This window comes from Quercus lobata, chromosome 2, assembly GCF_001633185.2.
Source record: "Quercus lobata isolate SW786 chromosome 2, ValleyOak3.0 Primary Assembly, whole genome shotgun sequence".
Taxonomy (NCBI): Eukaryota; Viridiplantae; Streptophyta; class Magnoliopsida; order Fagales; family Fagaceae; genus Quercus; species Quercus lobata.
In genome coordinates this window covers 14,784,745-14,856,833 of record NC_044905.1, presented here as the reverse complement: position 1 = coordinate 14,856,833, position 72,089 = coordinate 14,784,745, and the positions used below count along the sequence as shown (strand labels likewise).

General features: G+C 35.8%; 2 protein-coding genes and 1 pseudogene across 12 annotated transcripts; 2 read left to right on the top strand and 1 right to left on the bottom strand.

Moving 5' to 3' along the window:
- Window positions 1-39,787: 39,787 nt before the first annotated feature.
- Window positions 39,788-54,893, top strand: LOC115974657 (disease resistance-like protein DSC1). Of its 11 annotated transcripts, XM_031095107.1 has the most exons (12): window positions 39,788-40,420; window positions 41,787-42,888; window positions 43,073-43,345; window positions 43,448-44,245; window positions 44,370-45,352; window positions 45,646-45,964; window positions 49,175-49,449; window positions 49,558-49,660; window positions 52,641-52,988; window positions 53,066-53,172; window positions 53,671-53,855; window positions 54,323-54,893. In XM_031095107.1, the coding sequence occupies exons 1-5, from the start codon at window positions 39,930-39,932 to the stop codon at window positions 45,156-45,158; spliced, it is 3,453 nt and encodes a 1,150-aa protein (XP_030950967.1). In that variant the 5' UTR covers window positions 39,788-39,929; the 3' UTR covers window positions 45,159-45,352; window positions 45,646-45,964; window positions 49,175-49,449; window positions 49,558-49,660; window positions 52,641-52,988; window positions 53,066-53,172; window positions 53,671-53,855; window positions 54,323-54,893. The 11 variants fall into 11 exon arrangements, with proteins under 11 accessions (XP_030950967.1, XP_030950971.1, XP_030950966.1 ...); XM_031095111.1 differs by lacking the exons at window positions 53,066-53,172; window positions 53,671-53,855 and having other exon boundaries at window positions 44,370-44,728; window positions 44,873-45,352; XM_031095106.1 differs by lacking the exon at window positions 53,066-53,172 and having other exon boundaries at window positions 53,671-53,893.
- Window positions 54,894-57,207: 2,314 nt separating this feature from the next.
- Window positions 57,208-62,690, top strand: LOC115978057 (annotated as a pseudogene).
- Window positions 62,691-69,123: 6,433 nt separating this feature from the next.
- LOC115974656 (HMG1/2-like protein) lies at window positions 69,124-71,018 on the bottom strand. Its single transcript, XM_031095100.1, has 8 exons — window positions 70,866-71,018; window positions 70,716-70,770; window positions 70,433-70,546; window positions 70,118-70,175; window positions 69,968-70,012; window positions 69,806-69,886; window positions 69,556-69,654; window positions 69,124-69,462 (listed from the first exon to the last, which is right to left on the bottom strand). Exons 2-8 carry the CDS (start codon window positions 70,760-70,762, stop codon window positions 69,445-69,447), a joined length of 462 nt encoding a protein of 153 aa, XP_030950960.1. The 5' UTR covers window positions 70,763-70,770; window positions 70,866-71,018; the 3' UTR covers window positions 69,124-69,444.
- Between the last annotated feature and the right edge of the window lie 1,071 nt (window positions 71,019-72,089).

Genomic DNA, 72,089 nt, shown 5'->3' with positions numbered 1-72,089 from the left:
CCCAATTTTAGATAACCGGATATGGGTAGAGTAAAGAGATGATCGTTGAGTCTCATCCCATGAGGTACTCTAGATTGAACCGAGTGAACCCTTTGTTATAGGAAGAGCTAGATGACTAATCGCCCTTCCCACAGACGGCGCCAAACTGATGATGCCAAAATCGTCAGTTTGGGTCACTCGCTCAATCCGAAGTATTAGACGATCTTGTAGGACCTACAAGATAAAGAAGAGATAGATCGAATAGACCACCGGGTTGTGTCTGGTAAGGGAGCCTCCGATGCTTAAGTTAGTATCAACCCATATTTTTCATATTTAGATAGTGTTTTATAGTAGCTTTTGACGTACCTTTGTTAGTGAGATAGATTGTCCATTTTATAGGTGACTTAGGTAGTTGTTGTACATAAATTAGGGTGATTATTATCTTGATTGTAACGTTCTTTGTCTTGATGAGAGTTTAAGACCTTTGATGGTCGTTATTGAATGTGTTGAGCGGTTATCTTTGATAGCCTACTAATGATGCAAGGTTGTCCATATTAATGGACGACCTAATGATTTTTCTGGACTCATCAGGTTGTTTACTTTGTCACCAAACCTATGTGTTCCTATTGTATATCGCTTTACTTTTCAGATTTGGCATGTACTATGGTGATTAAAGTATCGAAACTGTGATCACATAATTGGTTATAACCAAAACTTAATCATTAAACGTGCTATATAATTAACAAAGGGCGTCTAAATATGCAGGTTCATTGTTGAACTTGGTTTGCCAAATTCAGCACCATGGTCTCTCGTCTTGGTTACACTATCAACTCATATGACTCAGCCATGTTTCTCTCGTCTTGGCACCATCCTCCTGCATTTTGCACGTTGATAACGTGTTCATTCCCGAAGATGACCTTACTAGTATTTCTATACTAATTTGCTATCCCTATACTCTAGTATCATTGTATTATTGCACCATTAGTCCTAGGTTAATTGGTATATATATACATTCCTATAATTCTAGCGTGCAATTCAATAGTATATTGTTGGTTTTAGTATTGGGAGTATTTCATTTTTTTTTTTTTAGCTGCTCACTTTGCCTTCGTAGAAATACTTATGAGTAATGTTACAAATACAACAATTTTCACAATAGTTGAGTTGACAAGTTTTTGTTGATTCTTATTTAAGTCTACTGACATAATTTTTTTACCTACCAATTAAATTTTTTCAATTCGTAATTGTCAAAAAAATTGTGCCTCTCTAAACTTATTGTTATTTCATAGTTAAGTCACAATAATTTTAGTATCCAAAAAAAAATCACTCAATACACAGCCAACTTGGCTCTTGCATGGCCTCGGTTGATTTGAAATTGTTCTGTAATGCCAAGATGTGCCATAAGAAGCCATACATGAGTGAGGAGCTCCCCGCCTTCCTTGAGCTGTGGAGCATGATAATATCCCCTGCAGTGACTAGCAGCGTAACCTAGGATCTCAATCCACACGTCACAAACTCCCAAAAAAGCTCCCAATTTTTCTCTTCACCCATTTCCTGCAATTGTTTTGCAAGTTTATTTGCATTAAAGAGCACAGATTTGCTCCTGTCTCCTTTTACCCTAATCGGTTCAACGTCAGTATTCACTTTAAGCAAGATTTTGCAAAATTCCACTTTATTTTTTGATAGACCTTTTTCCTGGAAAAAATGCTTGGCCTCCTCACAAGTGTCTTGAAACCTGATCATCCCAATCCCAATTGGCGACAGGAAAGGGCACATGACTAATAGATACAACATGTAGTCTGATAGGTTCTTGCTCCCTTTACACCTTAAATTTTTGGCAGCCAATTTTTTACCACCATTTGAGTGACAGCAGAGATCTGTAGCAATGTGCCAGATAAGAATGCTATGGTCGAACTCTACCTCGGTGGTCCAATTGAATGAGGAAGAACGTTCATATTCTTCGAAAACAAGATTGCCTCTAGCACTACATAAAGATGAGGTGTTGTCCTTTGCTGTCTTTGCGCTTTTGGCGTCCCTTGACTTCTTCAGAAAATGCTGGAAGATAAAATCTTTCAATTCGGTAGAGATTTTGCTACGGGATTTATACCAGCTTTTCCCAAATGTTTTATAGAAAATAGGTGAATGTCTCACAATCTTTTGAAAAAGTTCAGGTTTATCATCCAAACAAGGCATGCGCTTATCTTTAAGGGAAAAGCTTAGCAAATTGTACTGAGGCATGGAATTTGACCACCTCTTCTTGTTAGAAGGTAGAAGAAAATACACTACTTCAGAAACAACGTATTGAACGCAAGAAATCAATTGAGAAACCTTAGATTGAAAACAAGTCATTAAAGGAGAAACCTTAGATTGATAACAAGAGAATAAAGGAGAAACAATAGGTTCAAAACAAGAGATTGATCGAGAAATAATTATTCGTTGAAAACAAGACATTAAAGGAGAAACCTTAGATTGAAACAAGACAATAAAGAAGAAACCTTTGGTTCAAAACAAGAGACTAAAGGAGAAACAATAAGTTCAAAACAAGAGATTGATTGAGAAGTAATTATATGTTGAAAAAAACTTTTTATTTGAGAAAACTGAGACCCATCCTCACTCAACCATAGCTGTGTCCAATCGGAGGAAAGTAGCAAAATGACAGCATAGAATTCTAGAATAATAGCTCCCACAAGTAATATGTAAGTAATGATGAGATCAACCCACGGGTGATTGTGCTTCTTAATAATTAGGAAGAGCACAAACACTATAATTAGGAAAATGCATCCCCAAATAGTGTACATTATAGGTGCCTTGGTATAAAAAACATCATATGCAAATCCAAGTTCGATTTCAACTACCTCAAAAGCAGTTTTCGAAATGAGATTCTGGTTCTGGAAGTAGTACCGGCTTTTATCTCGGTCATGGAAGCTAAGAATAAGATCTACAAAGAGCCGCTTAAAAGTGTTGAAGAAGCCGTACGCATCAGGCAATATCCGTTTACTAGTGTTCCCATTGTTATTGCCACTGCCAGCAGCATCGGGCTGGTCAGCAGCCTCAATCACTTCAATAGCCAACACACTAAATCCCTCGGCTTTTTTCAAACAGAATTCCTCCATGAATTTGGCATAATTGGGGCCAGGATCAGGAGGATTGAGCAATGAATCAAGAAACTGCTCACGATTTGCAGACCTCAGGGATAATGTCCTTTCGATGTACTTTATCTATGAAGCACGGGTGCGTTTCGGGACTCGGGTGCGGGTGCGGGACTCTGCAATTTTTGAAAAAGTAGGGTACAGGTGCGGCGGGAGTTGGCGATTAAAAAATTATTAAAAATATTTTTATTTATATTTTCTATATATTTTTACTATTAAAATATTCTTAAAAAACACATTAATATACTTGATTCACAAAACAAAGAAAGAATAAGGCAAGAAACGCATCTGAGGTCAGAATTTCGGCCTCTCCGGCGATTTTCAAGGCTGATTTCGGCATGTATCGGCCGATTCCGGCCTGTTTCGGCCGTATCGGTCGCTGGCCGATATTCACTGATATGGCCGATACGGCCCGATTCTGGCCGAATTAGCTCGGTTCGGCGTGAATCGAAGCCGATTCGGTGCGAATCGAGCCGCGTTGGCGCGAATCGAGCTGAGTCGGCACGAATCTGAGAAAAAAAAAAAAAAAACGCAGACGCGGCACCGACGCGCAGTCAACCGCGTCGGACGCCGCGTCCCGCGTCGCGCCGCGTCGAACTCGGGTGCGGCACCCTCCCAGCCGCGTCCGTGCATTCTAGCTGGGCAAAAAGCATGGGAATGGTCAGGAATGAGAGCCAAGTTCGACTCCAGGCCGTGACAGTGATATAAATTGCCACGATCATTTGGACAACAAGTCCAAGCAAATGCCTTATCCACAACTCATTGTCTGCTAAAGCATAAGTAGTAATTGTGTCTGGTCCGCCAAGGTGCAACAGCAGAAATGGTGCCCAAAATGCACTGAGCTCATCATTGATAGGATTAGTAGTATTGCTAATGCTATCAATATCACAAGTGCAGGAAGGTCTTTGGTTATTGGAGAGGACAACTAGTGCAATAGTCGCCACCCAGTCTGCAGTTAGATCAGGGGCGGCTTGATGCATTTGGGGGCCTAAGGCAAAAATTGATCATCTTAATTTAGATGCAAAATTACTACTAATTAACATGAATTATATAGAATTTTTTTTTTTTTTTGAATTTTTAAGACAAAAAAAAAAATTTGACAAAATTTTTCATACTTGTTGATGTGGTAGATTGATAGTGGTAAGTAAAACAGTGGTGTTAGTGGTAGATTTAGATGAAAACTAGTAAAAGTTTGCTAATTAAACTCTTATTATTATTCTTTTTTTTTTAGAAGTGCAACATTCACAATATTTTTTACAACAAATCCTAGATTTTAAACTGCTTTTTGTTTTTTATTTGAAAATATCACTATAATTATTTTTTTGCCATCAATAATAGGCTGTAACAACCTGCTACTTAGCATTACTTGTAAAAGTGTTATGAAAAATATTGTGGACGACGTTGCATTTTTCTCTATTTTTTTATTTGTTTTTCATCTAATAAAAAAAATTATTTTATTTATTGATTATAAATAATCCTATTGGTTAAAATTTGGGGGCCTTTTTTTTACTTGGGGCCTTAGGCAGTCGCATTTCTTGCTCCACCATAGAGCCGGCCCTGAGTTAGATATGCCGACCAGAGAGACAATCTGAGCAAAGTGCTTGGATTATACTTTCTGCGACTGCCTAGAACAGTCAGAGATATTTGCAAGGTGTGGCTGATCAGGACCAATATTCGAAGCTCCCAAAGGTCCCATAGTTCCCTTACCTGTTCTGGGAACACCTCGACGGGCCTCTTCTTCTCCACAAAAAGCCAAGCGCTTAATACTGAAAGCAAAAGAACAAACCTTTAACACTTAAATTAGACATAACTGCTACAATGTCAAGAAACAGAAGTTCCTTTATATTAACAGGAAGTTATGAATGAATTTTTGCGGTTTAAGGTTCTTTGTATTGTTGGTGACTTACTTGTAAGAAGCATTCTGAGTTCAGCTTCTGTGATCTCTGAACTACATTTCTTAGTGATAGAATGCTGGCGTGGAGTAAGAATTAGGCCCAATGGTGCTAACTTTGAAGTGTGAAACGTTTGAAATGCTGAGTGGCTGACGGCAAAGGGAAATAAAACAATGAAGAATTTAAGAAAAGAAAAAAAAGAAAAGTGTTAACAAATGTTTTAAGGGCAATAATTTAGGAACTATTTTCAAAAATATTTTATGATAAAATGATAAAACAATTTATTTTTGCTGTTACGAAAGTGATGTTAAAACTTTTTTAATATGGTTTATTAACAATTACCCTAAAGACACCCATTAACGTGACTCTAAAAACAAAAAGGAAAACCCCATAACAGTCCGTATATTAGCTCACAAAAAGGAAAACCCCATAACAGTCCGTATATTAGCTCTCTCAATAAAATTCAAACACCTAATCACATTAAATTTAATAAATTCAATATGAAAAACCTAATTTACTACACACCTAAGACATGGAACCTAAAAGAAAGACTTGCAGCCTGGTTGCTACCCGGGCTACCCACTACTGGCCAGAAATTTAATTTGGCCCAACCTCCTACCAATTTGATTTGTTCTCATTAACGTTCACGATGTCTCATATGGTACTAGTCACATTTTTAAGTTCTCAAAGTTTTCTTTGTTATATTCCATTTTTTTTTTTTCCAAAACACGTGAGGTTGTTTATATTTAAAAGTTGACTTATTTTTTAAGACAACTTATGTAAATAAAGACTCATTTGTTTGTTGGCGAAAACACCATTTTGGTCCCTACATTTTGGGGTCACAATCAATTTGGTCCCTACATCTATATCTATATATTACTAAAAACTGAAACGTAGCGTTTAATGCTGCTGCTCTCACGTTGCGCCACATCAACTGCCACGTTATTCTTTTTTTTTTCTTCTCTTTTTAAAATATAATTTGTCCTACAATTTTAAAATGGTTTTTACAATTTTCAGCACTATAAATGCAGCCAACTACTTATTAATTTACTTCCACTATCATCCTATAATAAATCCAGCTTACTACTTATTTATTTACTTCCATTATCACCCTATAATAAATCTGTATAATTAATTCAGCCCACCTCTTATTTATTTAATTCCACTATCAAGTCCAACCCAAAACCTTTTCAGTTCAGCTTTAAGGTTTTGTGTAAGTCTTTTCAGCTTAAAAAAAAAAAAAAAAAAAAAAAATCCAACAACAACAACAACAACGTTGTAGCCTTTCAAGTTTTAGGGTTTTTTTTTTTTTTTTTTTCAATTTTCTTATAATTGTTTTTAACATTTATTTTTTTAATATTTACACTTCTCCAACCTTTCTATCTCCCTTACCATTTCATCTCCTCACTACTTCTTCAATCTTTCTCATTTCCTTACCTTTTCATCTCCCTACTATCCTCTACATTAATATCATTCCTCTTCTTTCCCTTCATCTTCCTTTATTTTTGTCTTTTCTTATTCACACCCTCTTACTATAAATTTGTTACTATCTCTTCTATTCTATGCATAGTTTTCCCTTACAAAAAAAAAGGTTCCCTCTCTCTCTAAATTTTTTGGTGGATTTTTTTTTTTTTAAATTTTCTTGCATCTCTACTTTAGGTTGATAATTTTTTATATTCTTTAAAACTCTATTTTGGGTTAATGCAATTAGTTTTGTTTTTTAAATTGTGATTTAGTTTAGTTTTTTAAATTGTTGTTATTATTTTTTATTATCTTTGATGGTTAAAATATAATATTATTCTATTACATAGCATGATTTGGATAATTTGGTATTTATTCTGTTACATGGCATGATTTTTTATAGTGCTCAATTTAGATGTTAAACTATGAGACTTTACTAATTTTTGTTTATTTTCTAATCCTTTGTGGTGGACAAAGTACTCTTAATAGTAGTATTTGAAGTGCTCTATAATGCCATTTATTTAAAGAAAAGCAAAGGTTAGCCAAACAAAGATAATCAGATATAATTGATAATATGTATAGAAATTTAATTTTTAGATTTTGCTAGTAATTGTTTATTTGATAATATATTTTGGGCGGCCGAAATTATAATTTCTACAAAGAAAATAACCTTAATAGATTATCAAAAACAAAATTTTATCCTAATATTGGTTCAATTAATCATTAAGTTTTATTAATTTTTTTTAGTTTACGTTTTTTTTGGTGTTTTGGATTGTTCCTATATTACATTTGTGGGGCATAAATGATTTATGGGTCAGGCCCATCTACCCAGGGAGAATCCAAAGGCCCAAGCCGAGGAGGACTAAGGCCCAAGCTCGACAAGATAGCCTTTGGGTACCGCCGAGGGTAGTTCAGTCCTCGGTAGACCCAAAGTACCCCCATAAGGAAGGGTAAAAACGGTATAGGACTGGAACTTGGAAGAAAGATCTAAAATATCCGGGGAAAGCTGCTGTTACTGCCATTTAATGCTCTGCACTTGACAGAGCCACACTCTCCAGCTTTTACAACCACCCCCAACGACTTTAGGTATGGACTGATGGGACAAGTATCAGCCTTGGAAAGATTGACCCTATACGTGGATGAAGGACAGTGGGCACAGATGAAGATAAAAGGAAAAATCAGTAACCTAAAGAGGGGCTGGGAAAAATGGCTAAAACGGAGAGCCTCCCAGCCCACCTCCAGGAGAAAGGCTCTAGGGGTGACGATCATTTAAACTTGTATGAACGCCATGAAAAACCCACCACCTGTCGATCAAGGCCTAGCCTTTCAAACCCACGCTCTACAAATGATATTGTTAGGGCCTTTTCACGTGCGAATCCGACACTGTTACGGTCCGCCACGAATCGTGTCCCTACAATTGGCGCCGTCTGTGGGAAGGCTTGTGTGTTGGCATAGGTGGTAGGTCAAAACAGTTCCTTTGTTATTTCTAACCGTTGGTTATAGAGTTCTAGTATAAAGTTTTACTAGGGGCTACGTTTCTTGACTAGGGGCTTGGCTAAGGAGCTAACTCCCCTAGAGCCAAGGGCAAGCCAAGGCCCCATGCAAAGAGAAAACTAGGTTTTTGACAGAACCAAGGCATCGCACGGTCCACGGACCCAAGCCTATGGGAAAACCAACTACCTGGATGTGGAAAACTAGGTTTTGGACAGAACCAAGGCATTGCATGGTCCACGGACCCAAGCCTATGGGAAAACCAACTACCTGGATGTGGAAAACTAGGTTTTGGACAGAACCAAGGCATTGCATGGTCCACGGACCCAAGCCTATGGGAAAACCAACTACCTGGATGTGGAAAACTAGGTTTTGGACAGAACCAAGGCATTGCATGGTCCACGGACCCAAGCCTATGGGAAAACCAACTACCTGGATGTGGAAAACTAGGTTTTGGACAGAACCAAGGCATTGCATAGTCCACGGACTCAAGCCTATGGGAAAACCAACTACCTGGATGTGGAAAACTAGGTTTTGGACAGAACCAAGGCATTGCATAGTCCACGGACTCAAGCCTATGGGAAAACCAACTACCTGGATGTGGAAAACTAGGTTTTGGACAGAACCAAGGCATTGCATGGTCCTCGGACTCAAGCCTATGGGAAAACCAACTACCTGGATGAGGAAAACTAGGTTTTGGACAGAACCAAGGCATTGCATAGTCCTCGACTCAAGCCTATGGAAACCAACTACCTGGATGAGGAAAACTAGGTTTTGGACAGAACCAAGCATTGCATAGTCCTCGACTCAAGCCTATGGGAAACCAACTACCTGAGGAAAACTAGGTTTTGGACAGAACCAAGCATTGCATAGTCCTCGGACTCAAGCCTATGGGGATGAGAAAACTAGGTTTGACAGAACAAGGCATTGCATAGTCCTCGACTCAAGCCTATGGAAAACAACTACCTGGATGAAGAAAACTAGGTTTTGGACAGAACCAAGGCATTGCATAGTCCTCGGACTCAAGCCTATGGGAAAACCAACTACCTGGATGTGGAAAAACTAGGTTTTGGACAGAACCAAGGCATTGCATAGTCCTCGGACTCAAGCCTATGGGAAAACCAACTACCTGGATGAGGAAAACTAGGTTTTGGACAGAACCAAGACATTGCATAGTCCTCGGACTCAAGCCTATGGGAAAACCAACTACTTGGATGAGGAACCAACTATTTAAAAAAAACTATGGCACGTAAACCTCAAAATCCATCCGAGGAGGACTCCTAGTTCACAAATGGGTTAATACCTCGAATGCACGGATTCCTCGGTCTACCCTCGGGTCCCTAGTGTCAAAGGGGTTGATCCGATACGACGCAATTCATTACCCAAAAACACAATCAAAGTCCCTCGCTACTTAGCTACCCTCTCAAACGAATTATTTAGAATTTGTCGTTCTCGGACACTGCTCTAGCACGCATCGCGCAGCACTTGGCGATTATCCCGGTTAGTTCCAAGAGTTTAATTTATTGAGGATTAACCTTGTTATGCTTGATAATATTTGTGAGTTTAAATTAGTAGGGACCTGTGTTAAAGCATTTTTCTGCCTGGAATATCGTTAAGGGCAAGCTTGCATTTAATATTCATGCATAAAGTAGCTGTTACGGAGAAGAAAGATATGTATAGAGAAATAGACACATATTTTATTAAGACAAAGGAACGGTACAGGGTACAATGAAAAGCTGAAACAAGCCTACACTAAGGCTAACTACGTAAGTTAAGGAAAATACAAGAGAGTGGAGATAAAGCCGAGGAGATAGCTCAGAGGAGAGATTGGCTACTGTTCCAAGTTGTTGTCTAAGGAAACTATTCCTCGACGCTTCTACATGCCCATAACTCAGGCAGCCAAAGAACCTGACCTCGAGCTAACACCATCTACAGAAAAGGTGCAAGGAGCCCGAGGTTGGGAAGCCCCCACAAAAGTTTGCCTGCTACAGGGCAGACGGCGCTGATGGCGGAAATTTCTTCTTCGGACATACCAAAAACCTAGCATGACCAGAACCTGCTTCGGATTTTGACTAAAAGAGGGAAAAAGACCCTCTCCCCTATGACGAAATGGAATGCTCCCTTGAATTTACGCCTCCTAGGCCCGTACCTCACTACTCTGAGTCTCAGGAGGACATGGCGCCTCTGTGGCGGAGAGAGTTCCTTTTTCCCAAACCCCGCCTCAAACATGATGTACTAAGGGAGGAAACTGAAGGATTTGTGCGTGGATAGAGCAACTTTATCTCCTATTTATGTTAAAAGATAAGGTGGTGGCATTTAATTCACGCAGTGTCCCAAGGAACGCTACAGACAAAATGTCTCTGGCTCGATTTCCAACGTCGTCTGCCACCCTGAGGTTAGAGGAGTCTCGAGAAGGCGCACCTCGAATACTGGGACGCCCAAAAAGTATCGCGTGACCTAAGACTACGGAAATACCCCCTAATTTTGGGCCCAGTCAACTCGCGGCCCAGGCCCGATTCAGCACAGGGGCCCAGGGACAGAACCTAGGCCTTGCATGGTCCTCGGACTCAAGCCTATGGGGAAACCAAGTACAAAAGATAAAAATTGCAAGTGTTGGACAGAACCTAGGCCTTGCATGGTCCTCGGACTCAAGCCTATGGGGAAACCAAGTACAAAAGATAAAAATTACAAGTGTTGGACAGAACCTAGGCCTTGCATGGTCCTCGGACTCAAGCCTATGGGGAAACCAAGTACAAAAGATAAAAATTGCAGGTGTTGGACAGAACCTAGGCCTTGCATGGTCCTCGGACTCAAGCCTATGTGGAAACCAACTGCTCGGATAGGGAAAGTCCTCGGCTTAAATACTGTAAAGTGTTAAGGCCAGTAAAAGTGTTAGGATATTGGAGGAGCACTCCACTGTTCGGTAGCCTAAGGGGGCCGTTCATTTTTGCGAGCGATATTTCCTCAGGCGATTACTTCCTACACCGCGCCGAGCAACTAATTAGCATCTCGGCTAGTTTTGGGGTTAGTATCCTTTTTCTCAGGTCGGCGTTGGTGTGTCAAACAAATCCTATTAAAGTCGTGGGGATATCTTTTTCTTAGCAAAGTATTTTTTGGCGCTATGTGTCATTGATCTGAATGCTATATGTTTATGCCAACCAGCACTTGCAAATTCGTAACAACGCCCTTTCTCTTTGATGAAAGATTAGGGCTCCAAGTAGTGCATTCTAAGGTCGGCGGTATTGAGCCGGGCCGACTTGGTAAACTTATTATAATGTTTCTTTCCTTTCCTGCCTAAGGGGAGTTTCAGCCCTAAGTATTGTTCGTTTGGTTCAGTATTATTAAACCGGATTGTTTTTATAAACGCCGAGCAAGATCTTTTTTATGTAACTGGGACTTTGGTCATAAACGTCAGTCACGGTTTAAAAATAAAAAGGATTCGCACGGCTATATATCATTGCATTGCGTTGTTATTTCAAGAATATAAAGATAGAACATGAAAGATAAAATGATAACAACCTTTATTAATATAAAAAAAAAAAAAAATATTATTATCACAACGTACAAAGATGGGCTCAAATAGGCCTATACAAAATATGAATTGTCTAAACACCAATAACATACGTAGTACAGATAAGTAAACTGTTAGGCGTCTTTTAAACTCGTCTTCAAAGTCTCTCCAATCTCTGCCTCAGTACGGCTCATATTATGATAAGAACCTTCTTTGGAAAAAAATAACGGGGAAGGAAATAGTAAGGAACAAATCAATGAAGAAGATGGAGGAGATGAATGAAGAAGATGGAGGACATGAGTAAAGAAGGAGGAGAAGAAGAGAGAAGAGATGGAAAGAAAGAAAAGGAGCAAAAGAGGGAGAAAAGAAAGCACCAGAATGAATCTGGTGCTGGGAAGACTAGGGAAGGGAGGCGGAGAGGGCCACCAGTGAGCGGAGAGAGGAAGAAGCAGAGACACTTAGTCTCTGCCTCGGTCCTAACTCCTAACACGCTGGGGCCATACTATGTATGCTCATAAGAGAGCGATTGGTGCTGATGATGGGTGTTCTCGACTCAGTCACGCCGAAAGTTTGACGTGACGAGTCTCTGCTTCGGATTTTGACTGAAAGAAGGGTGAGGTTGATTTTGAGTCTTCGCCATCCTTGTCCCGATCGAGCCGTAATGAGCTTTATCGGAACGTGGCGTTTATGGGAGGGGTTTGGCTCTTGCATCCCTTGTTGTTATGGTAAAGTGTTTCACGATTTAGTGTATAAGCCAGTGGGTAAAACGAATCCTAAGGGAGGCTAAGTATTTCAAAATCTCAGGAGGATGAAAAGGGATTCTTGGTAAAAACAATAACCTCCTCTCTTCCTTCTTATACAGAGGGTGGAGCGGGAGGCATTTAATAGGTTCAGATCTCCAAAGGAATCTGTCAACACAAACATGCCGGTTCCGTTTCTCCACCCCATCAAAATAAACCGCCGAATTAAAGTAGTCTCGTAAATAGTGATCATTCAAAGCGCGTTTTGGATACCCCAAACGATAAGAACGCATCAAGCTCGAAATCAAAAAACTGTCTCGTAGACCGGTGCATCTCTTGGGCAGATGAGGAGCCGCCAGCATTATTAATAGGCCGAATGGATTGGGCCGTAGGAAGAGGTTCGGCGTCACCAAAACCCCCCTGTCCAGCCCAGAGGTTGGACAGCCGGGTTTTGAGGGGCTATTGTGGGGCATAAATGATTTATGGGCCAGGCCCATCTACCCAGGGAGAATCCAAAGGCCCAAGCCGAGGAGGACTAAGGCCCAAGCTCGACAAGATAGCCTTTGGGTACCGCCGAGGGTAGTTCAGTCCTCGGCAGACCCAAAGTACCCCCATAAGGAAGGGTAAAAACGGTATAGGACTGGAACTTGGAAGAAAGATCTAAAATATCCGGGGAAAGCTGCTGTTACTGCCATTTAATGCTCTGCACTTGACAGAGCCGCACTCTCCAGCTTTTACAACCACCCCCAACGACTTTGGGTATGGACTGATGGGACAAGTATCAGCCTTGGAAAGATTGACCCTATACGTGGATGAAGGACAGTGGGCACAGATGAAGATAAAAGGAAAAATCAGTAACTTAAAGAGGGGCTGGGAAAAATGGCTAAAACGGAGAGCCTCCCAGCCCACCTCCAGGAGAAAGGCTCTAGGGGTGACGATCATTTAACCTTGTATGAACGCCATGAAAAACCCACCGCCTGTCGATCAAGGCCTAGCCTTTCAAACCCACGCTCTACAAATGATATTGTTAGGGCCTTTTCACGTGCGAATCCGACACTGTTACGGTCCGCCACGAATCGTGTCCCTACAACATTTATGATTGTTCCTATAATAAATAAAAATATAATTATGAAATACATTACTCATTATTAGATTAGTTTAAATTGTAAATTTTTTTTAATAAAACCACCATAAAAATAATTATCACGCGCAACGTGTGGATTCATGGCTAGTTTTAATAATAGTCAATTTGGTCCTTACTATTTTCAACTTCAAGTCAATTTAGTCCCTACCGTTAACTTAGTAACAAAAAATACATACGTGGCTAACGGTGTCCACAATTGACACATTTGATATTGACATGACAAATAAATTAATAAAAATAATATTTAATAAATATTTTAAAATTCCATGTTGGCATTTTCCCCCAATTTTAATAGAAATAAAAATAATTTTTGTTTTAATTTCGCGGTAGAAAACAAAATTAGGAATCTTAGATTTTCTTTGATTTTCATGGCTCCCAAACACAAAATCACCTTCTTTATTTTTCTATCTTAAATCCTTGAATTCATGAATATATTCCACAACATCTCACCTCTATACAATTGAGAAACATCCTGATTAGAAATAGCCAATAAGAAATTGGAATTTTAGAATACAAAAAATTTCAACAAATTATTCCCAACAAACTTTCTCGGTAACCAAACAGAAACCAAAAAAGAAAAAGAAAAAGAACAAGAACAAACCCAGATGGAAACCCTCTCATTTCAGGTTGGTATCTTTGTGTTGAGTCCAATCCTGTGGCTTTGATGGGGACAAGTCTAGCTAAATTTGTTTACAAAAAATCCAGATAATCTAGTGGCCAAATATCCCCTTGAAACCTCAAAAAACCAAATCAAAACACCAAACCTAGGGAATCTAAAATCAACCTCAAAACCCCATTTTCCAAACCCTAACAACCAAAAGAAAATCCATTACAAAGGAAACAAACTTGATCATTGGGTGGCTACGATGAGATCTCCGTTCAGCGATGGGGTTTGGTGGCTGGTGACAGCACAAGGCAGGAATGGCGGCGGCACAAGGCAAGACGACGATAGTGGTGCAAGGCAAGAATGATTGAATCATCTCGGGTTGGAGCATGCGTGGAGCTTTGGTTGGTGTCCTGACGTGGCTGGTGGCGGCTCGGCACAAACCCAGAACCCTGAACCCGCATCCCTAAGCTCTAACTATATCTCTCTTTAATTTGGTAACCTTGGCTCTAGTTGGCGTGTGGGGTTTTCTGGTCTTAAAATTGGTTTGGTGATATCAGAGAGTGGATTTGTTGGCTGTAGTCTTGGTTGTTTACATTTGTACTTGAGATTGTGAGGGGGTAAACTACGAGTTTAAAGGTGGTCTCAAATGAAATGGGGTGTTGATGTACTAATCTAATATTCGTGTTTTTGTGTTTGGTTGCTAAGAAAGTACACAAAGATGCAAAGAAAATATGAGATTTCTGTTTTTATTTTTCATCTTTAAAATTGTGAAATTAAAATAAAAATTATTTTGAATTCTATTAAAATTGGGGGAAAATGCCAACATGGAATTTTAAACTATTTATTAAATATTATTTTTATTAATTTATTTGCCATGTCAGTATTAAATATGCCAACTGTGCATACTGTTAGCCACATATGCATTTTCCATTACTAAGTTAACGGTAAGGACTAAATTGACCGCAAGTTGAAAATAGTAAGGACCAAATTGATTGTTACTAAAATGTAGGGACCAAATTGACTGTGACTCCAAAATGTAGGGACCAAAATAGTGTTTTCGCCTTATTTGTTTTGCTTATGAAAAAAAGACCCATTTGTTTTTAATTTATAACTATTCTTCCAGCAAAATTATAAAAGTCAAAACTATACTTATATCCAACTTTATCAACAAAAAAAAAAAATCAATAAATTTAAGCTAACCTAAAACTGCATTATGTTTTCTTTGTTATTCAATCAATTATCTAATTATATGTATTTTTCTATGAAAGAAAAGGGAGCTTAAGAGTGTGATTATTGTACCTGCCCACTTAAACCTTGTCATGCATAGCGTGAGATTGCCCGAGCAATAATAGGGCTTGCCACTACTTGAAACCACAACTCCTGGACTCGCAATGTAATAGGTCATTAAGAGGTCCTACCACTAAGTTATGCTCTTGGGTGGTCTAATCACATCTATATAATATCTAAAAACTAAAACGTAGCATTTATTGTTACTACACTTCTGCAAGGGTGGCTTGATGCATTTAAAATTGTGACATTTTATATGATACTAGAATTTACTCTACAAAAATAGATTGAAGCTTTAACATGGCATCTCATATCTCATATGTTGCACACATATATGACGGTAAATGGACTTAGAGGTACCTCAATGTCATTGAGGAAGCATAAAATTTTGGGTAACAATACACACTTATAGTACACACACTATCACGTGACTAAAATTGTTTTTTTAAAACTCAATTTCACAATTTTAATTGAAATGCAGTGTATATAGAGTGTGTAATAAGATTTTTTGTAAAATTTTATTCACGAGGAAAAAAAAATCAAAATTTATTTTTTTGCTTTTTAGTTGACATATTGATATACTATAGATCCATAGGGACCCAATCTTTGAAATGACTTTTCACTTGTTCCATTTTTAGCAAAATTGATTTTGTGAATCTTAAGAAAAGAGAAAATCATCTGTCAAGAATTCTTTTTCTTTTGCTTATAAGGAAAGAGATGAGATAAATAAAATATGGAAATAATTGGTTTTTATGGGTCTCACCAATTTTATATTTTTTTCATTCCCTCCAAATTCACAAAATTACTCTTAAACTTATACACATGAAAATTTTTAAATATTTTGTGAAATTACATTTATATTTTCATAATTAAATATTAACTTATAATTTATAAGGATAAAGTAGTAAAATAATTTTTTATTATTATCTTTCTTACATTTTTCTTTCCCTCTACGTCCAAACACTCGAATAAATATTTTCTTTCCCTTCTGTTTCCAATGTGGGATTCTCTTTGAACTTTGTAGGATTGCGTGAAAGAGGGTATCCTTGTCAGTGGACACCATCCACTTTTGTTTGATCTTGGGCGAAAAAAGGTGCCAGTGATATTAGAAATTTTAATACATAAATCTGTTATTGATAATGAAAAATAGTTCAAACATTTATATATTATTTTGTTGAAATAATACTAATTATATTTATTATCATATTGATTTGTAATTTTTTTATTTTAAAATTTTTATCAAAGTTATAACAAATTTTATTAAAAAATTCTTATAGTCAGATATGACAAGAATTTGATTAATGCCAATTAAATAACATAATAATAATGAAGCATAAATTACTTTTTTTTTTTTTTTTTTTTTTTTTTTTTTTTTTTTTTTTTTTTTTTTTTGATTGATTTGGTTAGGTTTGTGGTTAATTTTACCCCTCCCTAACATTAATGATTACTCTTGCCAGTGTATAAGTTGGGTTCTATGGTTTACCCAAAAATAAGATGTTTTCTTATGAGTAAATGCATGCTCACCTTCAATAGATGTTACAACTTACTTATCAAGAATCTTGTAGCTTAATTGACACTTCTCTATACATAAAGTGCTTAGGGATCTAAAGTTCGATTATTGTAACTATCTAAAAAGTTTTTAAAAAAAATTGTTACAACTCACCTTCAATTGCCCCTTTCCCCCTTGTCTGAGCGATATTCTCAAGGAGGAGGCTCTTTTGTTTTCTCCTTTGTCATTTTCTCTGTTTTTTAATAAAATTTTCTAGTTCAAAAAAAAGAAAAAAACTCACCTTCGATTGACTAATAAAGTACTGATAAGAAATTTCTATAAAAAAAAAAAAAAGTACTGATAAGAAGTTAGCTATTTACTACTTACTATTCTCAACACATGAATATACGGTCGAACCCATAACACACAAACTTCCATGAGATTGCAATGTAAAATTAAAGCATAAGTATGGTACCTAGAAAGTTAAAATCTCAGTTGCATTATCTCAGTTTTTGTCATCCAAAATCTGATGTTGTAGAACCCACAATTTTCAGTCTAAAGTTTATTTGTTCTTAATGTATGGAAATCCAACTTCTGATGGAGGGTATAACCAAGATATCGGCCGTAATGGTGTTTGTGTGAGTTTCTTTTGTCAGGCCTTCCACTCCACTAAAAGAAAATTAATTATAGTAGTACTAGGGTTTCTCTGTGCTAGGGCGGCTTGGGGCTTCCAAACCTGTCATAGGCGGTAGAATTTTGTTCCTTCTCTGATAGGATTGTTGGTCCCTAGGGTAACGTGGATTACCTTGAGGCGGTGGGGTTTGTGTGTGGCTTGTGGTTGTAGTCTTTTACCTTGCGGTAGTGTGGTTCTAGTGTTTTTTGGGGTTGTAGTTTTTGCAGATGTAGGGTTTTCTTGGTGATCAGGTTTCACGTGGTTTGGTTAGTGTTTGCTGCTGTGCGTTGCTTCTCCATTCAGGCATGAAGTCTCTTACCAAGCACTGGAGTAACATGTCGCTGAATGATCGGGAGGGGGGAAAGGTGAATCTGAACAAAGAACAGAGCTCGGAGGAATATTTTATCGCAGCAAAATTTTTGACAAACTGAGCTCTGAATATAGAAGCTGTTATTAGGACTTTCAGTCCTCTGTGGAGAGCTGTGAATGGTTTCAAAGTTCGAAACGTGGGGGATCACATCCTCCTGTTCGTTTTTGATAATAAGAAGGAAGTTGAGAAGATCTTTGCGAGTGAATCGTGGAGCTTCGATAAGCACTTAGTGGTGTTGTAGAGGTTTGAGAACAATGTGCCAATACGTGAGTTGAGTTTTACATGGACGGCAATGTGGGTTCAAATACATGATATTTCATTCCGCTATCTGAATCGGAGGGTTGCAGAAGAGATTTGTGAGGTGGTTGGAGTTGTCGATCGTACTACTTCGACTGATGAGATGGAAGGTGGAAACTTTATGCGGGTACGGGTATCCATTGATATCTCCCTTCCGTTGTGCCGTGGTCAGATTCTATCCTTGGAAGATGGGGGTGAAGTGTGGGTAAAATTCAAATACGAAAGATTGCCAAACATTTGCTATTGGTGTGGATGCCTAACTCATAGTGATAGGGATTGTGAGGTTTGGATTAATAGTGATGGTACTTTGAAGGCGGGTGATCAAGAATACGGTCCATGGCTGCGGGCTCCTTTTACTCCAAATCCTAGGCGATCAATGGTGGTTGTACTTGGGTTTTATGAGATTCGAAAGAAGAATTTGGCTGGGGGATCTCGAGCTACGGAGATGAATACTGACCCGGTAGTAAGTCCTGTCCATTCTACTCCTCTGCCATTAGTTCAAGTGCAGCCTCTGATTGTCACAAACAGCAAGGAAGGGGTGCAAACTCATTCTGATTCACGGTCCAGAGTTGATTCCCAGACAAAGGTGGAGGTTGAGTCGGTACATGAGACTTGCGATCTGGTTGAAGTACAAGCACCGTGCTTAAATTCTAGGCCTCCGGCTATGTAGGGAGAGTATCTCGATAATCAAATTGAAGAGATTGACCGTGGGCTGTCTTGTTTTGATGCAGACATTGGTGTGGCATCTACTGGTACTAGGTTGAATGTGAATATTCCTCACGGACAAGATTTGAGGAGTGATGTGGCTCCTTCTTTTACTCCCTGTGATACTAATTTAAATTGTTTTTCTGTCACTAACAATTCTTTAGTTGTTTCTGGTGATGTTTCTGATTCAGGTTCTCTTTTAGGGGGTGGTAAGGTGGTTGCTACTAGACGTAGAAGAGTTGTGAGAACAGTTTCTGATTTTGTTATCTCTAATGAATCTGGTGGGACTTCGGTAAAACACCCCAGCAAAGAAAATACCTTTGAAGAGTTACCTAGGAAGAGGAGAGTGGTTTCTCGAAAACAAAAGGATGGTGATTTGTTAATGGCGGAAGCTGGTGTTCAGCCCCGCCAAGAGCCATGAGTCTTTTATGTTGGAATTGACGGGGGCTTGGGAACCTCTAGACAGTTCAAGAGCTCGATGATTTGATTCGGGCACAAGATCTTGCAGTTGTGTTTATAGTCGAAACATGGCTGGTTGAAGCAAGGATAAAAGTTTTCTTGAAAAATTTGAAATTTAGGAATATGCATGTTGTTTCCAAGGAAACTCAGGGAGGTGGTTTGGTTTTCTTGTGGAGGGGGGATGTTCAACTTAGGGTGGTTTCCACTTCTCTTAATCATGTGGATACTATTGTTAATGAGGGTAGAGATAATACTTGGAGGTTCACTGGTTTTTATGGTGCTCCTGAAACTTCTAATCGCCATATTACTTGGAACCTTCTTCGAAACTTGAATGCCCAATTTGATTTTCCTTGGTTATGTGCGGGAGATTTTAATGAGATTCTTAAGTCTCATAAGAAGATGGGTGGTAGGCCTCGGCCTGTAGCTCAGATGCAAGAATTTAGAGATGCGATTGATGAGTGTGGGTTTTGGGATCTCGGGTTTATGGGAAATAAGTTTACTTGGCACAGGACTGTGATGGGTGGTGAGACGGTTTGGGAAAGACTTGATAAAGCTGTTGCAAATGGAGATTGGGAGGTTTTATTTTCAGCTTCAAAGGTTTCTCATTTAGAGTGTGGATGTTCTGATCATAAGTCCATAGTTATTCATCCTTTAGGTATACCCATTAGGCAAAATAAACCTTAGAGATTTGAGCAAGTTTGGTTACAAGATGAAGGATACCATGCGACTGTGGAAGGGGTGTGGGGTTCGGCTCAGGGATGTATGTCTCCTCTAGTTTCAGTCAAGACAAAATTGGAGAGGGTTCAGATGGGATTGAAACATTGGAGTAGAAATTATTTTGGTAACATTACTAAACAGCTGGGCATTGTTCGGAAAAATTTAAGAGAGGCAGAATCAAAGGTCGTGCATAATGGGAGAGGTCAAATGGATCTGGTTTTATCTCTTAAGGAGGAGTTGCGGACACTATTGGTGCAAGAAGAAAAACTATGGCAGCAAAGGGCGAAGACTGCTTGGTTAAAGGATGGCGATCAAAATTCAAAATTTTTCCATAGTAGGGCCTCGCATCATTTTAGGAGGAATGAGATCTTGAAACTTCAAAGGGATGATGGCAGTTGGTGTGAAGGGGAGCACCAGATAGCCCCTTTGTTTGTGAATTATTTTACTTCCTTGTTCTGGTCTAATGATCCTGATATTGGTCACATGGATGAAGTATTGGTTGCTACTCCACAGGTTGTGACTCAAAAGATGAACCATGGTTTGGTGGCTGAATTCACAAAAAGTGAGGTTGATGTGGCTTTAAAGCAAATGGCACCTTTAAAGGCTCCTGGACCTGACGGCTTGCCTCCTATTTTTTACCAACATTACTGGAATAAGATTGATGGGGACGTGGCAAAAGTGGTTTTGACATGGCTTAATTCAAGTATTATCTGTCCATCTTTTAACCATACTTGTATTACTTTGATTCCTAAAGTAAAATGCCCCAAGCAAGTAACGGAGTTTCGCCCTATTGCCTTATGTAATATCATTTATAAGCTTGTGTCTAAGGTTTTGGCAAACAGGCTAAAGAAGTTGTTACCGGATATTATTTCTGAGTCTCAAAGTGCCTTCCAGTCAGATAAGGCAATTTCTGATAATATTCTTGTGGCTTTTGAATCTCTCCATCATATGAAGCATAAGAGGGTGGGCAATTTGGGTTTTATGGCTATGAAACTTGATATGAGTAAGGCATATGACCGTGTGGAATGGAATTTTTTGTGTAGGCTTATGGCGAAGATGGGTTTTGAAGACCGTTGGATCCAGTTAATTTACGGTTGTATAAGTTTTGTTTCTTACTCTATCTTAGTGAATGGGGAACCTCATGGTGACATTAAACCTACAGGGCGATCCCTTATCTCCATATCTATTCCTTTTGGTGTCTGAAGGTCTTAATGGCCTAATCCAGCAAGCTGTGGGAATGGGTGATATTAGAGGCTTTTCCCTTTGTCGTAATGGCCCTCGGATATCTCACTTATTTTTTACAGATGATACTCTCCTTTTTTGTAGAGCAGAGCTTAGTGAGGTTCAGACTATTCAAAATATCTTGCAGAAGTATGAACTTGCTTCGGGTCAGAAGATAAATCAGGGTAAGACCACTCTATTCTTTGGACAATCTGTTTCTCCTGTGTCAAGAAATGCCATTAAAAATCTGCTTGGTGTTCCTGAGATTAAGGAATATGAACGCTGTTTGGGGCTCCCGGCTGTGGTGGGGAAGAATAGAAGGGTGAGCCTTAATTATATTAAAGAGAGGGTCTGGGGTAAGCTCCAGGGGTGGAAGGAGAAATTATTCTCTCAAGCGGGTAGGGAGGTGTTGTCGAAAGCAGTTGTGCAAGCTATTCCAACTTTTGCAATGAGTTGTTTTAAACTTCCTGTTGGATTATGTAATGATATCGAGGCTATGATTCAAAAATTTTGGTGGGGTCAATGGGGTGATCATAGGAAAATACATTGGAAGAAGTGGGAAACCTTATGTAAACCAAAATCAAAAGGGGGCCTTGGTTTTCGGGAGTTGGGTAAGTTTAATGAGGCGATGTTAGCAAAACAGGTTTGGCGTTTGGTTCATGACACTGATTCCTTATTTTATAGGGTGTTCAAAGCTAAATATTTCCCTACAGGTACCATTTTTGATGCCAAGGTAGGTTTGGGGTCGTTTGCTTGGAGGAGTATTCTCAAAGCCCGCAAGGTGATTTTGTTAGGTGCTCGTTGGCGGATAGGTGATGGTTCCTTAGTAAAGATTTTTAAAGACTCTTGGCTGCCTGGTGCCCAATCAGGTAGAGTTCTTTCTCCTGTTTCTATCTTGTCTGAAGAAGCTACGGTGGACCAGCTGATTGATAGAGATTCTCGGTGGTGGAACTCAGCTCTGGTGGATTTGATTTTCATTCCCTCTGAAGCACAGTTAATAAAATCTATTCCGGTTTGCCTTTCTGCCCAGCGGGACTTTCTGGTATGGCCTCATTCACGGACTGGTATGTATCAGGTTCGCTCCGGGTATCACTTGCTATGTGAGTCGCAAGGTAATGAGGTGGCTTCATCCTCGGATACAGATGGGCAGAGAAAGTTTTGGAAAAGCATTTGGAAGTTGAATATTCCAAACAAGGTGAAATTTTTCCTTTGGCGGGCTTGTACGGATTCTATTCCGACTATGCTTAATTTATGTAAGCGAAAAATTGTTCCATCCTCGGCGTGTAATCATTATCATATAGGGGAGGAAACAGTTCTTCATGCCCTCTGGTCTTGTGAGGCTGCATGTTCTGTGTGGTGCTCCTGTTTCCCAGCTCTACCCTTTGAATTTAACAGGGTCAGTTCGTTCAGGGACTTGCTTGAGTTGGTGGTCTGTTCCTCACAAAATTCTGAAGTTTTTGCGATGGTTTGCTGGGCTCTTTGGAATCACCAAAATAAGATGCGGTCTGGTGAGGTGGTATGGCCGTTGAATCAAGTGGCTGGCGTAGCGCGGTGTCATTTGTAGGAGTTTCAGCAGGTTCGGCGTTGTCCTAGTAAGAAGGTTCGTGCACAGCGACCTCGATGGAAACCTCCTGATATAGGTTTTGTGAAGGCAAACTTTGATGGGGCCATTTTGAGGATATAAGTGCAGCGGGCATTGGAGTGGCTGTTCGGAATGAGCATGGAGAGGTCGTAGCAGCTATGGCAGAGAAAATCCCTATACCCGATTCAGTTTTTACTCTTGAGACCTTGGCAGCTAGGCGTGCGGTTCTGTTTGTTCAGGAACTTGGCATTCATAATGTGGTCTTTGAGGGTGATTTGGCGTCTTCCATTCAAGCTATTAGTAATAGACTTTTTACTCATTCATCTTGTGGTCATATTATTCATGACATTTTATTGTTTGTAAACTAGTTTAAGAGTTTTTCTTTCTCTCATGTGTGTAGGCTAGGTAATGCTTTAGAAGATGCCTTAGCTAAGAGAGCGAGGTTATCTTGTCCTTTTATGGTTTGGAAGGAGTCTGTTCCTCCAGATCTTTATAACTGTTATTTGTCAGATTTTCCGTTATTTAATTAAGTAGCCTTCTTGGCTGGTTTCTCAAAAAATAAAAATAAAAATAATTATTTGGACTATAGTCAATGTGCAATTTGGTGAAAGAGTTTTATGTGTGCTTGTTCAGATTACTCTGGACAGTAGTCAGTGAGCAATTACTAAAGTCACTCTCAAGACATGGAGGACTATGAGCTGGGACTGGGAGTAATGTTCTCTCAAGATTGGTATAATTAAACTAGGACTGTAGATAATTTATGACCATCTGCAGATTTATAGATAAAGATCACGTGAAAACTACACTAGCATGTTTAAAATACAAGTGCATTAGTTGCTCATTTGCTACTCTGTTAGTGTAAAAAATAAATTTATGTAGTGTTGTGATAAGTTAACTTCACTATGGAGCAATGACTACATAAGATTTTCTTGACAGTATCATGTAAAAGTCGTGAAATCTCCCAATTTCTGGTAATATTTGAGATTATTGATTTTGTTAAACAATATGAAATGAAATAAGGTTTCATTTTTCCATTGGCGCCCTATACGTTTAAAATCCATGCTCTCATAATGGGAGTTATTTTAAAGTTGTAGGTGAAGAGGATGACCAATCCTTTGCTAATAGTGATTCTCATGGTCTGTTATTTATTAATCTTATGTTAGAGCAATTTCGCAGGAGGAAATTGGTCCTTCATACAATGTGCAAGCTTTGACCTTGATGATTGCATAATTCAGTTAAAAATTTGAACTTCTTGGTGGCAATGATGTACTTGAAGATCAGTATTTAAGCTTAATGAAAAGTATACAAACATCAAGGATCTCCTAAAATAATTGTTTTTGCTGGGATGAAATTTTCCAGAAGAGTGACAAAAGATGATGATCTTTGGGAAACCTATGAGGTACTCAGAGACGGACCCAGGTGGGGGCCCAAGGGAGCTCGGGGCCCCCTGGCCTAAAAAAAAATTAGTAGGTGAATTTAAAAAAAAATTATACTTGGCACCCCTAACTTTGTAGCTTGATCTCCTTCCAAAATCAAGAACCATTAACCCAAGCCCAGCAAATGTAAATCCTTTTTTTTTTGGTTGAGAAAGAGCCTATGTAAAACTTAAAAAAAAAAATGTAAATCCAAATTTTATTAAAAAAACGAAAAAATGAAAGAAAAAAGAAAAAAAAAATAGAGAGAACTAGACTTAGAGAGTAGTCAAGAAAGAGGGAAATTGAGAGGCGAGAAGTTAGAGACTAAGACCCATCTAGCCGCTACCTATGCTAACACCACGCGAGATCGTCTCATTGCCCACGCTACACCATGCGAGACTCATCTCGCTGCTTTGACATAGACACAAACGGCCACACCAACGCCGCCACGCGAGACCCATCTTGCCGCTAGTTACTTGATCTACCCAACCCAGCTTCATTGCTCTAGCCTTCACAGTTGACACTCAAGTATTTAATCTCTCCTTCAAAACCAAATATAATTTTTGTGAATCACAAAAATCTGTGCTTGTGGTGTTTGTGTTTTTACTGATAAGTGATGGTGATTGTGAATTCAATATATGAATCTTTGATTGTGTTTGTGATTCTCTGTCTCAGAGAGTTTTTTTTTTTTTTTTTTTGGCTTTTTGCTAGTGTTTGGGTTTGTGAGTAAAGTTATATTATATAGATGAGAGAGAGACACACACACACGCACAGACAAAGAGGGGTTTATAGAGATTAGAGAATTTTAGTGTTTGATTGTTTGTTGTTTGGTAGTTGGGCAATAATAGGAGCAAGTGACAGAAAGAGGAACAACGATTCAACTTTCAAGGAATAAAAATGGTAAAGTTAGGAAAAGAGTTTGTTGGTGTTACAGGACGGACTCAGGATTTCAAGTTAGGAGGGTCGGAGATAAGCAGAAAAAAATAAAAAATAAAAAATAAACTTCAAATAAGTATCTATGTAGTATTAAAAAAATATCAACCAAGTCAAATATACAAAATCATTGTTTCTTAATATATTAAGATGCAATTATATATCAACAAAAATAAATGAAAAAAAACACTATTGTTTCTTAGTCAAGGGAGTTAATCTAGTATAGGAGGCTGTATTGGTTTGATCAGTGGAACGATATATTTTGGTACCGGTGTACTATTTCGGGTTTATTACTATTTTTTATTTTTATAAATAAATATATATATATATATATATATATGTTATAATAAAAATAAAAGTATACCTTAAAACATTACCTTAATTCAGAACAAATTATTCATGGTTTTAGACTTTAAATTTTAGCATACTAAGAAAACAAATAATACTAATAAGTTAATGCAAATAAGTTACCATTCTTTCCTTACAAAAATTCAAAAATTACAAAACTAAAAAAAGGTACCGACTGAAACGCCTGAAATTGGTCGGTACAGCCGGTACATGGCCGGCATGGCTAGTATTTAAAATACTATGAAACGTTGACATTTCAGTATCGGTGCATGTACCAATACGGTACGGTATCAACCACCTTGTTCTCAATACATTATCTATGACAAGGGAGCTCAATTTTGTTTTACATCTTTAAAATCATTTATGATTGAATATGAAATTGGAAGAGAAACATTAGAAGTTGGCAATACTACATTGACTTCTAAAGAATTTGAATCTTTTCTTTTGAAAAAAAAAAAAATCAAACATTTTAGTTGATTTTTTCATGAACTACAAATAAAATAAGAATTATATAAATTTAGTATTTCTCACTATTTTTCAATTTATAATTTACAAATTTATCTAATTTCAAATTAGTAGTTATAGCATTATGAGTTAACAATAGGCACAAGTGAGAATTTATTTTCTTAAAGTTGTGTGACATTTTATTATATTATATTATTTGTCATTGTCTGTTGTAAAGTTGTGATTTCCAACTAGCTTGTGTTGGATCTAATTCCATGCCAAATTTGATTGTAATTTCTTCAATCATTTCCCTGTATGTATGAGGGTTTATTTGTAAGGGATAAATGTGAGAGATCGGTGAAGAATCAAGCTTTAAAGATGAATCAGTGCAATTCGTGACTAGCTCACGAAAAGCTCGTGAGAAGAGTAACCCTCAAAAAGGCCATGTGTAAAGCACATGACTAGAAGTGAAGAGTCATGCCAGGCTGTCAAGTTTGTGAGTGTTTCGCGAGAAGGGCCATCTCGCGAGGTGCCCACGAAACATTCTGTTTGGCAAAAAGATAAAGTGTTTTACCAAATTCTTTACCCACACTATAAATACCCTCATTACCCACGAATAGTATGGAGTGCTTTTCAAAGAGAAAACCTTAGCAAATACACTTGAGAGTTAGAGATTGTTATACCCATAATCATCTACACATTTCCTTGTGGTTTTTCTCAACTCCTACCTCTTCATCTCTACATCCTTGAGAGGTTCATAGCCCAAACACTTACCATACCAGATCTGAGTGTTAAGTGAGGTTTTGGTACTGTTAAAAAGTATTGGAATAAGCCATTTAGTGGCGGATGCAATCAGGTTGAATTGCGGGATTCGAAAAGCTAGAGAAGACAAGACTTCGAGAAGTCTGTTGGTAGCAGGAGCTTAGAGGGCTCAAGTACGTGGGGTAAACTAGGCTTGGAGGGTCTTTTGTTATTTGTGTACTCCAACTTTATTCTCTAGTGGATCGATTTCGACTTAGAGGGTCGCGGAGAGGTATTTTGCCGAGTTCTTCAGTTTCCTCTTCGATAACATGTCTTGGTGTTATCTTGTGTTTACATCTCTCTTCCCTACTCTTTAAGCTTTCATTTTATTCTATATTGTCGATTGATATGGCTTAGAGTAGTATAATCGATTCATTATGCATATTTACTCTTGTTTCGCACTTTATTAAGTTGGAGTAAAAGCAATATAGTCATAATTTTTAATTTGGGGTCTAAAAAAGCTCATGTATTTTCACACAAATCCGAGCTTTCATCTTTATATCTCTACCTTTATCTCTTTGTATTTGTCTCTATATTTCTATCTCTCACCCAAGGACGGACCCACAAAAATATGGAGACAAAGACAAAGAGATAATGGCAAGGACAAACCCTAGGTGGGTGACAGAAATATGGAGACAAAGACAAAGAGATAAAGATAGAGATACAAAGACAAAGATAAAAAATAAAGACAAGTAATATAATATAATAAAATGTCAAACAAACTTAAGAAAATAAAATTGTCACTTGCTCCTATTGTTAACTCATAATGCTATAACTACTCATTTCAAATTAGATAAAGTTGTAAATTATAAATTGAAAACTAGTGAGAAATACTAAATTTATATAATTCTTATTTTATTTGTAAATTAATTATGAGAAAATCAACTACAATGTTTTTTTTTTTTTCCAAAAGAAAAGATTCAAATGCTTTAGAAGTCAATGTAGTATTGCCAACTCCTAATGTTGTTATTCCAATTCCAAATTCAATCATAAATAATTTTGAAGATTTAAAACAGTATCAAGTTCCCTTTTCATAGAAAATGTATTAAGAAACAATAGTGTTTTGTATCTTTCGTTTTTGTTGATAGATGATTGCATCTTAAAATATTAAGAAACAATGATTTTATGTATTTATCTTGGTTGATAGTTTGTTAATACTATATAGATGCTTATTTGAAGTTTTTTTTATTTATTATTATTTTTTTGCTCATCTCCGGCCCCCCAACTTGAAATCCTGGGTTGAGTATTGACTGTCCATTTACTCTCTCATTTTATTTTCTCATATATATATAAAACCGAAGCCTGTGCAGCTCTCACAATTTTCCATATCAGCACAATATTTAAATAAAATTATCATTTTATTTAAATAAAATTATTTTTGTTTAGTCCAAATTTAACAATGAGTGAAATTCTATCTCTCTAACAAGTCCAACTTAAACTCAAATTCATCATTATCATTTTTTTTAAACAAAATTATTATTTTTTTAATCCAAACTTAACAAGGAGTAAAACTCTATCTCTCTAATAAGTCCAACTTAAACTCAAACTCAAATTCAAACGTTGATAATCTCTCTCTCTCTCTCTCTCTCTCTCTCTCTCTCTCCTCTCTCTCTCTCTCTCTCTCTCTCTCTCTCTCTCTCTCTCTCTCTCTCTCTATATATATATATATATATATAACTGAAGCAAAAAACAGAGACTAATGTAAAAAAATAAATAAATAAATAATGTAAGCAATCTAATTCAACTTTCTTTTTTGATTAATAAATTTTATGTCGAATTTTTTTATATTGTTATTATTAATAAAACTTCAATTCAACATATGTGGATATTTGTTTATATCTAAGATTTTCTTTCTATCTTATTCTTTTGTTATGTTTAGAATTGATTTTCTTTTGAGTATTTGGGTTAATCTTCATATTTATAATGACATTGTTTTCGTGGGTTTGGTTTTTGGGTTGAAATTTGTACTGATAATTTTTTTTTTTTTTTTTTTTTTTTTTTTTTGTACATGGCAGATAAATCATCTCTATTTTTTGAAGAAAAATCAAAGCTGCAACCTATGTCTTCCATCCTAGGGAACGATAAATTTTTATTTGATATGTTATATATAAATTTGTTAAATTTAGTTTGGTTTTGAAGTAGAATTTGGAGATTCTATAAATTTTGAAGTTTGATCTTAATTCTTCACCTTAAATGCTTTTTATTTAGGTTCATGTGATTTTTTGTTTTCCTATTAAAAGCTATGATTTTTGGTTGATTAATTATTTGTTTGGATTCAACATAAAAAATAAGGGAATTTGGTATTATAATTTTGATATTGTTCAATGTTTTGAATTGTCTATATTGTTATTACTATGAGAAAGTTATATTGCTACTCAAATTTGAATTGTCTTCTTCATATCATGGTCATTGTTTATATATTTGCAGTTTATATTAGTTTTGAGTGTGTGTATGTGTGTATATATAACTATTGAGAGTTTTGCTTTATTAATTTAAGAATTGTAAATTACTTTATAGGTTTTGGTAACTATACACTTGCAACTTAATAATGTTCAATGTTAGATAGCATAGCACTTCTAAACTATGAAAAAGTATAGAAGTTAAATATTTCTTCATTAAAAAAAAAAAAAAAAAATACTATCTAGCAAAATGTCTATTTACTCATTGTTGGATTTTGTTTTTCAAAGTCAATAGTTTCCTCGTGCATCGCATGGGTTAGCAACTACTTCAATGAAATAGAGCAGTTTATTTAGCTAGTGTTTCATTGAGTGAGATGAGAGGAATTTGATAAAACTATATAAAATTTTAAATAAAAAAATAATGTGTATAAACTCTTCTTTTCTTTTCTTTTTTTAGTTTAAATAATGATTTCCTTTTGTTATCATATTAAGACAACAATTAGTTTTTAATGTAAACAATGATTTAACCTCATCAAACCTCTTACGTTTCTTGTCTAAGTGGGGCATTGAATTGAACAAATTATTACTTATCTATTTAAAAAGAAATATTATTATTATTATTATTATTATTATAATATATTAAAACATCAGTTGGGTCGGCAGCCCCATTCCCTCCATTGTAGTACTAATCAGAATTTTTTTTTTTTAATTCTCAGAACATCATTCACGATAAGGTCGAATTAATTAGTCTAAAAGGGCCCCCGGTTACGCGTGAGGAAATTTCTTAAAATATTTTACAGATTTTTTTATTGATTTTACACAGAAACATCCAAGATCCCGCAATGTGAAAATAAAAAAGGAAAAAAAATATTTCGTTGCTTTTGCATTCACACAACTACTAGGTAATTGCCATCTATATTAGTTTATAAACTGTATATACAATCCATCCATTTTTTCTGAACTTGACATGCGTGTCCAGGCGTTACTTGGTCCAGGTGTAGCTTGTGCATTGACTTTCCTCACCCAAACAGCTGAAGACACCTTAGGGTCTCCTCCAAAATTGTCCAAATCCCACTTCATCAATATCTTTCTTTCTCTACTGTTCTCAACCATCTGCACCTAAATCAAAAAAGCATCTTTGGTTCTTGGAAAGTTCAAAGAGTTATTGGTCACACCCAGAGACAGATTCAAGATTTCAAGTTAGGGGGATGGAGATAAGCGAGAAAAAAAAAAACTTTCAAATAAGCATCTATATAGTATTAACAAATTATTAACCAAGACAAATACACAAAATTATTGTTTCTTTCTCAAAAAAAAAAATCATTATTTCTTAATATATTAAGACGCAATCGTCTATCAACAAAAACAAGAGACACAAAACACTATTATTTCTTAATATATTATTTAAGAAAGGGAACACAATGCTGTTTTAAATCTTCAAAATCATTTATGATTGAATCCGGAATTGGAATAGCAACATTAATAGTTGGCAATACTACATTAATTTCTGAAGAATTTGAATATTTTCTTTTGAAAAAAATCAAACATTTTAGTTGATTTTCTCATGATTTACAAATAAAAAAGAATTATATAAATTTAGTATTTCTCACTAGTTTTCAATTTATAATTTACAAATTTATCTAATTTCAAATTAGTAGTTATAGCATTATGAGTTATCAATAGGAGCAAGTGACAATTTTATTTTCTTAAATTTGGGAGACATTTTTTTATATTATATAAAAATTTGGGTGACATTTTCTTAAATTTGGGTGACATTTTATTTAAAATTTGGGTATAATTTTAAATAAAAGTATTTTGAAAACAAGATTTCAAAATGCAGTGTGTATGAAGTATGTAATAAGATTTTTTGAAAAATTTTATCTACTTTTATACATACATACATACATACGTACATATATATATATATATATATATATCAAAGCTCAATTTTTGCTTTTTAGCTGACATATTGATGTACAATAAATCTATGGAAAATTATTAGGTACTCCCGGAGTATCATAAATGCGTACTCCCTCCTCTCACATGAATGGTGGGTCCCACTAATTCATGGTGGGACCCACCATTCATGTGAGAAGAGGGAGTACGCATTTATGGTACTCCGGGAGTATACAATAATTTCCCTAAATCTATAGGGACTAAATCCTTGAACGGAGTTTTCATTGATTTGCTCTTTAGCAAAATTGATTTTATGAATCTCAAGGAGAGAAAATCTAGGCCACAATTTTTGTGTCCCCTATAGTTCTAACTTCTAACGTACACGGTCAATTATATATGATTGAGAAAATGTACTAAGTTGCAGCCACAACACGCTAGAGGGAGTGAGATAGAGGGAGGAGAAAGAATTTCATTTCCATTATTTAGTTACTAAAGTGTAACCTCGTGCATATGCACACTTGCACAGTTACAATTAAAAACAATCACAATTACAGAGTTTAAATTATACATTTTTTTTAGAAGATGTTTAAATTATACATGGTATTAACTTACACATTTTTTAAACCATACATTTCTAAAACATGTAATGGTTTCTCATTTATATATATATATATATTTATATATATGATTTAGAGCTTAATTGGATTTAGAATGATTATCAAATAATTGAATTTAGACTCTTCAGTTTTTGTCTCAAATAATTCATTTGTCAAAAAAATTAAAAAAGTAGGTAGACACATGGCCCAAAATTAGACTCTAATTAAAATTTAATTTAGAATCTAATTGGATTTGGATTGATGATGCACAAAATCGTCAGTAAACTGAGTAAACTGGTCGTCCACACATGCACCAATTGGGGTACCTAAAGAATAAGAGAACAAAGAACCAATAGAGAGTAGGAATGGCAACGGGTCGGGTTCGGGCCGGGTTTTTCTATATCCGGACCCGACCCACGGGCCAAGACCCATGGCCCGGACCCGGCCCGTTAACTAAGCGGGTTTTTTTCCCGGGCCCCGGACCCGCCTCAACCGGGCCCCGCGGGCCCCACTGGCCCCGTTAAAGGACTGGGCCCAATTCGTGACCCAACCAAAAAAAAAAAAAAAAAATTTCAGATCCAAACACAAACACAGATCCAAACAAATCACAAACACAAACACAAACAAAGAAATCAGAGACACAAATTTCAGATCTACATTTTCACCACAAAATTTTCAGATCTATGATTTTCATTTTTCCCTTTCAGAAATCATAAACACAAACACAAATACAAACACAAATTTACATGATTGAGGCGAACTGAACCCAGAAAAAAAAAAAAAAAAAAAAAAAAAAAAAAAAAAAAAATGGAGACACTGCGAGATCAGCGACGGCGATGACGAAACGGAGTTGAGACTTGAAAGAAACGGGAACGGCGAGGACGAAACAGCCTCCTTCCCTTCTTAAATCTGTCGGAACGGCGAGGATCTTTAGCTATTCTGGTAACGGTACTTCCATCTGTCAGAAACGGGAGTCCTGCTAGCTTTTTTCTGATGAGTTCGTGATGTTCATCACGCTATACATACAGCTTGTGGCTGTGCGTGTGAGATCACTGAGAGATGAAGAGATGAGAGGCAGTGATTGAGAGAGCTGAGGAGATGAGAGGCGTGAGAGGCTGAACTGAGGAGAGGAAATGAAATTTTTAGGGTTTAACTATATATATATATATATATATAGAAGGGTAATCTAGTAATTTTTATATATAATATAACCGAGTCTTAACCGGGTCGGGTTTCGGGTCGGGTTTAGGGTTTTTTAATTAAACCCGAACCCGACCCGGACCCGCTTCGGGTTTTTTTTAAAAAACCCATACCCGACCCTATTCTTTATCGGACTGGGTAAAATCCGGCCCATTAGGGTCGGACCGGACCGGGTGTAGGCTAAAGACCTTCCGAAGATTAAGTCAGTGATAAAAGAATCTCCAAGAACTCAATAGTGTGAGACTAGGAAATTTCACATACCTCAAGGAAGTGAGGGCTCGGTGTTTATATAGTAGTGTAGAACTAACTGAGATTCCTTGAATATAGGGATTTCCTTGTAGAGAGTACTTTGGAGTTGAGACTCCGAGATCCTAGGGCTTCTCTTTTCTATACTCGGAAGATATGAACGTGTAGTAGGGTTTTTGGGCGTGGCAAGCAAGTTGTTTCCATATGGGGATTTATGAGTAGAGAGCATGCAAAGGTTTGTGGGACCAAGTATACTCAACTGTCGGGTACATACGCATTAATCGTTGGGGTCGTACATGTCTAACCGTCAGGTTCATATGCATCAATCGTCAGGGTCCTACAAATCCAATCGTCAGGTTCATGTGTTTGTCCGTCAGGTATGTGCATCATCATCCGCCAGGTTCGCCTTTCACCCATACATTGGTTTTGAGGGCGAGTCGCCTGTTGGGGTCAAACATGGGACATCTAACAGGTCTTTTGGATGTCGACGGTCGTTCTAAGGTGCCTATCCTGACAAATCTTTGAGTAAGGCTCCTTCCCCTCGACGGGTCAAAGATCATTTTTATTGGTCGATAATATCCTTATCATTGATTTTTTTTTTTTTTTTTACACTTAATAATTCACTCGGCACAAAAATTAAAAATTAGATGGGACATGTGGCACAAAATTGAGAATCCAATTGAAATCTCTAAATGGATTTTCTTAGAGTTTTGGCTTTTAAAATATATATAGATAGGGTGTGACTCCCCTCCTATTTAAAACCCTGTAGTTCTCTCACATATTTAGCTGGATGAATGACACGTGACAAACTAACAATCAAAGGGTTAAAAAAAAAAGCCCACGCCTTCTAACTCAATTTGGGACCCTTCCCTCTCACAAAATTTTCTCACTTTTCTTTGAGAGGAATTGCATCAGCTGCAATACCTAGTCCCTCAATTTGCGTCTTTTTTTCTCTAACTCTTTTCCTTTTTTCCTACATCTTGACTAGCATCTAAGACATCCAGATCAAAGCTTACCAAAGAACACATCAATTATGAGTCTATAAGGGCATATACAATGGTGATGCTAAAAAATTTAGCTTTTAGCAACTTAAAAAACTAACTTATCTATTTTAATACTCCACTTTACAATATACCCAACATCAAAAGTTCTATTTTTTTACCACTTCATTTAAATATTCCTTCTTTATTCTTCATCTATGTCTCTTTCTCTCTCTCTTCACATCACAACCCAATGGCCCAAACATTCAAAACCACACAAATCACGGAAAATTATTAGGTACTCCCGGAGTACTATAAATGCATACTCCCTTCTCTCACATGAATGGTGGGTCTACCATGAATTTAATTAGTGGAACCCATCATTCATGTGAGAGGAGGGAGTACGCATTTATGATACTCCGGGAGTATACAATAATTTCCCACAAATCACAACTCCACCTCAATCCAGCCATACCAAAACCAGATCAACAACCCACCACACCCACAAAAACCCACAGCGTGATCCATAGACCCAACCACCACAAGCCAATCAATGACCCACCACCACAACTTGATCAACGACCCTCCACCATCACAACAACCTACAATTTAATCAACAACCCAACACCACCAAAACAACCCATAGCTTGACCAAAACCCCATCCCAATCGCCACAACCCTTAAATGAAGTGTCCATACTTCTTAGGTAGCTAGTTGTCAAATTTTTTCAGATATAGTATCTGTTTGGATACGGATGAAATCCTGCGCGTCTGGCATTTCGCGTTTCTTTTTGTTTTTTTGGAAGCACGTTTCAGCGTTGAAACTGAGTTCCACAGCACTATTCACACATTTAAAAATTATTTTGCTACAATGTTTTCAATTTTCAGCAAAATAAGCAGTATCCAAATTGACCCATAGTACAATCAATAATCTAGCATGTATTTTATTATTTGTGGTGCTAAAAATAAAATAGCTTTTTTGCAAATTTAAGAGCAGTGAATGCTCTAACTCTGTTTATCTAATCCCAGCCTTTCTATCTTTCACTACGCACAGAGCATTAGTAATAGCTGTTTCCTAATTCTCAACAACTTTGACTGGACGATCAGTCCTGAGGCAAAGACTTAGATAAACACTGAATCTATATTAAATTATAAATATGAGCAACACCGCCTTTAATGGATTGTTAAACTACGGCCACAATGATAAATTATAAAGCTTTTCATCACAGGTTTATATTGGTTTATGATTGCTTTAGAGCATCAGCATGGTGGTGTCAAAAATTTAGCAATTTGACACCACAAAAAGTTACTTTATCTATTTTACCATTTCACTTTACAAAATTCCTAACATCAGTGATTTTATTTTAGCATTCAATACTATAAAATAATATAAATAACATAATAAAATAATATATTTACTACAATAAACAACAACTAAAACTACCGCCGCCAACACAATAAAATAATATATCCTTTAATAAAATAGTTTTTTTTTAACATCTTAACTGCCGTGCACAACCAAAGCAGCAAACGAAAAAAAATAAAATAAAATAAATAAAAAGGATTTTGCTCCACTAATGCAGCCCACTTTTGCTATATTTTGATGATAAAAAAAAAACAACAACTACAACTACCGCCGCCAACACAATAAAATAATATATCCTTTAATAAAATAGTTTTTTTTTAACATCTTAACTGCCGTGCACAACCAAAGCAGCAAACGAAAAAAAAAAATAAATAAATAAAAAGGATTTTGCTCCACTAATGTAGCCCACTTTTGCTATATTTTGATGATAAATTTAGCATTTTAACAAAATGCTTACACGAATACTGAATCTATAAAAATATGAGAAATTTTGGATTTTTAGAGTACATTTGGCATGGATTATTTTTGTCAATTTATTTTATTATTTAGCTTATTTTTTGTATTATTCATGAGTCTCAATATACTATTTCAGCTAATTTTTACCTTTATCTACCGTACTTTCAACAAAAAAAATTTAATTTTAATAAAATAAGTGGATCTCAAGTGGACACTCAAATCTATTTTGCCATCTTGGCTCTATGTTTGCGGTATTTCTCTGTAAAATTAATTGTACCGAGAATATGTGAGATTTTTTTATAACTCTTGGATTGTTGCTTTGCCATATGTCATTCATTTGGCTAAAAACTAGAGAAAATGAGAGGATTTTAAACAGGAGGAGAGCTGGACCTTTAGTTATAGCTCTTTTTTTTTTTTTTTTTTTGAGAAGAATAGTCATATCTTAATCACAAGTAACGAAATGAGAAAAAATTAAATATGGAGATAAATGGTTTTTATGGGTCTCAATAATGCCCGGCTGATTGATGGTAATTCGGGATATGCAATATCTGGCAATGGAATTTGAAATTCTTATCAGCAAAAAAACAAAAATCTGCAACTTTGTAAGCCCAGGATGTTTTCAAAATTTTTAGAGAATCATCAACGAAGAGATACAAGTAGTTGAGGAGAGGCCATATGTAGTCCAAACATATGTGAGTATTAAGGAGGATTTTGGAAGCTAAGCTTGCTAGTTGGTATTTCCCTGGAAGGCAAAAGTTATTGACTTTACTTTCTAATGTACTGACTAAAAAGTGATTTACTTGAGCAATCTGTACTTATAAATTGTAGAAAAAAGACCCAATGCTCTATGCAATCTGTCCTAATACTCCCTAAGTCTCTGTTTTGCAGGTACTCGAGTGTTTCGATCGAAACCACTCAGGCTTGCCAGCCTCAAGATCAAAGATCAAAGACCGAAGAGGCCTGTTATTTAGGGTGTGTACAGCCATTATAATTAGCATCTATTTATCACTTCTGAAGGGTTTTGCAAGCTTCTTCCAATTTGTTGTGAAAAACTGTGTGCTGGTTGCTTGAGCTGCAATGCATCAGGAAGGAATGCTAGATTTTTTGCCAAAAAAATTAAATAAATATCTCTTTCCACAGCTATGGTGGTTAAAGGGTTCTCTGACCTTGTCCTTTTGATTGCATGTCATGTATCGGAGGATATCTTCCGATACTGACTACACTTTTAAATTTGGTAGGACCGTGCTTTGCCGCTTAATCCAGAAGAGCACAGCTTACCTAACCAGTAGACTACTAATAAAATTTTGGTATTATATTCCATGTATTTGTCTTTCCCAAAAACGTCACATGTGAGCAAGAAGAAGTTTTGACGACGGCCGTGGTATGCCACTTAATCCTGAAAAGCACTGCTTACCTAACCTAACCTAATCAGTGGACTACTAATTGATGTATTTGTCTTTCATAAGGCAAGGTCATATGTGACCAAGAAGATGCTTTGTGAGTAAAATAATTTGCCATCTAAAAGGACAACCCACCTAACCATTTTAGAATTATATACTACCATGTAATTGGTCTTTACTAAGTAACGTCACATGAGATGGAGAAGAAGCTTTGTCAATTAACAAAAAGCTTAGTTAATTATTGCCACGTATAGAGCCAAATCAAACAGGTGGACTGCTCTCTTTGGTAACTAGTGGAGTAATTGCGCGAAGAGCAGATAATGTTGTAAGCTGAGAAGGTTAAGTAGAATATTAAACTTATTTGAAAGTAATAACATGAAATAAGGCATTATTTTTATCCATTCAAAAATATAATTGTATATAAATTTTCAAATAGAATTGCTATTTTTTTTTGGGACAAGTAAATTAGAATCGCTTAATCTACCAATGTCATTTTCTAATTAGTTACACTAGCCGCGAATTCACGCATTGTAATTGATAATTGGTTTTTAAAGTGGTCTCATCAATTTATTTTTTTACAATTTGAACAAATTTAATAAAGAATAATGTATTTTATAATTATATTTTTATTTATTTTAGGAGCAATCACAAATGTAATATATATATATATATATATATTTATTTATTTATTTATTGTCATGCCAAAATTTAAAAAAAAAAAATACCGATTTTTTTTCAAAAATTCAAAATGCAAGTTAGAATGCCTCTAGTGCTCCGCCATAACTGACTTTTTCTTTCTCTCTCTTAGGCCGTGTGACAGTCTGTGATTTATGATTTGTGCAGGAGCATCCAGATGCAGTTACATACAGAGATAAGATCTTGGATGATTATTGTGATTTTTGCTTGATTTATGGTAATGAAAGTCAGCGTAGTAGATCAAGTTATATTGACATAAAAATGGAGATCAACACCAACACCCTGGGGATGGGGATTGACGATATAATTGGTGATACGCAATCTCCAACTACGGAGTTTGAAATATTTCATCTGAGAAGAAATCGAAAATCTGCTCCTTCGTCAACCTTAGCATGTATCCAAAAAGTTCGGAGAACCATCAAGAAAGAGACACGAGGCAGTTGAGGGGAAGCCATGTGTAATAAAAAAAATATTTGGGTATTGAGGAAGACAAAGACTACAGCTCAATAGAATGTATAGTTGCAGCACTTCAAACCGTTCCTGACATGGATGATGAGATCTTCTTGGAAGCTTGTGAACTTTTAGAAGAAGAGAGAAAGGCCAAGATGTTCGTGGCCATGGATGTCACAGCACGGAGGAAGTGGTTATTGAAAAAGCTTTGACGGTAGCATCTATTTTTCTTGTTAATGTCAGATATAATTTTGGTACTTTTTTTTTGGGGAGTTTTTCCAATGTAAACCAGATCCTATAATAATGTAAAGCCATTTTTCAATGCAATTTCCTGTATGATTTCCTTATTAAAAATGAAAAAAAAAAAAAAAAAAAAAAAAAAAAAAAAAAAAGGGAATTGAATTTGTTTTTGTTGGGAGGTCCTGCGCATGGACTACCACACATTCCCTTTCCCTTTTTGAGTGTGAGATTTTTGATAAAAAATTATTGTGCTGGGTGGATTCTACTTCCTTCACTTTTTCATTTTTCTCCTCTCCTAATAACCAAACAAAGGAAAGTTTAATATCTCCCTTCCCTTTTTTCTTCTATACACCATCAGTGTCATGGAAAAAGAGGGGAAATTTGTAGGAAAATGAGAAACTTTACTGTCTATAAAGAAATCTTACTTGACAAGGTGCTAGACTAAAGATTGCTACTTTTCCAGAAAGTCAAAAACGTGTGGACCTCTCTTTCAACCTTTTTTTTTTTTTTTTGAGAAAGACCTCTCTTTCAACTTTGTTGGATTGCATGGAAGAGGGATATCTACTTTTATTAACATTTCCCTTTGTTTATTACATCTCGCTTTCGAATGACTAATAAGATAGGAAATTACCATTTTGTTTGACCACAATTACCGGTATGGTGGGATTTTATTAAAAAATAACTATAAAACCCAAACTATATTATTAATTAGGCAAGGTTTGAAACAAATTTCATTTCTAACAAATCAAATCTAGAGGACTCGATTTTGGTCTGAGAAAATCGAGTGTGAGACACTCGATTTCCAAGTGAGTATGGAAATTGAGTGTCAGACATTCGATTTCCAAGTGCAAATTCACTGGACAAAATCGAGTGTAGAAAACTCGAATTGTTAGAAACCAAATATGTTTTAAACCTTGCCTAACTAATAATATAGTTTGGGTTTTATAGTTATTTTTTAATAAAATCCGGTATGGTGCTTAGAAAGTCCCAAAATTTATTTTAGGTTTCACACAGAAACTTGCATGATATTGCAATAAAAAAAGCATCTATGGTTCTTGGAAAGTTCAAAGAGTTATTGGTCACACCAAAAGCAATGTAAAAAGCATCAATATGGCACTTTAAAGTTCAAAGAATTGCTGGACACACCGAAAGCAAGCACCTTTAAAGGCTCATCTTGCTTGCATTCACCCTCTTCCTAATTTGTCATTCACTTTCCCGAGTTATTTTGCAATCCCGTCACATTTTTCTTTCTCCTCCTTTCAGATCTTTACAACAGTTTGCTCATAAATCTCAATGGCTCTTGTGACTTGCGAAGGAGCCTCATCTTCTTCTTTCACCCACCAACCCAAGAAGTTTGATGTCTTTTTGAGTTTCAGAGGTGAAGATACCCGTCTTGGTTTTATAGGCCATTTGTATAATGCTTTGTGTCAACGGGGTATTAACACCTTTATTGATGATAACCTTCAAAGGGGGGAAGAAATTTCTGTAGGACTTCTCAAAGTCATTGAAAGTTCAAGGATTTCAATAATTGTATTCTCTGAAAACTATGCATCCTCCAAATGGTGCTTGGATGAACTTGCCAAGATTGTTGAGTGTAAGAAAAAAGACCAATTAGTGTTACCGGTTTTTTACAACATAGATCCATCAGAAGTTCGTAACCAAAAAGGAAAGTTTGGAGAAGCACTATCTAAACATGAAGAAAAATTAAAGGATTACAAGGTGCAGAGCTGGAGGGAAGCTTTATTTGAAGCTGCAAATATATCTGGTTGGCATTACAAGCATAGGTACGTTTTTTTTTTTTGAGAAAAGCATGGGTATGTATTTAATGACAACTATTGTACTTTTTGAGACTTTCACTGGTTTGTTATGATAACTAATTTTATTGTTAACAACAATTACCACTAATTTATTAGTGTTAGTTTTTTGGCCAAATTATGAATAATTTTTTTTTCTTCATATCCACTCCTATAGAAGGGTTTTTTTTTTTTTTTTTTGAGAAGGCACTACTATAGAAGTTAGCTAGCAATGTAGAAATAGAAAGATTTATAAAATAAAATAAAAAATTACCTTACCAGTTAAATAGGTGTTTCTCCCACATATTATTTATTTAAAAACGTTTCCCAAAAATATCCTTAATAATTTATTTTAGTATTAAAAATGAGTTGTAAGTTGTAACAAGTTTCAATTATCAGTAACTAGATTTTCATTGCAACTCACACTCAAAAAAAAAGAAAAAGATTTTCATTGCAACTTTATGCTAAATGTACAATTATCATAATCGCACCGAAACAATGGTTTTTTTTTTTTTTTTTAGAGTCAAACAATGGTTGAACCCTCAAATTGGTAAACAATATGAAAATCTGGACGTTATGACAGAAACGTTAGTTTCACAACCAAAAAGCTGATTAAATCATGAAAATTGTTAGTTTTAAAAAAAAAAAAAAAAAAATACTGAACCACATGGTTTTATTCAAATCGTTTGGTCTTTAATGTTAATTTTTTTGATCAAATTAATAACTATACTTTCCTTCAATTATGCACTTTTATTTATGGTCTTTTAAGTCTTTAGTTTTTAAACTTGAAATGAGTAGTCAAATGATCAATTCAAGTATCTTATTATTTAGTCATTATTTATATAAACATATATAAATTGAATATATGAACAATAATATCTTATTAATTTCAATCTATGTAATGCCTACATATTTATGTTTAAATTGAATGTAAGTTCATATTTTTATAATTTATCTTCTTTTTTTATTTATTAATTTTTTTTTATTTGTTCATATCTAAAATAAATTTATCATTAGTACAACGGTTGAGTCAATCATCTAATGGTTGAACCAGTGAACTACCATACCACTTCTTGATGATTGAATGCTCAATACGACATGACAACTATGTCTAGAACCCTAAAACTAATATATATATATATATATATATATATATATGCTAACATAATGATAGTTATAGATTTATGAATTTGTACATGCCACTTACTTTATTTGATAATTATTCAAATTTAATGCACAAGCCAAATATCTTAAATTTAGTTCATTTTCATATTTCTATTTTCATTTTTAAATTGTGTGTGTATATATATGATAAAAATCTAAATCGTATATTGTTTTCATGTTTTGTGAATGACAGTTGTAGCGAGTTTGAATTTATTCAAGGAATTGTTGAAAAGATCTCAAATTTTAAATTAAATCACACGCCGTTATTTGTCGCACGATACCCAGTTGGAATAAATTATCGTATAAAGACCATACTTTCAGATATTGAGTCAAATGATGGACATATAATAGGTATCTGTGGCCCTGGTGGAATAGGTAAGACAACAATTGCAAAAGCCATTTTTAATAGAATTTGTGATCATTTTGATGGATCTTGTTATCTAGAAGATTTAAGAGAAAGATCGGGGACAAATTCTGGTATAATCGAACTACAAGAGACACTTCTTCTTGAGATCTTAAAGGATAGAAATTTAAAGGTGGGTAACAAATCTAGAGGAGTCAATATGATAAAGGAAAGACTTTCATTTAAGAGGATCCTTTTAGTTCTTGATGATGTGGATAAATGGATCCAAATAGAAAATTTGCTTGGAAGATGTAATTGGTTTGCTTCTGGAAGCAAAATCATTATAACAACAAGAGACAAACACTTGGCAACTACTCTTGGAAATTGTTGTTCAACCTACTCGGTTGAGGAATTAGATCAAGATGAAGCTCTTGAACTTTTTAGTATGCACGCCTTCCAAAGCAACAAACCCAAAGATGATTATTTGGAACTTGTAGACAGAGTTATACAATATGCCAAGGGATTGCCATTGGCTCTAGTAATAATTGGTGCTGATTTGTATGGAAGAACTAAACCTGAATGGAGAAGTGCGGTAGAAAAGTATGAAAGAATTCCTAATGAAGAAATCAAAAAAATCCTCGAAATAAGTTATGAAGGATTGGATAAAACTGAAAAAGATATTTTTCTTGATATTGCATGCTTCTTTAAGGGATTTCTTAAGGAGTATGTCATTGATATACTAGATGCTTGCAATTTATATCCAATTTATGGAATTCGAAGACTTATCAATAAGTGCCTAATAACCGTTGGTCAATATGATAAATTGTTGATGCATGACTTGCTACAACAAATGGGTAGGGACATTGTTCAACGGGAATCACTAGACTTGCCTGGAGAGCGCAGTAGGCTATGGTGTTATGAGGATGTTCATAAAGTACTAACACAAAATACGGTATGCATTATCTTGGTTCATTTTCTACCTTTTTTTCAAATGGCAAACGTAGTGATTATTTTTCATTTAAATGTTGAAGAAAATTTAAGTTTATTAGTTTAGCTCTTGTTTAATTTTAATCGTCATTATACTTTTAGTGAATTTTATTGTATACTATGATTGACTTGATGCTTTGTCTAATTAGGGATCGGAAAAAATTCGAGGCATAATGATATGCTCACCTAAACCATCAAAGATGAAATTAGAACCTAAATGTTTTGAGAAGATGAAAAATCTCAAGTTCCTCATGGTTAGTAATGTAGATATTTGTAGAGGTCTCAAATATCTTCCTAATGAATTAAGGGTTCTTGATTGGTCCGGATTTCCTTTGTCTTCCTTACCATCCAATTTTGATCCTCAAAAACTAATTGCACTCAACATGCCAGAAAGTCGGTTTACATTGGACAAGCTTTTCAAGGTATAATCATTTTTATTTATTTATAAATTGTTATTACTTTATTAAATTATATTTTAATAACGTTTGTTGGAGTTAAAAAATTTGATTTTCTTTTTTCTACAGAGGATACAATGCAAAAACTTGACATATATGAATTTCAATTCCAATCAATCCATTAGGGAATTACCCGACTTATTGAGTGCCACCCCAAACGTAAAGAGATTGGATCTCCAAAATTGTAAAAAATTAGTCAAGATTCATGACTCTATTGGATGTCTTGATAAGCTTGAAAGCTGGGACCTCTGTGATTGCAATGAACTTCATACTCTTCCAAGTTGTATCATGATGAAATCTCTTAAACATTTAAATCTTTTTAAATGTGTAAGGTTTAAGAGGTTCCCTCATATTCCACAAGAAATGGAAAATTTAAAGTTTCTAAGTCTAGGACACACGGCCATTAGAGAGCTTCCTCCATCAATTGGAAATCTCACTGGGCTTGAGCGATTAGAGGTAGGTTCTGATTTCTATTCGTGTCAGCTTCCAAGTGACATTTATAAATTGCAACAACTTCGCACACTCTACCTTCATGGTAATGTCAAATTTTCAAAGGACGTGGGGATCAGTAGACAAGCAACAGAGTGCAATTCTTATGGTGGCTTTTCAAAATATTGTTTTCCAAGGTTGAATTTTCTAAAAAGGTTGACTTCTTGCTTCACCAACTCAGAGAAATGTTTATTATCAAGGAGCAAAGATTTGAACCTCAGTGAAAGCATTATCAGATTCAATAGATTAAATTGGCTTGTAATTCTGGATTCCAAGTTCCTTAAGAAAATTCCAAAACTTCCAGAAAGTATAAGAAATGTAGATGCAACAAACTGCATCTTGTTGAATTCAGAATCATTAAGAAAATTAATCCTTCAGGTACCCCTCTCTCTCTCTCTCTCTCTCTCTTAAAGTAATAATAGAAACAATTTTGGTTACCTTTTCAAATACATTTACTAGATTTGCTAAACTTCAATTTCTTAAAATTCCTAATTTCATGCAGTTTGGAAGAATTTTAGGGCTTTCACCAAATATGAAATGTTCAGGTGTGAAACACAAAGTATTAATGGATTCACATTCACATCGCAATTTATCGAATCAGATTGATTGCTCTTCCCGGGTCTCTCGCTCCAAGTTCAACGCAATTTATGATGAGCCCTTTCCCACTCTAGATGCGTATCTGGTTGATTTAGGAGAGAGATATGATATTTTAGTACCAAGAAAGAAGATTCCGAATTGGATCAATCATCAAAGCATTGAAAGTTCCATATCATTCTGGGTTGGTCCTGAGTTTCCATCAATTGCTGTTTGTGTTGCTTTTCATCTAATTCCGTTGAAGGATAGTTACACTAATAATGATAAGTATGTTTCTATTCGTGATGATATAATCCATTGTGTTTGTGATATCCACATTTTTACCAATAGTCGTAAGCAACGTCACATGGTTAGGGCGCGTTTTTCTAATTTCAAGTGTGATCATCTATGGTTTTATGGTGAACCTCACAGCCGATTACAGAGGAGATTCGGAGACTTGATGCAAGGTGATCGGAATCATGTTGAGATTTCATGTAAAATCTCTCATTGGATAAGTACAAATGGAAAATACGCTCCTGTGATTGCAAGGATGGGCGTGCATGTGGAATGCATATGTCCTCCTCAGAATTCCGTCATCATCCAACACAATTCTCAAAATGTTGATGACGACATAGAGCTGCTCGCACCTTTACTATCTCAAAATGGTTCACAGACGGACTCAGACGCAGGAGACCCTTCAAGCTCCTCTAGCCCCTGATGACATCTGATTCAAGGCGTCTAGTGGATATAGCAAATGGGCTTGACTTATGTTTGGGTATTGACTCAACAGATGGTAATGGGTTTGATTTGGGTTCTTCTTCAATAGCCAATCCCTTTGTAAAAGGATGACTCCATTTTCAATCTATATCCACCATCAAAAAAATCGAGTCTGATGCGAAGAAATATGCCCAGGTATTATTTTTACATTGAAACTATTTTCCGCTAGAAGACTTAATTCAAACAAGGCACTGTGTATTATGAACATATATAAGAAAAATTCAGAAGTCTGCTCATAAAGTCATTGCCCTGTTAAATTTGGTACAATTTCAAAGTCATTTGAGGGTTAAGCATTTGGTAGAACTCAGCATTTCATTAGGAGTGACTTAAAATCTCAGGAATAGATTTTGTTCGCTTCAAAAAGGGGAAAATTGTGGTTTCGTATTTTATTTGAATAGTTTATGATTTTAATTGTCTTCAATGCGTAGGCTGTACAATACCGAGTGGCCAAATCGGAGTACTTTTTCATAAAATCAATCAGCTGTAAGCCTGTAACACAATGTCAACCTCCTCTAGTCTCTTACGAAACTGGGCACCTCTATCTTTGCCAATTGATTCAAGGCTTCAATTAGATGTAACAAATGGGTTTGACTTGGGTTTGGGATCTGACTCAACTGTCGGAGATGGTTTTGATTTAGCTTCCTCTTCAATTGTCTATTCCTCTGTAAACTGTGATTCAAACTTCAATCCATATCCACAGTTGAAGAAAAAGACCCTCTTGATCAAATTCCTAGAAAACATGACAAGGTACCGTTACTAAATTGAAATTGTTTTCCTTTGCATCATTTTAGTTCAATTTCTTTCACCTTGTCGAATGACAAAGTATGTCACCCACTTTAGTTGTATTGTTTGATTTGCATCTTTGGGTATCTTTATCACCTCTTGCTATGTTTCATTAAATTAACACCCTCATTCATGAAGGGTACCAACCCCAATTTGAAAGGATATGGTAATGCGAAGAAAAGAATAGAATTAATGAAAGGAAATTAGTAATTTGATCAATAAATATCATCGCATGGCCTGTAGCTTTGCAGGGTAAGAATATTTGGTGTTGGTAAGCTGTCACTCCTAGAAGTTGGCCTCTACTTGGGTATTTAAATAAATATGTAACTATGCTTCCACCAAGTGAGAAGTCTTATGCATGGATCGTTGTTTTTACTACATTTTTTTTAATACATTTTCTGCTTAAGACGTTGCCTTAAGAATCATGGCTACCCTTCTTTTTATTCAAACATTGCAGACTTTGAGCTAACATTTTGTTTTCTCGGCCTTTTTTTTCCTAGTTAGACAGTTTTTTAGTATGAATAAAATGGTGCTTAAAGTTTCCTACATTACATTAAGATGTAGTTGCATCTTCTTCTTGTCGAATTTGAAAATAAATCTAGTTTTTTCATACTAGCAATGTGGATTCCTCTTTTTCTTTTTCTTTTTTCTTTTTCTCTAGACTGGATTGCTATTCATTCTCATTCAATATTAGGCTGTACAACATCTTAATTAAAGGACGATATTTTTGTATGTGAATGACCTTTGATTATCAATGCCCAGATTGAGTGACATCTATGTTTGAGTGAAGTTATTTGTGGGTTTTGTGTAGTTATTCTTTTCATGGTGTTTTTGTAGCATCTAGAAACTGTCAGATTTTTATTCAGTTAAGGAAAGGCTTACCATGAAAAGAAAAAGAGATGAGATGATTAGTAGATTAGTGGATCAATAGAGGTACGTAGAATATTGTTGTTCTTTGAGCATTCAGGTGGAACTAAGAATGAAAGACGTTGGTATAATATTTCCTTTGTTAGTTAACTGATGGAATTTACACAAAATATATTGTTATTTTATTAAGACTTTCCAAAATGATTTGTAATTGTATTTGAAGTTTTAGATGTCAAAGAACAAATGGGTTTTTTTTTTTTTTTTTTTTGGTAGTGGAGAGAAAACAGTAAAGAGAGATGAGAGACAGCAGTTCAAAGGTCTTGAAAAGTCATTAACTAACTTGAGTCAATTGGTGTGTTTTTATACCATGCCATTCATTGTGTGAATATGGTGGGGGTAGCAAATGCAGGCCCCTAATCACATACCTGGGCAGAAGTCTCTTGCCCATTGGATTTGATTATCATGTTGTCATTTCCATCAGTGGTAAGTATACGAACGTTCAAAAGCACAAAGATTAAAGAAGTGATAGGGGTCCATATAGAATGCATTGAAGGGCTTTCACAGTGATGGTTGTGATTTGGTATTGTCATCAACTGCCTATCCCTATGAATGCAGATCATCTAATGGCTTAGATTGTCCCTGATGACACTGTGCACCTTTCTTTGCCATCTAATTTAGGGCTTCCAATAGATGTGACAAGAGGGTCTGACTTTGATATGGGATTTGCTTTAACTGTTGGACATGGGTTTATTTTGGGTTCCTCTTCATTGGCCTATCCCTCAGTGAACGATGATTCCAATTTCAATTCATAGCCACAGTCAAAGAAAATTAAAACCTCTTGATCAAATTTCAAGGAAACATTATTACTTTGAAATTGTTTTCCTTTGCATCATCTTTGTTTGATTTCTTTTGAGTTGTTGAATGCTAGAGTATGTCTCCTCTTTAGTTGTATTGTTTGATTTGCATCTTTGTCACTTCGTACTCTCTTTCATTAAATTAACACGCTCATCATTAAAGGGGTATTAAGCCAATTTGAAAGGATGTAGTAATGCAAACAAAAGAACATAACTAATGAAAGAAATTAGTAATATGATATGTTGCTGAGTTGCATTCCTTTTAATGGAAAAGAAGTTTTCAAAATTCTTTTAGAAAAAGTACAAAGTTCTGCAACTCAATGGACAAGTAAAGCCAAAAAAAAAATTATATTGATGAAGATCAACATTGCTTGGTTATACTCAAGAGATTACTTGTATTGAATTGGAAATATTGGTTTAATTAGTTAAGCATATTTTCTTATGAGATTTGATGGGGCAAAGTGTCACTTGCCAACTGAGGCTTGCTAGATTTGGCAGAAGTAAGCATTTAACTAGGAGTTGCTTAAAATCTTAGGAAGGAAACAATAAGCAGTAAAGCAGTTATTGACACATAAGCCATTTTTTCAAAGTTAATGAGGGAAGAGGGAATTGTGTATTTGTGTTTGGAGTTAATGAAACAAGAACTGTATTAGGAATTCTAAAATTTACTATAGCACATAAACTCATTTACATACATACCCTTACAGGTTTTAACAACTGGTTGAAAAATATTATAAGCATATGACTTAGATTTCTAATGTGCACTCTGCACAAGTCTTGCACCTTTTTTTCTTTTTTCTTTTTTTTTTTTCTTTTCGATAATCTGGATGTCTTAGATTCATACAAACAAAATTTAAGTAACATTGGGAACCTAAGAGAATGATGAGGTAAAGTAAATAATATAAATAATTAATAAAATTCGTGCAATGCTCCAACCTAGGAGTAATGGATCTACAAAATTAGGTGATAAGTAAGAAACAGTATAGTATCATAAAATGGTGTAAACCTTTTGGTTTTTTGGAATATGTTAGTATGGATTAGAAATCTCTGTCATTTGCTTTAAATTTGGTGGGGATTAAATGTGGTTGGAGGAGATTCCATCCTACATACAAAGCTTAAATGCCACCAATGTACTGCTATTTGTAATTATTAATATTTTTTCTCTATATTAAAAAAAAAAAAAAAAAAAAAAAAAAAAAGAATGAGAAGAAGCTTTTGGAAAGTTTAGGAAAGAAAATTATTTCAAAAATTAGCTTTTCTCTTTTTTTTTTTTTAAATTGTTTTTGGAATAAGAACACAATGGTAGCCAGTAATATGGGTCTATAGAGAAGAATGGCAAAGTGGAACTTGTGATACATGAACATTGTTTTGGATGGCATTCTAGATTCTCTGTTTTGTTTTTATTTTTTTGTGTACTGGTGTGACACTCGTCAAATTTCTTTGTTTTTAACAGGTATCATTACAGGGCAAGATGGACTTCAGCTTATGTCTCCACTCTGCACTGTGAAATTCTCAGTTCTTGTGAACAGATCCCCAACTGGCATTTCAGCATTACAGGTTATTCACACTTCTCTATGGACCTATCATCATCTTGTGGGGATGTACAACTAAGCTAAGCTATCTTAGTTGTCTACTTCTTTGCTTTGAGGCTCCCATATTAAAAATGAAAATGGGTTCAAGTGACTTCGTTTTGGTGGGAGAGTACTGGGTGGTCTTCAAGGCTATAAGGTAGGTTCTCTTCTCATGCCAAAATAAGTTTGTGGTTGCTGCTAGAAACTATGTTTTAGGCAGTTTGGAATGTGCTGATTGAACAAATGTGGACATTGTAATTGGCAGAAATTATATTTGACAAAAGGATGCTGGATTGCTCTTTTTAGAGTACTTTAGAGTTTGCCTATTTTCCTTGTCTCTTCAGTGTGCTGATCCATGTGGCAAATATGTAAGATAAACTAAAGTTCAATTTCCATTTTTTTTTATTGGTTCATTTGATAATTATATTTTGTTCCTTTCTAAGAATCATATCAAATAGTTGTAAAATCGAATTTTTTAAAAAGAAAGAAGATTTTCTCCAATAGTTGTATTTTTTTTTCATTTTAGTTAGTCAGTGATTAAAAATTCTTTTACCAATTAGGTGTCGCATTGAATAGCCCTGTCCCAGCAAGTGCATTCTCAAATGATTTGTTAAATCAATTGTTATCCCCCCATAAATAAATTTTATCATTCCTGTTGGTGCATAAAATAAGGCCATTCCTGTGCTAATGGTGTATGTCCAAGAATAAATCTGACATAAAAAATGGATCATTACCTCTTTGGATTGTTACAATACCAAATGCTTAATGGGAATAAAGTTATTGATGGATTCATGGTCAAGGCTTGGATTGAAATGGTCAGACTTTTCATGGGAAATTTGGTCTCACCATCACAAAGATGCTCAGCATAGATACAAACATTTGAGGAAGCAATGTAATGATACAAAGGTTCTTCTTGCACATATGGGTTGTCTTGAGATTGGGAGAAATAGTAACCTTTGAGATTATGTCTAGGATTCTTATACCTAGGTGAATTTCCATTTATCCATTCTAGTATCTCTAGAAAATTATTTGCTCTATTTTGTTGCTTATATATAAAATATCAGTCATATAGAAATAAATATGTGCCAAGCTGTTTGAAATGATTTGTTATAGATGGCAAAGAGGTTACTAACAGAGAAAACATTTTTGTATGCAATGCATATTTCAACATTGAAGACCCAGATCTGATGATTGGTATGTTTGTTCAGCATTGAGTGTTTTCAAAATAATTCAATAATGTATTGTCGGCTTATATTGTTGTATTTTCATGGTAGTGTTTCTTGACCTACAATATTAGAGTCCCTTCAGTTGCATTATCTTAGTTTTTGTCATCCAAAATCTGATGTTGTCGAACCCACAATTTTCAATCTAAATTAACTTTATTTGTGCTTGATTTATGGAAATCCAACTTCTGATAGAGGGTATAACCAAGCGAGTCAAGATATCGGCTTTAATGGTGTTTGTGTGAGTTTCTTTTGTCAGGCTTTCCACCCTGCCAAAAAAAATTAATTATTTGGATTGTAGTAAAAAAAATTAATTAGATGAGACAAGTGGGTCTGACTTTGATATGGGATTTGCTTTAACTGTTGGACATGGGTTGATTTTGGGTTCCTCATCACTGGCCTATCCCTCGGTGAACTATGATTCCAATTTCAATTCATAGCCATAGTGAAAGAAAATTACAACCTCTTGATCAAATTTCAAGGAAACAAGGCAAGGCACTGTTGTTACTTTGAAACTATTTTCCTTTGCATCATCTTTGTTTGATTTCTTTTGAGTTGTTGAATGCCAGAGTATGTCTCCCTCTTTAGTTGTATTGTTTGATTTTCATCTTTGTCACTTCGCACTCTCTTTCATTATATAAACACGCTCATCATTAAAGGGGTATTAAGCCAATTTGAAAGGATATAGTAATGCAAACAAAAGAACAGAACTAATGAAAGAAATTAGTAATATGATCTGTTGCTGAGTTGCATTCCTTTTAATGGAAAAGAAGTTTTTAAAATTCTTTTAGTGAAAAGCATAAAGTTGTGCAACTTAATGGACAAGTAAAGCCAAAATGAAAATAATATTTTATATTGATGAAGATCAACATTGCTTAGACATACTCAAGAGATTACTTATACTGAATTGGAATTATTGGTTTCATTAGTTGAGCATAGTTTCTTATGGGATTTGAAGAGGCAGAGTGGTAGTTGCCAAATGAGGCCTGCTGGATTTGGCAATAGTAAGCATTTAGCTAGGAAGGATACAATAACCGGTTAAGCAATTATCATCTTGTCCTCTTCTAAGATACAATAAGAATAATATTTAAGAAGTTAAAAAAATTATTTTCAATATTTTATATATATGGATTTATGGGTAGAAAGTTGGATATTTGAGATAGGAAATGGCTTATGGAAGAAAAATCCTACTTTGGAGATGGTGAAAGGAGTTGCACATGAGCCATTTTCCAAGGTTAATGAGGGAAGAGGGAGATGTGTATTTGTATTTGGTGTTAACGAAACAAGAGCTGTATTAGGAATTCTTAAATTTACTATAGCACATCAACCCATTTACATACCCTTATAGGTTTTCATAGCTTGCTGCAAAGATATTATTATGGAATACTCTTTTAAGCGTATGACGTAGATTTCTGATGTGCACTTTGCACAAGTCTTGCACTTTTTTTTCTTTTTTGATAATCTGCACAAGTCTTACATTAATGCCAACAAAATATAAGCAATATTGGGAACTTAGAAAATGACAAGGTAAAATAAATAATAGAACTAATTATTAAAATTCATGCAATGCTCAAACCTAGGAGTAATGGGTTTACAAAATTTGGTGTTAAGGAAGAAATAGTATAGTATCATAAAATGGTGTAATCCTTTTCTCCTTTTTTTTTGGAATATATTAGTATGGATTAGAAATCTGTCATTTCTTTTAAATTTGGTGGGGATTATATGTGGTTGGAGGAGATTCCAGCCTCCAATGTGCAGTTATTTGTAATTATTAATAATTTTCTAATATCTCTATATTAAAAAAGAATAAGAATGAAAAAGAAGCTTTTGTAAAATTTGGCACTTATACAAATTACTTCACTACTGTGTGAAACTAACTTATCTTACCTTTGAAAGTTTGGAACAATAATTCTTTCATAAATTACCCTTTTTCTTTATTTCTTTTATACATTATTTTTGGAAATAAGAACACAATGGTAGCCAGTGATATGGGTGTATTGAGAAGAATGGCAAAGTGGAACTTATGATACATGAATGCTGATTTGGATTGCATTCTGGATGCTCTCTTTTGTTTTTATTTTTTGTGTACTGTTGTGACACTTGTCAAAATTATTTGTTTTAACAGATATGGTTACAAGGCAAGATGGACTTCTGCTTATGTCAACACTCTCCACTGTGAAATTCTCAGTTCTTGTGAACAGGCCCCCAACTGGCATCTTCAGCATGATAGGGGTTTGACTAAAGGGGATTGTAGGAGCAACATGAGGCATCTAATTCAGATTCCAGGTGGGAAAGGGAATGGAGATTCACACTACTCTATGGACCTATTATCATCTTGTGGGGATGTACAACTGGGCTAAGCTATCTTAGTTGTCTACTTATTTGCTTTAAGACTCCCAAATTACAAAATGAAAATGGGTTCAATTGACTTCGTTTTGGTGGGAGAGTACTGGGAAGTGTTCAAGGCTATAAGGTTGGTTCTCTTCTCATGCTAAAATAAGGCAGTTTGGAATGTGCTGATTGAACAAATGTGGACATTGTGATTGACAGAAATTATATTTGACAAAAGGATGGTGGATTGCTCTTTTTAGAGTATTTTAGAGTTTGCCGACCCATTTTCCTTATCTCTTCAGTGTGCTGATCCATGTGGCAAATATGTAAGATAAACTGGATTGCAATTTCCTTTTCTTTTTTCCTTTTTTTTTTTTGTTTGATTCATTTGATAATTATATTTTCTTCCTTTCTAAGAATCATATCAAATAGTTGTAAAATCAAATTCAAAAAAATAAAAATAAAAAGCTTTTCTCTAATAGTTTTTCTATCTTTCCCTGACATAGGCTTGGAGAAGGAGATTCCTTTTCTCAGATCCACTTGTCATCCCTAGTAAATTTGATGCTTTATCCATTGCTTTGTTCACATGTATTTTTGATCATTTTGGTTAGTCTGTGATAAAAACTACTTTTACCAATTAGGTGTTGCAATGAATAGCCCTGTCCCGGCAAGTGCATTCTCAAATGCTTTGTTAAATGAATTTTTATCCCCCCATAAATAAATTTTATCATTCCTGTTGGTGCATAAAAGAACGCCATTCCTGTGCTGATTGGTTAATGTCCAAGAATAAATCAAACATAAAAAATGGATCATTTGCTTAACAGGAATAAAGTTGGTGAGGGATTCGTGGTCGAGGCTTAGATTGAAATGGTCAGACTGTTCAATGGGAAATTTGGTCTCACCATCACAAAGATACTCTGAGGCATAGATACAAACATTTGAGGAGGCAATGTAATGACACAAAGGTTCTTCTTGAACAGAGAGGGTTGTCTTGAGATCAGGAGAAATGGTAACCTCTGAGATTATGTCTAGGATTCTTATACCTAGGTGAATTGCCATATATCCATTCTAGTATATTTAGACAATTATTTGCTCTATTTTGTTGCTTATATTATAAATTATCTAGGTGCATCCTAATATTTTGTTACACAAAATTGGAGTTCAACAATAATGTTCCTTGGATGGAGAATGATGATAATTGGGAGTTTGAAAATCTTATGAGAGAAAAAACAAAAATCTGCTACTTTGTAAGCCCCGTATTTGTGTATTGTGGAGAGGCCATCATGGAGTAGTTCGGAGTTGGGAGAAGCTTGCTAGTTGGTATAACCCTAGAAGGCAGAAAGTTGTTGACCTTACTTTCTAGTGCACTGTCTAAAAAGTGATTTACTTAAGCACTACGTACTTATAAATTGTAAAAAAGCAGATAGAAAGCTCTGTGCAATCTGTCCTAATGCTCTCTATGTCTCTGTTTTGTAGGTACTCAAGTGCTTATGAAACAACTCAGGCTTTGCAATCTCAAGACCAGAGAGGCCTGTTAGAGTGTGCAAACCTCCTGATAGTTGCCAGTTGATGATTACCACTAAACAGTTTTGTGGTCAAATCACAAGAAGGGAAAAAAAAAAAAAAAAAAACTGCTAAGATGTTTGGCAATCAAAAAAATTATATTGGAAGAAGCCTAAAGGATTTTCTCACCTTGTCCTCTTGATTGCAAGTCATATATTGGAAGACTTGGAGTGATTGTGGAAGACACTTCTGACTTGATAAGCAGGGGGTATAAGTGTTTTTCTGTTCCTAACAAGGTATTTACTGAGTCGTTTTACCAGCCCCTTTCCTTGTATTAATACAAAAATTATTTGTATGCTCATTGTACTTTCTAGTTTAATGTACTTTTTTAGGTGGGTTTGGGCTTATGCTTATAGACTTCAACCCAAGAAGAAAAAAGCCCACGAATCTCCCTTAAAAGACATTGTTTGACAGTAATTTACTTTTATAACACTCTACAATTGTAAATGGTCAAAAGATCAAAAGATTCGTATCAAATTACCCATTTCAGGTCGATTTTGACTTTTGAGTTTAATAGCTTTATCTATGTAAAATGAGGTATAAGCATATTATGATACATCATTACACACTTGATAGAAATTTTGTTTTTAATTTTTATATGGCAAATTTTTTGTTAATGACTCAAATTTAGCAACAGTTTAAGTTGGGCTGATCAGGCCTCTACCTATTTTGTCGACCATTTGAAACCTTCGTATGGTCCTAATTTCCTTTTGTAATATAAAAAAAAAAAAAAAAAAATCTAGGAAAACTTTATGGACATATTATCCATTTTCACACCCAAATCCCACAACATACTACATTCATAATATTTTCACAATAAATCTTATGTGTTACATTGATACTGGTTCTAATTGAAACCCACCACTAAAATTACTTTTTTTCCCATACAATCAGTAATAATCTGCCACTTAGGATTTGTCATAAAAAATGTTGTGTACATAACATTTCTCTTTTTCTCGTTTTTCATTTGATAAAAATATATTATTTTATTTATTAGCTAATATTTGGGCTTAATTAATACTATTATAATGAAAGAAATAACTCTATTAGTTAAAATTTTGGGGCATTTTTCTACTTGGGGGCTTTAGGCGACCACCTCATTTGCCTATACTATAGAGCCGACCCTGCACCTCTGTTGACCCATTTATTAGTGGTCATGTTTTTATTTTCTTTCCATCCTTTTTAATATGAGAAGTGTTACATCTACAATATTTTCACAACAAATTATAGGTAGTAAGTTATTATTGGCTCTAATTTGAACCCACAGTTGAAATTACTTCTTTTCCCACCAGTAATGTCAATAACAACCTGCCACGTAGAATTTATTGTGAAAGTATTGCAAAAATGTTGTGGACATAACATTTATCTTTTAGTGTGTGTCTATATATATATATATATATATATATATAGACACACAATAATGCATCTCAAAACTAATTATAACTTATCAATTATGATAGGACTATCACTTTTTTCTACCATGACTTTACACATTATTGAACCTGAATGTAAGTAATAGTAGAAAATACATGTAATACAAAGAGTTTGAGTAGAGACACCATTTATTTATTTTTAGTTTATACTCACCCGAAAGAGAAAAAAAAAGCATTATCCCACCACTACATTCATATTCATATGCTAATTAAGTATTCAAGGTCAAGTTGAAAGGTTCAATTCTGATCCCGCTTAAAAAAAAAAAATGTCATTTTAATCAACTTTAAGAGATAGATGTGGTAATAGCATTTTTTGTGGTGTTTTATATATGTGGTTCAAACTCCACCTATCCCTCTCCTACTAACTACCTATCTCAACAAAATATATATATATATATATATATATATAGTATTTTGCACCCCACATTTCTGCAAACTTGCTATTAGGTTTAAAAGCCATTTATGTTGTAACAAGCAAGAAGCCCCAAAAGTCATCTTAGATGCTTGTAAGGCTAATTGCATTGTTGTTGACTCTTCTACTTGATTAATAAAGTTTCCAAATTATCATTAAAAAAAAAATTAAAAGAAGAAAAATGTTGCAAGTTAGCTATTAAGAATCTAGTTGGTAATTATAGCATGGTCGTCAGTCATTATAACAAGAGTCATGTTAACATGTGCCCTTGTGACATTTGTTAATTCACCATATTAGAAAAGAAAAAAAATTATTCCACTTTCATGCAAGGTTTTGAATTATGTTCTGTTCCGGTGGATAATCCAGTGTCCCTTGTTCCATTCCGTCCTAAATTCCAGCGAGTACCAGCCTGATCCAGCGTTCCAGGCCAAAATGTGAATACATGAAAATTTTCAGACCTTGAGAGTGAAATCTTGGGGAAGAAAGGAGGTGGGAGAAAAAAAATAAAAGAAAGGAAACTATGAAGGTCAAGGCATTGGTTGGCCCTGCCCCAAGCCAAGGGCCCACCTGTACTCATACACTATTGAACCATATTAATGGGCTTCCTTTGTTGCCAAGATTAATTGCAGCTAGAGATCCATAACCAAAATAAACACGCCGAAAAAGCATAAAAGAAAATGGAAATGCAGCTAGAAATATTGCCATACATAAAGCGGCACCTAATTTTCTCTGTGAATTGATGATCCCTGGGTTGAGGTGGTGCAACAGAAAAAACCAGCTATACTGCATTAATTGCATCCTACCAATCTCGATAGTCTTAAGTCAATCAAGCATTTCATTGTTCTTTTCCTCCAGCGATCTAAACATGGTCATAGGGATGAAACAAAATTAGAACACAGCTGGTGCTACCATGGTGTTACTTCATTGCATTTAATCAATTTCACTGACCCGCATCCCCTCAGCAGACCAATGTGCAAACAAAGGAAGCGGTTCCTGGAAGCACAATATATGGTTTGGCTGGGATAAGGAGAAAAAGGAAGAGAGAGAAGAGAAAAATCAATGGACGTGGAAGCAGTTGTTTCCATAGTGATACGGAAACTCACAGACCTGCTCATTCAAGAATCAATCATCTTCAACATGGCTATAAATGAGGTAGAGCTAGTCAGAATAAGTCTCAGAAAAATGCAGAACTTCCTAATAAATGCTGAAGATGAAAAAGAACTTGACAAATGTGTTAAGGAGTGTGTGGATGATATTCTTACTGTTGTTTATAAAGTGGAGGATGCCATTGAAGCATTTGTCCTGCAGAGAATGTATGCTAGGGGAATGGGATTCGCTTGGAGGTACTTTTTCGTAACCTAGAATTTGAAGGCTGACCGAGACCTTCGCAATAAGATAGAGAAGATCAAGAACATGATAGAGGAGCTTGACAAAAGCAGGGCGGAAACGTTGAAGAAATCAAACCAAGTGAAGCCTCTCAGGATTCCGCAATTAACTTCCCACAGATCAAGCTATCAAGATGAAGGGCTAACAATGAATCAGCAAAACAATAATTCTAGCTATCCTGTGGACGAAGAAACAGAGGTCATAGGCTTCAGAGAGGGCATAAGAAAGCTGGTGGTCATGCTAACTGACCGGGTTTACCAAGGGCTTCGCGTCATTTCACTTAAAGGCGACCATGGCTATGGCAAGACTACCCTTGCAACGGCAATCTATAAAAGTCGTGAGGTTAAAGGTCATTTGATTGCCGCGCATGGGTTCTTGCCTCTGGGAACCTTACAGATGTTCTGCTAACCACATTAGAACAAATTGTCAATGCAACAGTTGATAAGAAATCAACGAAAAAAGAATTGGCAGAGAAGATCCATAAGAATTTGCAGGAGAAACGGTTCCTGGTTGTGTTGGACGATTTGCAGGAACTTAGTGTATGGAAAGAACTTCTTGACACCTTTCCAGATCCAAAAAATGGTAGCAGAGTCATGTTGACTACTAGTAATCATCACGTCGCTTTCTCAGCAGATACAAGAGTACAGCTTCATCAGCTCAACCCGCTAAATGACGAAGACACCTGGGAATTATTCTTGAAAAAGGTACGCTTACCAGACGACTGTCAGTTCTCGAGTCAGATATATTCAAGCTGAAAAGAAAAATTAAAAGAAGATGTAAGGGTTTACCTCTGGCAATCACGGTGCTCGGAGGTTTGCTGTCGACAAAGGAAGTGAGCTACGAAGTATGGTTGAAAGTTATTGAGCACCCAAGTTGGCAGCTAGACAGTGAGCAAGTCCAGTTCTCAAATATCTTGGCCCTGAAATTGAGGCCTTGCTTCCTCTATTTTTGGCTATTCCCAAAAGATTATGATATTCCTTTGAGAAGGTTGTTGCGGTTATGGCTGGCAGAGGGATTTGTGAGGCAATCACCAGGGATGACTCCTGAGGATACAGTGGAAATATACTTGGAAGAACTTGTGAAAAGAAGCATGATTCAAATATCCAAAAGGAGAAAAGATGGGAGTCCCAAAACATGCCGTATGCTTGGTGCGTTACATAATGACAGTAATTTCTTGTCTAAAGCTCAGGAGATTGGCCTTTTCCACATCTACCAATTGCCAGGGAACGAAAATCCTAAGCATGGTGTTCGCCGGTTTGCTGACTATGTTGACACCAAAGAGTGTCCCATGAAAATTCAAAATTTACGCACTTACTTGTCCTTCAACATTCAAAAGAATGATATGCCTGTGAAGGAAATTGATGGCTTTCTCAGCCTAGTCCTCGGTCAAAAATTTGGACTGCTGAGGGTGCTTGATCTAGAGCGTGTTTACAAGCCTAAATTGCCTAACAATATGGGGAAACTGTTTCTCCTGTTAAGGTATTTGGGTTTGAGATGGACGTTTTTGGATACCCTTCCCTACTCTGTTGGTGAGCTACCTTACCTCGAGACTTCAGATGTGAAGCACACCTATATCAGCTCTCTACCAAGTTCTATTTGGAAGATGAAACACTTGAGGCATCTGTGTCTGAATGAAATACGCCTTGACATGTATTCGCAAAAACATGGAACTTCTCTTACTCATCTCCAGACATTGTGGGGAATGTTTGTGGACAACAAGACTCTAGTGAAGAATGGTTTGTATAGGTTAATTAATCTCAGGAAGTTGGGTTTGACATGTCATTTAGATTCCTTTCAAGAATTAGATGAATGGATTGCAAGACTCGCAAGTCTTCAATCTCTCAAGATAAGATCCAAGAATCAAAATGGTCAACCTTGGAAGCTCAACTTGAAACCTCTGTCAAGCCTTCAGAATCTCACCCACCTGTATTTGCTTGGAAGCTTACCAGAGCCACATGATAGGTATGAATTCCCTCCTAAACTCACAGTTCTTACTTTGTCAATCTCAAAGCTGGAGAAAGACCCCATGCCAATCCTAGCGCAGCTGCCAAGCCTTTCTGTCCTCAGGCTGTTGGCTGATTCCTACACTGGGAAGGAATTGAATTGCCCTCCCGGAGGGTTCAGTATGCTTCGAATTTTGAAGCTTTGGATGTTAAAGAATTTGGAGACATGGAAGGTGGGGGAATAAGCACTGCATAATCTCCGAGAATTAGAAATCCGATGTTGTGACAAGCTACAGGAGCTTCTAGACAAGTTGCTAAGTCTGAGCAAAATTGAGAAAATAGTTTTAACGAACATGCCAAAGGAATTTGTAAAAAATGTTCAAGCAGTCAAGCCTGAGAAAATTTTAATCTTCCCTAAAACTCTGCAGTTCTGATCGAAGTGGGATTTCATTGTCAGTAAAATGTGCAGCTGGTTTCCATCCATCCTATACCAGTGATTCTCGTTATCTTTTAAGTTATTCATTTTTCACTAAAAAGTGTTTACTTCATCCATTGGATTTCCAGAAATGATATTGCCTGGGCAATTTGCTACCATCATTCATCAATACCTTTACCCTCGGAATCCCCTAGGGAGATTTCTGGCTCGTGTAATGTTACAAGCTTGGAAGACAACCGGTGTTACCGGAGCTGCAACTGAAACCTCAGTTTGCTATTGTTATAGATCAGAAACTAAACAGAGTATTCAAATCAAGCAAAGGAAATCAAAGAAAATGCAAGAGACTTCAAGAACTAGAGAGAGAATTTTCTGAGTAAGAGAGAAAATTCTTATTGCTTAATTTCTGTAATTACAAGAAGTGAATGAATTATAAAGCACTACTTTACATTTATACTATGGATTACTACTCTACCAGAAGATGAAAGAGCGGGAAGATCACTAACCGCCTCTAACAGATTTTCCTATTTACATGCTTCCAATAATGATTAGCCATCTGTCTACTAATAACTCAACCAACTCTCCCATATGCATTTCACGTGCTGCACTTATCCTTTTAATACTACGAGTAGCTTTCTTAGCAAAACACCAATACTACTGTCGTTTAGACTTATTATCTTCTTTTGTACTTTAGTCTTCTTTACACGAGCCTTGCTGACTTTCTTCACCACTGCTTCATCCTTACTCTGTTGATCATGCTTCTTAATAGTCCCCCTCAAGACCAGAGCTACCACTGAAGTGGAAACAGCTACTGTGTCTTGGAAAGGCTTTGGATAAATGATACAATTACTGAATATGTTCAGCAAACCCAGTCTATTTATCAAATTCATGAAAGCTGATACACCTAAAGCCTTTGTAAACACATCTGCTAACTACATATTTGTCTTGACATGGAAAGTCTTGATCATGCCTGATTGAATCTTTTCCCTTATCAAATGACAGTCAACTTCAATGTGCTTTGTTCTCTCGTGAAACACGGGGTTTGCAGCTATGTGTAAGGCAGCCTTATTGTCACAATATAAAAATGCAGCTTTGGAATGTTGAATTTTGAAATCCTCAGGCAAAAAGAAAAGCCAAGTGATTTCACAGCAAGTTGATGCCATGGATCTGTACTCAGCCTCAACTGAGGATCTTGAAACAACATTTTGTTTCTTGGATCTCCATGAAATCAAATTATCTCCAAGAAATACACAATATCCTGTAACTGACTTTCTTGTATCTGGGCAACCTGCCCAATCTGAATCACAGAATGCTTTCAATTGGAAATTTGATTGAGCTGAGAAGAAGATACCCTGCCCTGGAGTACCTTTAACATACTGTAGAACCCTGTATGCTGCTAGTAAATGGGGCTGCCTTGGTGCACTTAAGAACTGACTTAACCTATTTACAGCAAAACATATATCAGGCCTAGTCAAAGTTAGATACATCAATCTACCAATCAGCCTTCTGTATTGGGATGGATCATCAATCAAGTTGCCTTCACCCTTGGACAACTTAACATGCTGCTCCATAGGGGTTTTCATAGGCTTGCAACCAAGCATTCCTGCATCAGTCAGCACCTCTAAAGCATATTTTCGTTGGTTAAGACTTATACCTTTCTCATTTCTAGCCACTTCTAACCCCAAGAAATATTTCAAACCACCTAGATCTTTTATGCCAAACTTAGTATCCAAGATTTTCTTCAAGTCTGTCACACATTGGGCATCATTACCAGTGATCAAAATATCGTCTACATATACCAAAAGGGCTGTGAAACTTGAACCCTTTAAGTGCACAAAAAGAGCATAATCTGACTTGGATTGTACAAAACCAAGTTCACTAATTGTGGCTGATAACTTTGCATGCCACTGTCTGCTTGCTTGCTTCAAACCATAAAGAGATTTTCTCAATTTACACACAAGAGGTCTAGAACCAGAACCAGCAACTGAACCATCTGAACCAGCAACTGAACCATCAACAGAACAGTCCCCCTTGCTGTGAAATCCCTGGGGCAAGGACATGTACACTTCCTCATCTAAATCCCTATGTAAGAAAGCATTATTTACGTCCAATTGATGTAAAGGCCACCCTTTGACTGCAGCAATGCTCAACAAGACCCTGACAGATACTGATTTAGCAACAGGAGAGAAGGTCTCAGAATAATCCAAGCCTTCCTGTTGAGTATAGCCCATTGCCACCAACCTAGCTTTGTATCTCTCCACTGAACCATCAGGATTATATTTAATTCTATAAACCCACTTACAACCAATTGGACATTTACCAAAAGGCAAAGGTACAATATCCCAAGTGTGATTCATTTCCAATGCTGAAATTTCCTTGTCCATTGCAGCTTGCCAGGCCTTAGACTTCATAGCTTGATGGAAAAACTCAGGTTCAACCTCAGCATTTACAGCAAGGGCAAAGGAATGATGGGAAAGTCCAATGTTAGCATAAGAAAGATGGTCAGCAATATCATAAGGACTACCTGAAGAGGGCTTATGAAAAATGGAGTTGCAGGAGTAATCTTGTAAATAAGAGGGAAGTCTATGTGGCCTAGTAGATTTTCTAAGCTGAACAGATGAAATATCAGGAATATGGGAGTCCAAAACAGTAGGAGTAGGAAGAGAGTCTAAGGTTGCAGTAGTTTGGGCAAAGACAACATCTGTAACAGATGTATCAAGTGGTCTAGATTGAAAAGGACTAGGTTCATTTGGTAAGGGAATTGAATCTGTGGGAGTAGGAATAGGTATGACAAGTGGAGAAATTGAGTGAAAAGGATCAATGTGCTGAGAAGATAAATCTGATTGAAAAGGAAAGATAGTCTCATGGAAATGTACATCTCTTGAAATAAAGACTGAATGTGTAGCAAGGTCCATCACTTTATATCCTTTAATTCCAAGGGGGTAACCCAAAAACACACACTTTACTGCCCTTGGTGAGAATTTGTGCCTGTGATGTGCAAGTGTGGAAGCATAACAAAGGCAACCAAAGACTTTAAGGTGGGAAAAGGATGGAACTTGACCAAATAAAACCTCATAAGGTGTTTTGTTCTCAAGGACAGAAGAGGGGAGTCTATTTATAAGGTATACAGCTGTGAGTACACAATCTCCCCAATATGCTAAAGGCACATTTGATTGAAATTTAAGTGCTCTAGCTACATTTAGAATATGTTGATGTTTCCTCTCTACAATTGAGTTTTGTTGAGGGGTTTCAACACAACTTAAATGACGAAGTATGCCTTTGGACTTGAAGAAGTCTTTCAACAGAAACTCTGTACCATTATCTGTCCTAATGCACTTAATTTTTTTATTGAATTGAGTTTCAACAAAAACATAGAAATGCGGTAATAGGACTTGTGTTTCTGACTTAGACTTCAACAAATATATCCAAGTGCATCTAGAGAAATCATCAACTATTGTAAGGAAATATTTGTAACCATCTACCGTAGGAATAGAGAAAGGACCCCACAAATCACAATGAACAAGATCAAATGGAAAAATAGAAATATTATTGCTAGAGGAAAAAGGCAATCTTTTCTGTTTTGCTATTGGACATACATCACAATGAGCATTCTTATTACACTGTACAAAAGGCACAATTTTATTTAAAAACTCAAGTTTACCACTTAAAGGGTGCCCTAGCCTGAAATGCCAAAGATCAAGCTGAGTGCAAACAGAATGACAGAAAGGTAAAGTTGGAATATGAGACAAATCCTTGTTAGTGAATTTGGTATCCAGCAGGTACAATCCATTTTGCTCTCTACCCAGACCAATCGTGCTCCAAGGAGCAAGATCCTGAATGAAGCAAAATGAACCAAGAAAAATAAGGCAGTAAGCTTGTGTTTTGTTCAATTGACTAACTGAAATTAAATTGAAAGTGAAAGAAGGAACACACAACACATCAGTGAGAATTAAAGTTTCTGTGAGATGTACAGTTCCAATATGAGTTACTAAAGCCTTTTCACCATTAGGTAAGTGAACAAAAGAGTTAGAGACACAAGTGACAGAGCTAAAAACTGATATGGAGTGCACCATATGATCAGTGGCTCCTGTGTCAATGATCCAACTGCTATTGTGAAAAGCTGATCTATTAACTAGCTTGGCATTAAAAACAGTGGAATTTGGCATGGGAATGATTGAAGGACAAAAGACTTTACCTGAAAAGTTATTCAGGTAGTTTGAGGTAGAGGCACTTAATGCCAATGGCTGCTGTGAAGTGCTTGCTCCTCCAGAAAGTAAGCTAGCTGATTGCTGAGAGGTCGAATGCTGAGTATCACCAACAGACTGTGAATTCAAGAAAGCCAAAAGCTGCTCACATTGTGACTTGGAGATTGGAAGCTGTGGAAATGAAGAACTTAAGCCTTCACTGGTTTGAGCATGAGTGACATTCCCAAAAGTTGGCACCTGATTCCCAAAGCTTGGTACTTGATTATGAGTAACTTGATTTGCCATGGACTTATTTCTGAACTTAAATCCTGGTGGAAACCCATGTAGCCTATAGCACTTCTCCACAGTATGCCCTGATTTCCCATAATGAGTGCAGATTGGTCCTTCCTTCTTGAAATTTCCTCTGCCATTGTGTTTTGGACCAGATCTTGCATCAGAATAGAATGTTGTGGCTTCAATTGGATGAGTTGTGACTGCTCCTGAGAAATCACCATTCTTGAAGCTTCTTTGTTTCTCTTCTTGCAAGATTAAGGAAAGAACTTTGTTGATATCTGGTAAAGGCTCATAAAGCAAAATTTGGCCTCTAATTGCTGAATAGGAATCGTTTAATCCCATCAAGAATCTCATCACCTGATCACGGACACTGAGATCTAAACCAATCCTTTGAGATCCACAAGTACAGGGACACTTGCAAAGAGGAATGGTTTGATAATTGGCCAACTCATCAACTAAAGCTTTGAACTTTGTATAATAATCCTCCACTAAGAATTGGCCTTGCACAAGATAGGCAGACTCCTTTTGAAACTCAAAAATTCTTGGTCCACTTTTTTGAGAAAATCTGTGGCGCAAATCAAGCCAGATTGCTCTAGCATTATCTATGTACATGATACTAGAACCAATTCCAGGTGAAACTGAGTTGATGATCCAGCTCAAAACAGCCATGTTGCATCGAGTCCACAGAATGAATTGTGGAGATTCTGGATCTGGAACTGGTATTGTACCATCGATAAATCCAATTTTATGTCTCACAGTGAGGGAAATGATCATCGATCTAGCCCATGGAAAATAGTTCCTTCCACCAACCAATTTTTCAGAAACAAGTTGGACTGTGTTACTGTCACTGCTGCTAAGAAGGAATGGATTGACAGAATCTTCATTCACAGTAGAAGAAGATTGATTGTTGGAAGAAGTTTGATTATTGGATGCTTCTTCTGTGGACGCCATTAATGGAGCTTAGAATCTTGAAGAAAGCAAGATGAATTTTGGAAATTCGAATCGGAAATCAAAGAAAAGTTTCTGACCTGATTTTGTTTAGAGCTCTGATACCATGTTAAAGATCAGAAACTAAACAGAGTATTCAAATCAAGCAAAGGAAATCAAAGAAAATGCAAGAGACTTCAAGAACTAGAGAGAGAATTTTCTGAGTAAGAGAGAAAATTCTTATTGCTTAATTTCTGTAATTACAAGAAGTGAATGAATTATAAAGCACTACTTTACATTTATACTATGGATTACTACTCTACCAGAAGATGAAAGAGCGGAAAGATCACTAACCGCCTCTAACAGATTTTCCTATTTACACGCTTCCTATAATGATTAGCCATCTGTCTACTAATAACTCAGCCAACTCTCCCATATGCATTTCACGTGCTGCACTTATCCTTTTAATACTACGAGTAGCTTTCTTAGCAAAACACCAATACTACTGTCGTTTAGACTTATTATCTTCTTTTGTACTTTAGTCTTCTTTACACGAGCCTTGCTGACTTTCTTCACCACTGCTTCATCCTTACTCTGTTGATCATGCTTCTTAATAGCTATAAATGTTGTTGCTGCTGTCATTAATGTTGCTATTATTTCTTTTTATTCTTGCTGCAGCCGTTCTGTTCCCGTGGTTTTACATAGTTTTTGTCTGATTCGTTTCATCAACCATATTCTCAAAGTGTGTTTAGACGAGCTTATTTTTTATTGATTCTTATTCCCATTGGTTTTTATTGTACAATTTCTCTCTCTCTCTCTCTCTCTCTCTCTCTCTCTCTCTCTCTCTCTCTCTCTCTCTCTCTAGATATATATATATATAAAACTAGCGGTGGAAATTAATAAGTTCTGATTTTAACCTAAAATAAATAGAACTGAATCATATAATAATTCTTCATTAACTTTCTTTTGGAATAGTACATGGAGTTCTACAATCTATGGTGCAACATTAACTAACAAATGTTTAAAATTGACAACAACGTAAATTAGATCTTTAAATGATGACAATTCATAAGCGTTCACACCGCGCTATGCAACATCTTTGACTTTGAATCACAAAGTATTGAACTTTATAAATTGTAATCTGAATATAATCTTTGGCAAACGCAAAATCCCATGAAAAAAATAGGAACAAATGAAATGAACCATTGTGGCGTCAGTAAAAACCAAACACCCAAATTCGAGCAGTCAACTCGTAAAAAAATTGCAGAAGTCGACTAGTTATCCTTAAAATGGTCTGCTTTAAAACAGCTAATCCAAGCAATGTGAATAGTTCGCATTAAAAAATAAACATAGGACAACATTAGGTTAATAACTAAAGGCTTTACTGAAACACATCAATTACATGGTTAAAAAAAAAAACAAAAAAAACACATCAATTACAAGAAAACCTTGGCCCCAGTAAGTAGTAACAGAGACGAAAGGGAAAAGATTAACAAATGTCAACAGATCTCCAAGAGATATCGTAGAAGCGCTTCCAACACAAACCACCAGTGACATGCCTATGCCCTTGCACATTAAATTACCATTTTTGTCGTACATTTTCATAGCCCACTACACATTAAAAAATTGGAATTCGAGGTAGCCACCCAATTACATAGCCCGCTGTACAAATTAGTATCCGTATAGAAATGATTTCTCCTGACTTTTTTTTTTTTTTTCCATGACCATAAACAGTGCATTGAAGCTTATAAACAGTACCCCGTATAAACAGTAAATTTTTTTTTATAATTGTTTTCGGTTTTTAGCAAATTAAACTATATCTAAAAAAAACCCCTTAGTCAGAGAAAAATAGACTCATGTATTTATGTGCAGCCAAGCAAATTCTTTATGATAGAGTTGATAAAACCAGCTCAACAAGCACTAATGACCAGGGTGACCAGAATCATTACACAACCCAAATACAGAATCATAAAACTAATGCTATAAATCATGACAAACACCACAAAAGCAATAAGCCCACATGTTTGGGTGTGTATATATGAAAGATCAACACACCAGAACCAATGGTATATCAGACTCCACTCCCATGGCTACGGTACTACCAGTCTTAAACTAATCTTTACAGGAAGATAAAAGCAAAACCCTGCAAACAATTATGAACCTCATTAAACATTCAAACGGTATTGTCCAAAATAGCATCCACTGATCAATCTCACCACCGACTAAGGCCATATGACATAAAGCAAGCCATATTTCTACCTAATATGAATTAAGCAGCACCCTAATAATGCGCCTAATTCCTATTTCCAAATGCAAATGCCAAATGACACGTTTGAGCAAAAAAGCAAAAGAATTAAATATTGAAACGCAAGCAATACATTGAAAAATAGACATAAAAAACAATTACTAAAAATCAGATCCAAATTGACGAGAGCAATAATAAACCACTAACTCAAAGGTCAGGACAAACAATTTCAAACAACACGCAAAGAGCACAATTACCAAGGTAAACCAGATTTATGCCAACATAAAACTAACAAGCAATAAAATCCAGTGACAATGGGGGGGGGGGGGGGGGGGGGGGTGGGGTGGTTTGCAGCAACAGAGGAAGTTGAGTAGTATGCTAATTAAATTAGATTTTCTTGCAATTCCAGGTATCAAATCCAGAAATGCAACTGTACAGAAAATATTAACAATGCAAAAAATGGTAACAAGTTAAAACAGAACCCCACTCAAAATCTAAGTGGGTAGCGGAAAACCATTTAATTTTTTGGAAAGTCAACGCCCCTTTAAACCAAAAAAGTTATATTTTCACTTGACTTTTATAAACATCTGTCCACAATTGATTCTTCACAAACAAATTCCATAGCTGCAATGCGACAGTAACTTTACAGATCAAGGTTAGTGATATGGTTGTGACGGAAACAAAACTCAATGGTGTAAACTCACCACCATATCTGCAAAAACATCAAAAATAAATGCCCTGCCATCAAACTACACCAGAGTGGTACATGCCCACATCACCTTACAATGCTATGGTAACAGTTAAAACCAACTTCTTGACAACAAATCAGTCTATCATTTACGATAACAAGCCATGTTGAGTTATCTTTACAACTTTTACCCAAAATTGGAAGGTATAAATCACCATCTAGACAGTTGAAAGAAACAAAGAAAACTAAAGTAAGAATAAAATTCACCTAACAAAGAAAATCCAACCATAATCAGAATAACAGGCCATTACCAGTATTGGAACACACATGAAATACATCCAACACATTGATTTCAGATCACACTGACAAGAAATTAAAAAAAGAATAATATGAGCAAGTACAAATTATCAAACCCAACTGCAAGGACTAGTAAAAAAATGCATTAAACCAAGATTTAAACTGAATCAGAGTCAACTCTACAGATCCTCATGAACTTATCAGGGTCACAAGGAACCTATCAACACAAAGTCAATCAAGCAGCATCTTAAACATCAAGCCTAAACTGTAAGCATTACTCTCATGATAACCGTTTATTCAGAAAAACTAGCAGAGTAACAACCAGATCCAAGTCATTCCTGACAACTCATGCAAACCACTGGATGTTACATTTTCACCCAACAATAAAAGCATTTCTTAAAAACCATAAAACATAAACAAACAAGAAAATATACCAAAAGAAAATGTCTACATGATCATGGTAGCCAGAGGGAAACAAAACCTTAATAAAATAAAAAGAAATAAAACGCATTAACATAAAATGCTAAATCAAGGGGACAGGGTGCTGAAGCTCTACAATAGACAATACCCCTTCACTAAATCATTAGAATTCATTTGAAAAGTACAAATAGAGGTCAACTTCCCATCTATAGCTATCCATTTCCTGAAAGGGCAAAACAAATGACAAGGGAGCAGGGATATATTTTCTTGGAAAGGGGAACAAAAGTTTAGACATAAAATGATCAAACCATTAGTATGGGATGATCAAACATTTCGACAGCCTAAATGACTATCCTATCATTCAAGCCATTCTCTACTCGTCATCATCCTCCTGCAAACAACAATTTCAAAGAATAATCAACAACAAAAAATCCAAAAACCAAAAAATTATTACAACAATCAAAACTAGAGAATTCAATCAAACCTCTTCACTGCCATCTTCATCCCCTTCATCATCATCATTGACCTCGGACATTGACTTCTCGGACTCTACTTCATCCTCAGCTGCATTCGCACCTTCAGCCTGTTCAAATAGACAAACAACCAAACAAATTACTCATACTGTACACAATCTCACAAAAGAAAAACAAAAATAAAATCCAAACAAATCACTCATACTGTACACAATCTCACAAAAGAAAAACAAAAATAAAATAAACTTTTAAAGCAATTACCTGCTTCTTGTTATAGGCTTTCATGTTTTTCTCATAATCAACCTTCCTTTTCTCTGCCTTTGCAACATAAGGCGCTTTTTCCTGAAATTATTTATATTTCTTGAGTATACAACATTTATAGGCTAAAACTAATTAACAAATTTCACGTCTTGAAATACTTACGGCTTCGGACATGGACTTCCATTTTGCACCAGCAGCTTTACCAACCTGATTATTTTAACAAAAAGAAGAACATATTTCAAGCTGAAGGAAACCACAGAATTTACTAAACTACCACCAACCAAAAAGGCAAATGAATATAATTGAGCTTACAGCAGAAACTGATTTGTTTTCAGGGTGGTCCTTGTTGAACTGTTTCCTGAACTCTTCCCTGTAATCATGAAAATAAAAATAAAAATTAATTAAAAAAATTAGGAATTATAGCTTTGTAGCAAACTGCTTAAGCTATTTTGCAAAAGGTCAAAGTTAGTTTTGTTTATGAAGAGTTCTACATGTGATTTTGACTTTTTACGAGAATTAAAAAACAAATAAATTTCTATGTAGACCTTTTTTTCTCTTTTCTTTTACCTCGAGAAAACTAGTTTCCGGAAAATGAAAGCGAAAGCGAAGGGTAAGAAAAATAGTTACATGAAAACGAAGAAAGCACTGGCAGGCCTCTTAGGCTTGTTAGGGTCCTTCGCGGCCTTTCCCTTCCTTCCTGCTGGTGCTTTGGTTGAAGCACCGCCTTTCTTCACCGAAAGCCTACAACAACACACACAAATCCACACCAAAATTAACAACACAAATAACATATATAAAAACACAGAGAGCAATTTTGGTCAATTTTTAGATCTAAGATCTGAGAAAACATGATCGAAGAGTTTTTATCGCATATTAGGGCTTAAAATTAGAGAGAAAAAGGAAAACTCACTTGGATTCAGCTTTCTTCGGCTCAGACCTCGACTTTGCTCCTTTCATGGCGAATCCTGCAAAATTAAGATCGGATCAGTTAGAACCGCTGCGGAAATCGAACGAAGCACGCGAAAACTCGTCGAAAATCGATCGGAAAAGGTGGACTCACCGGGGGGTTTGGGGAACTAGGGTTAGGGTTAGGGTTCGGGAGAAAAGTTTTTTTCAACGCGTAGAGAGAGAGAAGGGCAGAGAGAAGTGGGAATGATGGTGAGGTCTTTGTTGAGGTTGAGGAGGGACTATAGAGAAATCCCGAAAGGCGGAGATATTAAGTTGAGGGGTTAAATTGAAATTCAATTGCGCACGAAATGAAATTTGGGGGTTTAGGCGGGATTTGAAAATTTAATGCCACGTCATCGATCCGTGCCCTTCTATTTTATTGGCTTTGGATTTCCCCTGCGTTAATCTTAAGCGTATTGTCCTACTCCTCCCCTCGTTTGTGTTTTCCTTTGTGTTTCTTTCTTCTCATTCAGGTCGGGTCAGCGATGCCTTAATTGGACACGGGTCTTGTAACCCAGCTGGCCCAATTATATTTTCTTTTATGACCCAAAAGCCCAAACATTGCTTGGTCAGGATTAGGTGCATGAAGATGAGATATTTTTTATGACAATGAAGTGACACATTTGAAACTTTATTTAATTTTTATTTGGAAAATTTTAATATCTACTTTTCAATTTTTTGTCGTCTATATGTATGTCTTGGTCTAATGAAAATTTTTATAGAAAACATTTCATTGATTTAAATACACTTGATTGGTGGAAAAAAAACATCGGCTACATGTTCATTTAAAACAATTCTACAATTATATAAAATCAGACTTTTGCCTCATCCACTGAATGTAAGGCAACAAATGGTTGCATAACATATGGAGGTGTCCAGACTTTTCATTTGACCATAAGAGCACTAACTTTTTTTGTTCCTTTATTGCAATAATAGTTACTTCAAACAAAAGCAAAACGAATAGGTCAAAATCGCAGTTAAGGTTGCATTTGGATTTTTTTTTGGGTCAACTTATTTTACTATTTAATTTATTTTCACTATTATTTATAAATTTTATTGTATTTTTTAGTACTATTTATGGGTTTTATTGTACTATTTCAGCTAATTTTTACATTTACTTACAGTAAAAAATTTTCAATTTTAACAAAATAAATAAATCTCAAACAGATCCTAAAAGAAGAATAATTATCATAATAGGGTTCAACAAACTCACATTTCCACACTTCTACTTGGCATAATTGTCCCTAATTCTTGTTCAATATAAGAGCATGTAAAGAATTAAAGATATAGGTAGCTAGTGTTGGTGGTCTAATTAGAGGCGATAGAGGAGCATGGA

What these genes read in the sequence shown, in the direction of transcription:
- LOC115974657 (XM_031095104.1), top strand. Translation starts at nt 39,930, where the DNA reads ATGGCTCTTGTGACTTGCGAAGGAGCCTCATCTTCTTCTTTCACCCAC. An exon ending in GGTTGGCATTACAAGCATAG is followed by an intron (nt 40,421 to 41,786) that starts GTACGTTTTTTT and finishes TGTGAATGACAG; the next exon opens with TTGTAGCGAGTTTGAATTTA. An exon ending in CATTGGACAAGCTTTTCAAG is followed by an intron (nt 43,346 to 43,447) that starts GTATAATCATTT and finishes TTTTTTCTACAG; the next exon opens with AGGATACAATGCAAAAACTT.
- LOC115974656 (XM_031095100.1), bottom strand. Translation starts at nt 70,762, where the DNA reads ATGAAAGGAGCAAAGTCGAGGTCTGAGCCGAAGAAAGCTGAATCCAA. An exon ending in AAAACAAATCAGTTTCTGCT is followed by an intron (nt 70,013 to 70,117) that starts GTAAGCTCAATT and finishes TAAAATAATCAG; the next exon opens with GTTGGTAAAGCTGCTGGTGC. An exon ending in AAGCCTATAACAAGAAGCAG is followed by an intron (nt 69,655 to 69,805) that starts GTAATTGCTTTA and finishes CTATTTGAACAG; the next exon opens with GCTGAAGGTGCGAATGCAGC.